The 70,797-nt window shown below is 29.4% G+C and overlaps 5 protein-coding genes and 1 long non-coding RNA gene across 6 annotated transcripts; 3 read left to right on the plus strand and 3 right to left on the minus strand.

Annotated features, from left to right (window-relative positions):
• The first annotated feature begins 1,454 nt into the window (after positions 1 to 1,454).
• Positions 1,455 to 2,996, plus strand: LOC113552342. The gene is made up of 3 exons (XM_026955195.1): positions 1,455 to 1,508; positions 2,246 to 2,389; positions 2,525 to 2,996. The coding sequence occupies exons 2-3, from the start codon at positions 2,375 to 2,377 to the stop codon at positions 2,888 to 2,890; spliced, it is 381 nt and encodes a 126-aa protein (XP_026810996.1). The 5' UTR covers positions 1,455 to 1,508; positions 2,246 to 2,374; the 3' UTR covers positions 2,891 to 2,996.
• Positions 2,997 to 3,143: 147 nt separating this feature from the next.
• LOC113552341 lies at positions 3,144 to 12,363 on the minus strand. The gene is made up of 6 exons (XM_026955194.1): positions 11,953 to 12,363; positions 10,182 to 10,250; positions 9,268 to 9,357; positions 5,524 to 5,679; positions 4,577 to 4,920; positions 3,144 to 3,701 (listed from the first exon to the last, which is right to left on the minus strand). The coding sequence occupies exons 1-6, from the start codon at positions 12,361 to 12,363 to the stop codon at positions 3,278 to 3,280; spliced, it is 1,494 nt and encodes a 497-aa protein (XP_026810995.1). The 3' UTR covers positions 3,144 to 3,277.
• On the plus strand, positions 8,482 to 12,083 carry LOC113552343. Its single transcript, XR_003405174.1, has 3 exons — positions 8,482 to 8,507; positions 10,390 to 10,529; positions 11,955 to 12,083. It is a non-coding gene; the product is annotated as an uncharacterized LOC113552343 (long non-coding RNA).
• Positions 12,364 to 24,154: 11,791 nt separating the features above from the next.
• LOC113551239 (mediator of RNA polymerase II transcription subunit 31) lies at positions 24,155 to 27,317 on the minus strand. Its single transcript, XM_026953364.1, has 4 exons — positions 27,122 to 27,317; positions 26,703 to 26,792; positions 26,539 to 26,635; positions 24,155 to 24,787 (listed from the first exon to the last, which is right to left on the minus strand). The coding sequence occupies exons 1-4, from the start codon at positions 27,132 to 27,134 to the stop codon at positions 24,511 to 24,513; spliced, it is 477 nt and encodes a 158-aa protein (XP_026809165.1). The 5' UTR covers positions 27,135 to 27,317; the 3' UTR covers positions 24,155 to 24,510.
• A 306-nt stretch (positions 27,318 to 27,623) lies between these two features.
• LOC113551238 (target of rapamycin complex subunit lst8) lies at positions 27,624 to 30,071 on the plus strand. The gene is made up of 7 exons (XM_026953362.1): positions 27,624 to 27,916; positions 28,233 to 28,284; positions 28,348 to 28,510; positions 28,571 to 28,721; positions 28,798 to 28,988; positions 29,055 to 29,197; positions 29,916 to 30,071. Exons 1-7 carry the CDS (start codon positions 27,797 to 27,799, stop codon positions 30,029 to 30,031), a joined length of 936 nt encoding a protein of 311 aa, XP_026809163.1. The 5' UTR covers positions 27,624 to 27,796; the 3' UTR covers positions 30,032 to 30,071.
• Positions 30,004 to 31,383, minus strand: LOC113551237 (3-oxoacyl-[acyl-carrier-protein] synthase, mitochondrial). The gene has a single exon (XM_026953361.1). The coding sequence runs from the start codon at positions 31,284 to 31,286 to the stop codon at positions 30,036 to 30,038; it is 1,251 nt and encodes a 416-aa protein (XP_026809162.1). The 5' UTR covers positions 31,287 to 31,383; the 3' UTR covers positions 30,004 to 30,035.
• Positions 31,384 to 70,797: the final 39,414 nt, after the last annotated feature.

The raw sequence follows: 70,797 nt of genomic DNA on the forward strand, positions 1-70,797 counted from the left end.
TAATAAATGTGTTGTATGTAAAGTGACTTTTTTATAAAAACGTTAAAGAGTGGTACATATTGTTTTTATGACATTCGTAATTTATTAAATTTTTACTATTTATGATTATTTATCATGTTAGATTTTGATTTCTGAACAAAACGAAGGATGTATTGGCTGAATATAGCGACGCGTGTGTGTATGCTAAGTGCTTTGTGTTTCTGTCGCCACTCATCATTATAAGGAAAAAATAACAAAAGTAAATGGAAATGTACATTTTAAAATTGTTTTCTTTGAAATAGGATAGGTTTAAATGTTTTGTTGTAAAAGAAGATCTAGATGCTTATGCGAATTTTTTAAGACATTAAAATCCTAGCTTAAATAATAAATTATAAATACAATCGCTGTAATTAAGTAAAATGGTTCAGTTTGCTGATCTGAATGTTAATTTTAGTTGTAAGACTAAAATAGCTTTATTTAGATTTGTTTTTTGTGTTTTAATTATTTCGATCTTTTTCCTTCCAAATTTATTTACTGTCTATAGGCTATCAACGGATATTAGTACGGGTAAGTTCAATCCTTATTTCTTAATTTCAATTCTAAAAGAATCCAATAATAATTAAATAGACAATATATCTTAATCAAATTGCTAAATTTTTAATATATTATTATTAATTTATTATAATAAATAATATTTGTTTTTATTATTATATAAGTATTATAATATATTGTTTATATGTATTTCGAATACAACTATGTACGTATGTAACTTACCATATATTAATAATTAATAAGAGAAATATTTAAATCACTAAATACTAATATTATTATTGTTTATCAAATAGTTATTTATTTCACTCAATAGATTATTTTTATTTCAACGGATGGTCGGGAGAGTAGTTGTGGGTTTTTATTTGTTTGTACAAGCAATAGTGCGCTTGAATTTAAAATGTAATTCATTCGTTATTTTGATTATTTTTATAGACTTAAAATACAACTAAAAATTGTTCTTTGCTTAAAAATGAAAGGGTTTCATCATATGGCATGGTAATAATAATAATAATAATAATAATAATAATTATAAAAATAAAAATATTTAAAAGGTAGGTACTTCGAATGTCATTTATTTCCGAATGCTGAAATAGTCAGATTAGTATAATTATTAGTATTATTATAAACAAAAACATAACACAATAAGAAATTTTATATTGATATCTACGTATATGTATGTAATATGGTTAAAAAAATGTATTGGTTTGAAACCTCTGTTAATATTATTGTATAAATGTAAATTAATATAATATACTTATATTTAATTATACTAATAAATATTTATTATTTTATAAAAATTTATATTTATGTGGTAAAAATGTAAAATTCTTTGCCTATAAATTAACGTTATAGTTTTTATATTATGAGTATTATACACAAATAAATTATCCTATTTATTTTTCAGCTTCGTCTCTTACAAAATTGAATAAATATACAAGAAATAAAGAAACATTTAAAACGTTTTAGAAATATTATTTGTAAGTTGTGAGAATATTATTTTAAACGTAATAATAGTTATAGTAAAGCAATACAAATTGTTAGTTAATAGTAAACCAATAAAATCATTTGAAGTATTAAAATTATCAAAAGCATTAGCCGTCATAAGGTATAGAAAGTTTGATATAATATATTGGGCAAATTTTTTTATACCTAGTTAATTTTAATAATTTAAAAAATGTTTATTTTTTTAACATCATTGCCATAAATTATTATTCTTAAGTTCTCACTTAATACTCATATTATTTTTATTTTGTTTGGTCACAAGTTTAAACTATAATAGTTAAACAGTAGTTTTTAGTTAAAATATAACTTGGCGTTAATTTATTGTGGGAGAAATAGATAAAATATTAGAATATTTGAATTGTGAACACTTGTGTAACATGATTGTTTAAAATTAAGATCAATAAAATAATACAAATATATAAATATAATTATAATATTACGCTGTGTTAGAATATAAATATAATACACCTAAATGGTAATGACTATACGTGTTAACGAAAGATTTGAATAATTATAACTTATAAAATATTATGCAAATTATTATTATAGTTTGTAGCATTAAAATTTCAGAAATGAAAAAAATTAATAATTTATGTAAAATAAAATCATCATCAAATATTTAAAAGTCAATGAAACCGAAGCATTTATTTAGTGTGAATAAAATATTAAGATATATAAACAACAACGAATACGCCCAATGTCAATTATTTAGATGAATGTGTACCAGTTGACATTGAACGTGATCTGGAGCGCTCTTGTTGTTTTTTTATTCGTTCTCCTATAAAAGCCCGGGGGCAACTGATTTCAAGCTCAAATTATATTTCTCGCACTCGCTGTTACCATGAAATCTTTATTCGTAAGTATCACTGCCAAAAGAACGAATCGATTGTATACATTTTATATTATTATTACGGTTATTCGTAAAATGCGTGTGACGTTAACGAACTATTTCATTAAATAATATTAATAATATTATTACTATTGTTTATAGGTAAAGTTCGTCGTGTTATTTTTAGTACTTACGAGATCAAACTGTGTTCCGGGAAGATTAGGTACTATCGATCGATATCTTCCGGAATTTACGGATACCGATGATCAGTCATTTACGACTACTCCGACTGAGTCTGACGAAAAAACGGACGATTATATTTGGGACTACCATGCAGATGATAATACCGACGCGACCCCGAAAGACATACCTTTGAAAAAATTAGTGGATCATATCGAATTGCTCGCCGGACAGGATGGTACTATCAAAGGGCAGTACGTGTACACTGACAAGACAGGCCGTTCTGTTACCATCGTGTACGTTGCTGGTCTTTCGTCATCGCTTGCGGCGTACATTGATGCCGAATAAATATCTTATGTATTGTCGTTGTGTTTAATTTGGTTTTTTTTCCGATCTTAACATAGAATATGTTATATGTTTCGGAGCATTATCTGTCAAAATCGACGTCGAAAATTATTTTAAAAATGCTCAATCGGAAACCGTTTGTTGTGCCTACGTGGTAATTAAATTTGACTTAATGACGATTTGTACCGAAAAACATATTCTATGTACGATCAATATTATATGTAGTCGGAACGACAGAAATAATTAGATTTTGTTATATATTTTATAAAGTTATTTTATTTTTTTTTTTTTTTAACGTGGACTAGTCTTTAATAAAATATAAAAACAAATCGATTGAAGAACAATATGATACATTTAGTGGTTTGCTTGCGGCTTAGCTATAGGTGCGCATCAGTTTTGACTGAACGTGTAGCTGAAACCGTCTGGAGATCTGTTCAAGTTGAATTTGCCTGAAGCATGGTTGACGTTGTAGGAAGAGGGTGGTGGCGTTGGGGCAGAGTTCCATTGGTTCCATTTGGCAGTGGTTGGAATGGAGTTCCATTGGTTCCATTGACTGTGTTTTGGCGCCGCAGTCGATGGAGCGGAGTTCCATTGGTTCCATTGTCCGTCGTTAGATGACTCTGAACTCCATTGGTTCCATTGACCGTCATCGGACTTCGATGATGCAACTTCTGAACTCCATTTGTTCCATTGACCATCATCGGAATCCGATCCGGTTTCTGAGCTCCATTGGTTCCATTGTCCATCGTCATACTTAGGTGTTGGTGCAGAGTTCCATTGGTTCCATTGGTTTGGGACTGCTGGTTGTTGAGACCTAAAATATATTCAAAATAAATTTAAAAACAGGAAATCAAGCTTTGGCTTATTGTTTATCATATTAATATTATGCAGGTCATAATAAAATAATACGAAAATGGAATGAAAAACGCACGTCAAATACCTATGTTGTTGTCATTGTTCGTGCAAAACTAGGACCTATACGCGCGGTTTAAAAAATTATATATAATTGTGGCGAACAATTACCTAACAATCTATTTCTAATCAAATAATAACATTTTAGTCATTTGTTTAGCACAATATTCATATAATATATGTCAAGACCATCATTTACTGTTATAAATATTAAAACAGTATCTATAGTGGAGTAATAAAGTATTATAATACATACTGCATTCATCGATAATTACAACGTAATATTAAATTGTTTCATATCCGGTTGCAAATTAATTAAAATTCGTACCTATGTGGTTGACGATTATAATATTATAAAGGTATTCGAACTCGAATTGCAATTATAACAAACGGAAAGTGCGAATAAAAGGTTATAAAATAAAAACATATTTTTCCGAGAGTCATCAGTGTTATTATACCACCGAGACCTATACACGTAAACATACACATCCGATTTTAACGATCGCATTCAACAATCTTGCATCGGTCTCTCCATCTTTTGTGAGTATATTTCGAATCCAAAAATGTGAATGTCTGTAAAGTCTACTATGACCCTCGTCCAGCCCAGAAAAGTAGTTGAAAATAGATAGAACAAAATTTAGGTACCGTCATAATATTATATACAGGTATTGATTGTCTCTTTCCAACGATGTTGGCTCTTAGCAACCCATAGGAAAGTATGAGGGACGCGCAGACCATACATAAATTAATATATCTATTGGTAGTAGGTGTACTCACCATTGGTCTTGCCATGGAGCCGACTTGGGTGCGGGTGCGTTGTGGGCAGCGGGTACTGGAACGGGAGTCGGGGCTACCGGCAAGTGATCACCGGTGGCCTTGAAACCGTCCTTGCCGGCGGTGTAGCTGACTGTGCGCCTTTGGCCGTTGGGGTCTACGTAACTGTACGAGCCTCGTCTGTTACCCTCAGCGTCCGCTTCCTCCTTGAACTGCACACCGTCGCCTTGCGTGTAAGCGGCGCCAAACTGACCGTTGTTGGACAGGTACCGGGCGTCGGTCAGTATGGCGGCGTTCTGCTGGGCGGCGGCCAACGCCACCGACATCAACGCCATCGAGACAAATACCTGAGATTGCCATAATATGCGGTGTAAGATACTTTCAAAATATTTTAAAGGACTGCTATCGATTTTTACGTTTTTAAAATTATCGTACCTATACGACTAAAACTTTAAAACCTGAGTCAAAACGTTAAAAATACGCACCACCACAAAACCAAATAATATTTATCAATTTAATAGTTTATCTAACACAAAAAACTGTTTAGTATTAGCAGTGTTTCGTGTTGAAACTTGAAACATTAAGATATATTTTAACATCATTTTGAAACTTTAACTAGATTAAATTATATTAAATGTACTATTATGTGCTTAAAAAGTTAAAACATAGATATACGAGAATGTTTGTATTTATATAAAAATGAACGCATGTATTAGACGAATTGAATTAAAGTTAAAATACGATCGGTCGCTTTCAAAGTGTTTTTTCAAAATTAAACTTAGAATATTTTTACAATAACTTCAACGCTTTGCGCTGTGGAATATAACTCAACAGCCTTATCGATGTAACAAAGTCTCTACAAACGTGCCTTTTACACACAGACTCCGCGGAGTGTATATAATGTATAATAGTATAAGTAAAATTATTATTGTGTTATAAAGTTTACTTACGACAAATCGGCTCATGATTTCTTCAATATTGTCTTGTGCTACGGCAACTAGTAAACGAGAACTGTACTGCTTGGTGTCTGTGGATAGCGTATTTATAAAAGATCGTCGCCTGAGTCCTGATTGCCTTGCATTGCGAGCAAGGTTAACGGATACGCCCTAAGGAACCGAAGATAATGGAGGGAAACATTATCGATGTAAAATTAAATAATAATAATCATAAAAAAAAATCCTATCGTTCCATTTACGTAGCGTTTGACTTCCTGGGCGAAATTATGCTTAACCTGACCAAAACGAGATCAATCCAAACGGATAAATATGTGACGGTGATTGTTAATATGAATTTTCTGAAGGGCAATGAATGCCTGAAGTGTACGAAAAAATTCCTCGAGACGTGTTTTTATTTTTCATTATTTCATGGGCGTGCCCCAAAGAGTGCATCGGCTGAGTTGCCACCGTGCGCGTGGGAAGTAAGCGAGTGTGTTATTGTTTAGTAAAATTACATTTCTAAATGTATTCGTAACTTATGATTATTATTATTACTGATTTTTTTATAATTTATTCGATAAATACGCGTCCTAAGTCCGGCGCCAATTGTATGAGTACAATAATGTACGTAGCCAATGATATTATAATCTAAAAAAACAACAAAAAAACACAAAAATGTGAGATGATTTTATTTTGAATACCTACACATCCTACATAATTCCAACACAAATAACAAATTAAAAAAATATATACTTAGATATATTAATTATTTTCGATTCAATGATAGTGAAAGTTTAAAGGTTTAAAGTAAATTATTAGTTATTAGTTGTTACTATAAATTTTAAATTTTACAACTTACTGTTATTTGTATACAAGTAAATTCAGTTAATCGACTTTATAACAGTAAATTGTAAAAGTTTTATTGTTCCGGTAATTTCTGTACGACTAATTGAAAGTACTTAATAGTTAATACTCATATTAATATCACAAATTATGCTTAAGTTTATTTATGATGGATACGTATATTTGTGATGTTTTAGAGCTTTTAAACTATTTCAATATTATAGTGTTCGTTTTCAGTTATACATCTATACATGTTAGGTAAACTATAATATAATGATCATATAACATATACTTATTGCATCATCTCGTGAAGTTGTAAACCTTTATAATAAATATATTTTAAAAGACTTTAAAATATTTAATTTTAGTGACATGTATATTTCATATACATGAATACATATATATTCGTCGAATGTTAAATTGTTAAAACTTAATAACAATTGGTTAGTTATATATATATTTTTCTTATATTATTCTTAACAATTTTATTACATAGTAAAATATATTGCCAACAAAAAGTTCTTAAAATATTTAAAAACGATTGATGGCTGAGCATATTAATTTTTATTCGTTAAAATAAAATTTAACACAAGCTATATAATATTTTGTTAGTTTTATAGGTATTTACTTTATATTTTGTTTATGCGATTTTTCATGTCATATGGGTATATTTTATTTTATGGTTATTATTCCACGATGATTCACCGAAATTTATTCATACGCATTATTATAATTAACTTCAGTATAATAAATATGTACATAATAGTTTAATTTATAAGACTTGGAAACATAAAAGCTATAACATAAAATAATGAAAAAGTATACTGATATAATTATAATATCTCTAAAATTATGGTGTACAATATAATAAATATATAAAAATTTATAATAAAAATTATTATGTCGTGTACCAACAATTTAGGTTTTATTTTTAAGTATTAATTTTTATCATTATTTTATTAGAATATCAAAAAATATGTTTGTATTCTACGTGTATAAGAATAATTTGAACGAACCTTGATAACATAATTAGGTAGATGAGAATAAATTACAAAGCGTTAAATAATATGGGTGTTATAAATTATACGTATTAAATTATATTAGTAATATTAATGAATAATGTCTACATATAATATCTACATTCTGAACAATAATATATTTTAAATTTTTTTATTATTTTATGATCTTAGAAATGTATTGATGGCTAGTAAAAAATATTTGTGAAAGATTCGTTTGGGTAATTATAATAAATACATAATATTAATTATAAACATTTTAATATTATATGTCAATTATAAAATAACAAAGCGTTTATAAAATCGAATAATTCAATAATAATAGGTATTAATGTTGGCGCAATAATGCCACGCAAAGTATTCACAAAAGCATTGGCGTTAAATACGATTTGTTAACATATTTAACTACTTAAAGTTTATATCAAGTATCTTTTACTTATGCTTAAAATATATTCTAACAATATTCGCATTCTTATGATTTATAAAAAAAAAACAGTCATATCATTATTATTAAATATTAATTACGATGTATTGGTATATATATATATGATTTATTTATTTTACATTCATAACTATTTCATTTACAGCAATGTTTTGTACTTAATATTGTCTAGAAAAACAATTTTTATGGTACAAAGTTAATATATAAGTGACGCATAAGTATTGTATATTTGTAGGTATAGTGCATGAGTATGTACTTTGCACAATATTGCCAAGAATACACAATTCAAAGAATTTGAAAAATTGAATATAAAAACGTCATCACTCAGAAGATTCAATATTGTTATTTAAGTGCGATAATAATGGCTCGTTTTATATATCAGCGGTTCCCAAACTTTTTTAGTTCAAGCCGCCCTAAAAATTAAAAAAAATAATTGCGCCTCCCATAAAAAATTAAATTTAAAATTTATAGTATTTAAATATACAAACATTTTTATTTTCATGACAAAATAAGTTAACAGTAAATATTTACCACGTGGCTGGTCCCTCTCATGCCAAAAGCTCGCGCCTCACAGTTTGGGAACCGCTGTTATATATTATTATATTTACTGTAATAATACGTGTTATTGTGTTAATATAATACTTCACCCGAGTAGTTTATCCAAAGCGTGGAGTGGAATACATGTTTATTCGTTTTAAGTATGTTCGTATATTTTTAGAATTTATTTATCACTTATAATGAATAAGACTTGAAGTAAAATTGTTTTATTTTTTGTCGCTACTGTAGACAAGTATATGTATACGTAATACTAACTATTATTGTGATGGATTTTACATTTTTAAGTTATTATGGACCAAAATAGAAAAATAGAAAATTTATTATTTAGTATAGCGCAATTAATACAGTCTGAATATCTTGATTGTTAACAGTATCTTTGGAATAGTAGGATAGATTTGTACACTTATTTTTTTAATGTATTTTTAAATGTTATTGACTTGGTATAATTATTTAGCATAATATACTTCAGTGGCACCCAGATAGGTTAGCAAGTGGTCATGGTGGGGGGTGTATGGGTGGGTTGGTGGATATATGTAGTTAGATAAATTAGATACCAAACATAATGGATTATGGTAAGACATCTTAATTATTATTTCTAGTTATTTTAAGAGTTAATTACAGTTACAGACAACAGTTCAAAAGAACGTTTTTTTTTAAATAAAAAAGATGGGTGGGTAACTTTTGTTAGTGTCATGTGCTCTCAAAATACCTTTGTGCATCACTAATATACTTGTATGTAATATTGTTCAATAATACAATTAATTGTGAAACACTAAAGTCAGATGCAGTTTATTTGTGACACCAAAATAATTCCAAAATAAATTTGACTTGTATTTTATGAACACCATTGCACAAATGGCAGTAGGTTAAGTTAGATCGTTTTGCTATTATTATACTTACTGATGATAGAATAGTTTTGTTAACCGTGAATAGACCAGAAGCTGTTATAACGGTTTGAGAATTTTGTACTTGAGACATGAAGAAAGTAACCTGAAAATTGTATATATAGATTCATTAAAATATGTAATTTACGTTTTATTATACATATTACAAATTACTATAACATGACAAAATCTAAAGCAATATATGAATACAATATAATATGTGTATTTGATATACATATAACTATATAAGTATTGATTATAATATAGACGTTCTAGTTGTGCAATATTTAATGTTAATGTTAAGCACCGATAGGCAACAGGTATTTTATGTATTGAATAATAAAAAAATATGGTTATTATTTCATCAATCCATTATGATGTGTAAGCGACGCGCGACGTAAACATTATTTAATCGTTATAAAGTATATGATTAAGGTGAAAGACATTATTTTTTTTATCGTGAATGACAACATGTAAATGTGTATTGTGGTGGGTTTTAGTACCTATGTTATGAAAATATCTATTTAAATCAGAAATGTCTATTAAGTCAAATAATCATCTGGGATTAAACTGATTGATACAATTTTACACATTTAAGCTGTAGATATTTAAAATTATAATAGGTAGGTAAATATTAAATTGTTTAATGGTTTAAAAAATTTAAAATGTAAAATATACGAAAAATATTTGATATTTCACTAAAAGTGGTTCTCCCAATCATACTCTAAAAATATTGATTTTATCTTTTCAATGCCACTTGGAAGCTAGAGAAGAAAATTATATACGTACATGTTATTATGATTGAATTTTAAATACGATTCTATAGTCTATGCGGTTATATTTATAACACAACTGATAACTCATATAGTTTTAGATTTAAATTAAGTAAATAATGTTTAATATAAAAATAAATTCAAAACTTATGTATACCTGTTCAGAGCAGTCTTGAGGTAATTTCCATATCGGTATGTTTCTTAAGTCAGTTATTATTTCTTTGCTCTGTATAAAATCATATATAATATTATTTTAATATTACTGATTACATGGTAATATATTTAATTAGATTTATAAAAAATGTGCTTTATTATATTATTTAGTAAAAGGATAGCTGAAAATTAATTTTTGTCTCTAATTCCAGGGTTGTTTAAATAATGTTCGTTTAGCCAAGACGGATATATTTCTATGACGTGATGAGTAATTTGATCTCAAACAATAATGACGATCAAACACGTGCGTGCAAGATTGCAGTGGTACATATTATAGCCTATGGGTACATAGGTATGTTATAGTATTGGTGGTGTAGAATTATCATAGAATCAAATTAGATCAAAGATTGACAACTTTTTTTAGTATATATTCCGTCTTTAGATGTGTAGTAGCTCACACATCACACATTAAAAATTCGGAGCGCCCATACTATAATCGATTTTTTTCCTCTCGGTTGAGAAATACTGGGTTGGAAAATTATTTATTTGTTTTCACCAAAGTGTATGACACGATTTATAAAATATTGAACACTTTCGATGTTTTGAGAGCATTTTGCGAGCTGTCTTTACCCACTACCTCACAACAACTTTAGAGTTAAATAAGTCCCGCAATTGGCGTTGTGGCTGTAACAAATCATGTTGTATGCAACAGACGTGTAAGTTAGGTTATGTCTTTTTCGTGAACTGGACAAAGACAGACAAATACTCTGTTTAAAAAATAATTGTTTTTAAAATTATTCTGAATGCTTAAAATTTTTTTTTTTTAATGACAATCGTGATTTTTTTTTATTCTTTGAACACATTTATTTTTTTTTAATATCAATATTTTATAATGTTTAATATCATTGCAATGCTGTATAGTGATTAGATACAATATATTATATAAAACACAAGGAAAAAACCAACAATTCATTGTTATTTCGTATATAATAGGTACCTATCAAACAACTTTAATACAGCAGGTAAACAATATAGTTACAAGTACAAACACAATATTTGTTATGTAATTGTGCATGTCATGACGAGTAAACATTCATAACAATGGTGAACGGATGGTAAACCTTATAAAGTATATTTCATACTTTGTTGTTTATATTAAAATATTTATAATTGTAACACATTCGTGTATAATATTTAAAATGTTTAAATGATAATGATTTTGTACGATGAATCAAACTATGTGTGCATAGAGGCATTTTAGGCAATATACAATTTAATTTTTTTACAGTAAACAAACGTACTCTGAAAAAATGTATGTATTTTATCTCATTTTCTGAAAGTTGTAATAAAAATCGATCATTTCACGAAATCAACACATTATATTTGCCTGTCGTTCTACGGAATTATTAGACCGTACACATCCCTTTCACTTTCATTATCGTTCTATATACTCGTGTTCCTATATCTATCTCCAGTAGTGGACCGTGTCTGTGAAATATCAGGGCTTACACAAATAAATATTAGAGGCATTTATTATGATTTATTTTGATTAGTAATTAATAATTTGAGGGCAAAATATTCTATAATACTTCGGAATTAGCATGTGTTTACACTACAAAAAAATCACTACTTAAAATATCAAAAGACGAAACAAATTCAAGGGCTGGTAAAATAGTTCTCTCGGACCGATTTCTTTTTTCACAGTCCACCACTATCCATGTCGTTATATCTAATGCCTGCAGTGACGTACTACATAATATTATGTATCTAATTACAGATTCGGTGAGCGTATCTGACAAATAGGCGACCAGGTATGTACCGATCCAGGCATGCCCCAGGAACATTAATGACTCCAACATACTGACGCCCTTGTTCTCCAGCGCTGAGTGCTTGAACCTGTAAGTGGGCATCACGTACGTGTCAAAGTAGAATCGGGCCAGGTGTTCGAGGAACACGAAAAGCAGGTACGTGGTGAGCCGGGGACCGAACGCGACGCGCACCTCCTCGACGAGATCGCAGAGCTGCGCGTGCGCCAACCGCTCTGACTCCAGTACTTGACACGTAGTCCGTGGAGTGGACGCGAGCACCTTGGCCACCTCCATGCGCCACCGCGTCCTCAACGACCGGAAACGGATGCACATTTCGTCGCAGAAGAGCAAATACAGCAGCGGAAATATCGAACTCATGTACCTGCAGCAGTGTAGTTAATTGTGATATCATCGATTATAGCAGTTTAAGCAGTATATTATCATATTACGCACGAAATAAAATAACTTGATATCATTAAAAATACCCGTAGTAGGTACGTTCTAAAGTCTCACTCTAAATCTCTGCTGTGACATCTTCACACATAAATATATCCAAATGCAGGTTTTTAATAACCAACAAAAATTCCACTTTAACGAATAACGGTTAGGTTTATAATCGTTTAATTGCCCGTGACGAATCGACACACTGCATGTCCCAGAACGAGTGAAGGTATGTCATATTTTAATAATTATTAAACGATAGGAAAATATTTAAAAATTTAAGGAAAATTCAATATAATATACATGTATTATATTTGTTGTAGGTTTGCGGAGAGACGTCGAAATTCGTTCGATGAATTATTATTCTAAACCGCTGCGTTGTATATTTTGTTTGCAGATAAGCGGAGTACCGGACGACGACATTTCGCTTGACGAATCTACTTCACCGCAGTATCATAAATAGAAATGGGTCACGTGTTATAAGTTATAGTGTTTATAGAGAAATAATGTATTTTGTATCTCCGTTTCCTGTTATTATTTATAGTTATAAGCAGTGGTGTGGTGAACGTGTACAAGCAAATAAGCAATGATACACAACATATATTGTAGTATCTACCCAGTATCCACCCTTAATCACCTAAATCACCTTGATATAATATAATAGATACAGTTATTATGATTAAACACTTATTTACTCATGTATAACTATTTTATGTTAAAATATTGGTTATCATAATGTACCAACCACCTACACACATATCCACCCAAACAATTGGCTACGCGTCATGAGATCCCTTTCACCACGCCACTGGTTATAGGTACACGTCCTATATATTATGTATCATATCTAAATGCAATGATGCAACCCGTACAGCCGCAATGTACTTTTGTAGTTCAGATATATTGAAATAAAAAACATATTATAACAAATAGGTAGTTGAGTGTAATTTAATATATAGAATAGAGTTGGTAATAATATTATGATGTTATGTAACAATGTAATGATAATTACAAGAAAACACTATACACCCACGTCACTAGTACCTATATTATTGTCTCTGTTAGTCAATTACCCTACGTGCGAAAACAAATATAAACTACTTTCTTTACTTGAGTTTATAAACATGTGATTACGAATGTACCTGTTGCAGTGCATTTTATTTAAACACAAGTGTTCAATTTAACACCTAATGTAAATTGTTATTTCAACAGTGCTGTGTGTCCAGATAGTAATAGGTACGATACGTGTGCGTGTGCAACTTCAGGTGTGGATCTAATGAGGAGGGGGTAAGCGACTATATATCCCATCCAGTATAGCGTAGGCTATTTTAAATTGACTTAAGGTCTTCAAGGGATTAAAAAAACCTATTGTCATTCAAACATACTGAATATTGATCGATCTAATTAGATCTGGTATAAATATTGAAAACAAATTTAGACTTCATGTTTTATTTTATTTAGATACTATTAATGACTTTCAAACAAATTTACTTATCAAAAATTGACTTTAAAAATGTAACATAGTATGCAGGGGCGATTGTAAACTCGACCTGAGGCAAAAAATATTTACATTTGCCGTATGCAGTATGTATTTTATATATATGTTTTTATTAGAAATCAAAAAGAAATATTTACAAATTTACAAATTTGAAAAAAAATACAGAACAATTATAATATTACGTTTTTCCAGGTTAACAAATTTAAAAAGTTGTTCGTATGTTCTAAAGTTAATATATTAGAACGTTCAAATTCGGCTTGAAATAAAATTTATGAAATGTTTAATTTTAATAACTCAAACTTGTAAATTTAATATAAGATTCCCCAACTCGATTTTAAGGGATTATTAAAAATAAAAAATTTAGGGCAAAGACAAATTTCCAGATCCACGCCTGCGAGTGATTTCGTGGTAGATTTAGTATTATTGGTTAAGTAATAAAAACGCTATACCTCAAAATGGACTCATAGAACACTTTTGCTGACATTTTGTTAAGCAAAATATCAATGCAACCACACGTGAGCAACGTCAACGTACATCCCAGATAGGCGATCACGTAGTAACGGGGACCAGTTCTTTGCTCCGTGGGCCGACCGTATTTAGAGTCGAACCGGTTTGTATTCTCGATGATTTTTGGCAAACGCATGTCGACGTAGATCGATGTCAGTTGACTTAGAAATTCCCTGAGTATGAAATTAAACGTCCAAAACCACAGGGTGGCGGTCGGATTTCTTATGGCTTTCAACACCAACAAATAGCATGGAGTTATGTACGTTACCTTGATTGACATATACGTTAAAAAACGGTGTGATTAAAAAATATTCATAGTCATTACTCATTAGTCAAACATAAAATACTTATTGAAATATCATGTTATTGTGATATTAAAATATTGTAATGTTTGCTTTTTCAGGTTTTCAATAAACTAGAAAACGTTTCAAGCCGTTCGATTTATGAATTTCAGATTAGATAAATTATGATGTTTTATTAATTTTAATTTAAAAATAAAACTAAAATATGTGTTTAAAAACAAAAGCGGTTTATCTTCAAATTTTAACAAAATATTAAAGTATTTAACATGTTAAAGGTTAATACAATATTGTTCCGCTGTATGTTACACTAATATTAATGTTATATGATTACTAAAAAGTTAAGTTAGTAATTACTCTGTTGTACAATATAGGAGTTGTGTACATATACGAGGGTGGTTCAAATATGATCGAGACAAATGCTGTAACATGTTTATTTATTATCGAAAAAGTTTACAAAAAATCACATTTTTTCTAGGTAATTCCCCTCAATATTTATACATTTTGTCCACCTTTCCGGAAGTTTTTTGATGCCGGTATCGAAAAATTCCTTGGGCAACTCGGACAGCCATGTGCGCACGAACCCCTCTACCTCGTCGTCGGTGTTGAACTTTTGACCTCCGAGGGCCTCTTTCAGTGGTCCAAACATATGGTAGTCGCAGGGCGATAAATCCGGACTGTAGGGGGGATGTTCCAGTACCTTCCACCCCAATTTCGATATTGTATCGAGCGTGAGACGCGCGGTATGAGGGCGCGCGTTATCCTGGAGAAGAATCGTACTTCGTGCTGGAATGCTCCTCCGTTTCGACCGATAAGCGGGTTTCACGTGTGTTTTCAGAAGGTTAGAGTAGTATACAGCATTAATGGTACGTTGAGTGCGCAGGAAATCGACGTACAGCACGCCCTGCCGGTCCCAGAACACAGTACACATTACCTTACCCGCGGACCAGGTTTTCTTCGCTTTGACTGGCGCCCCTTCCTCCTTCTTCCTCCACTCTTTACTTGACACCTTGGTTTCGGGAGTGTAATAATGTACCCATGTTTCGTCTGTAGTGAAGATTTGCGTTAAAAAATCGTCCCCCTCCGCCTCGTATCGCGTCAGTAAGCGGCGACAAACTTCCAACCGCGTGAATTTTTGCTCAAAGTTCAACAGTTTAGGAACCCATCGCGCCGTTATTTTGCGATATTGAAGATGTTCGTGGATGATAGACTCTACACTACCAATACTGATGCCGACTTCAGCCGAAATGTCTCGAACATTCATCCTACGGTCCTCCAAAATGAGTTGTTCTACGCGGCGAATGTTGTCTGGTGTGACGCTGGTTCGCGGTCGACGATCATGTGGCTCATTCTCGACGGTTTTGCGGCCATCCTTGAATGCTTTGGCCCATTTAAACACGGCAGCCCTACTCAGGCACTCACTACCGAACTGCTTTTGCAAACGCACAAAAATATCCGTGTTTTTAACGTCTTCTCCCAATAAAAAACGAATGATAATACGTTGCGCAACGGCAGTCGGCACTTGACGTTCACTCATGGTCGTAGCACACGCGTGAAACACGTGCTCCGACGAAAACAATGCCACACTGTTTGTAAGAGACCCAGCTATCACATAATTAAGCCACTACCGTCGAAACATACATGCGGGCCATCTACAGCGTTTGTCTCGATCATATTTGAACCACCCTCGTACTTCAATAACCTATAAAGTTGTTACCTACGTGTAAGATGAAAAAACGATCTAAGTGAAAACGATTAACATTTTGGTAAGTAAGATTAGGTTAGGTTATTTGATAATAACTATATTAATATAAATATTCGGATCTCTTATCCTGATTGTTTTAAAAAGTACTGAGAATTTTCAATTTTTGACTTCCCCGAAAGTACCAACAAAATCCAATTTACTACTAGAAAGTTGATAATTAGAGTAGTTTTTCTATAAGAAAAATATATCCTGAATTTAGAGTTATGACATTATAAAATTAATACATTCCTCACTCCACTTAGAATCCAAAATTAAAATAAAGTTACATTTATTACATATTTTGAACTGGTAATATTCGATTTTTTCTATTTTGGGACATATGTTGGACAATTTCAGTAATTCTTTAACTTCATAATTGAATTGAATTGATTGAATTGTTCACTAATGAAAGGTCAACTCGTTGTTTGACTTTATTATACATGCATTTATAGTGGTCATTATGACATTACTTAACGTTCAATTAAATCTACCATTAGTCCATCTCCTCTTTTATTTATCACATACTTATATTTGATTTATTTAGGTTTTTATTCTCATAATCAATGATTTTCTTCACTTATAATTTTATATAGAAAATTTGAATGACATATGTTTGATAATACATTATGTAATACACAAATATACAATATACATATAATATATAATAAGTTTAATAAATTAAACGTTACCATCAAAGTTTGGAAAGACATTGTAACAGAACATTATATGAAAACATATTTCTATTATATACAAGTAATGAAATATATCAAATAATTGATAGTAATAAACTAATAGTTATAAATAATTCATAGTTGTTTGAATTAGGTTTACAATATAATTAGGTATAGGTATTACATATTATTATTATTATTATAAGAAATTATGTTTAATGAGACATTTAAATGCTACATTATAGAACTTAAAACAAAATAATTAAGAATTAAAATTAAGTTGTAATTCGTTAGATAAAAATAACGAGTATTTGAATTAATTATACTTTTAATTAATTTGAATTTCTTACAAGAATTAAATATAGTTGAGGAGAAAGGTGTTAGTATATTTGTATTTTCATATATAGGTAGTGTGTTGTAAAGGTTAACTTAATTGCAATTCAATTTTTATGTATACATTAAACAAAAGGTAGAGAATGTAGATAACTATTATAATATAATAATGGGTTTAATTATGATTATTTATATTATTTATAATTAGTATCCGGACCCTAATGAGATTTTTTTTAAATTTATGAAACATCAAAACATTTAACACAAAAAGTGATACAAAATGATGATACCTACTCTCTATTAGCTTGTTTGTGACAGGAATAGGGAGTCTAATAATTTTAAAAATTTTTATTGAATAGGTATATTTTAATAGGTACAATAATATCTATTAGGTAGGGTATACCAATTAGTTACGCGTTTTATAATACATACCAATGGCCATATAAGATTAGATCCCCATTGAAAATCTATTCGACCATAAAACACATTTTTAAGGCTCGTTAGTCCCATAATTTTGTACAGCATCAACGTTGATCTTATATCTTCGTAGAAATCTTTATTCGAAATCGACATTTTTAAAAATAAAATGTAAATTGAACGATATAGTCATAAAAATGAATTGAAAGCATAAGTTTCAATTGAAATATTAGATATATAATATTATAGCCATGCGGCATAAACTTTGGTCGTATGCTATGTGAGTATTAAAACCATTTGTTGTGATCAAACAAAATTACATGACCCGTAAATTCATATATTAAGTTTAAAATATTAATAGAATTTACTTATAATACATTTTGATTGGGAAAAATGCATATTGTGTACCTATACGTATGAACGTCAATATCTCATCTTTTGACAATTTACAAGGTTCTAATTTAGATTTCATGAATAGTAAATGTGTATAACTATTCCTCAAGAATGTCGTATTGTGCGCGTGTGTGTTTATGTGTGTTTTTTTTAATAATAAAAATATTGACTGTGTAAATATTTAAACAAAATAATAACATTTATCTATATTAATAAAGTAGGCGTAACTATATTGGTGAATTTATCACTTCGATGTATAACACACGCGAAAAATATACGAGTTACTGAGTTTGATTGTCTTCAATTTGACAATAAATATTTCATCAAACGAGTAATTGGAACAATGATTCGATTATTCCGTCAGTTCTGGCGAATTAGCATTTTATTTCTTCGGTTTAGCATATTATATTTACTCAGTGGCCTCGGGTCTACATATTATATTCCACTTTTCGTTTAAACGAACGTCGAATAACGAAAGTGAATTTAATTAATGTATCATTTATCGTGTTTATTATATTTCTATCGAAACAGTTTTCGTGTTGTGTAGACTATACGATTCTATGTTACATTATGGCATGAATACATTTTTGTATTTGATTATTATGGGCGCATTGTGTACAAAAAATAACTCTATTTTATCACTTTGGTAATTTGATTAGCTAGTCAATAATAATGGATGACGGTAAGGTTCACGGGAAAAAATTGAGCAAGGAAATATTGTGTTGTTGAGTTATATGTATAATATATTTTTACTTTTTAGAATAGCTACAGTATATATTGTACAAAGTATGAACAACTTACTATAGTCTTAGACCTAAGTAATTAAGTTAGTATCTGTACCTAAAATACAGTAAGACAAGTTAAATTTTAAGTTTTGTTTTTCGAATTGATTCAAAATTTAATACATCTACAAAAAAATAAAGACGGGTACCTATATAGTCTTACCATAATTCAAATGTATGATACGAATAAATGTACATCATTAGGCGATTCGTAACAGTAACGCACACATTATAATATCATGAAAAGTATTGATATTCTATTGAAAATAATTATTATATACATACCGAAAAATTTATTAAAAAACATTATTTTCAAAATTGTATATTTTTGCTATCATTTAAATGTTTGAATGGTACCATACATAATTAATTTCATATTCTGTCATTCTGAAGTAGAATATTTTTCTGAGAAGTTTTACGTATTAGTGTAATTTAGTCAGTAGGTTATTCTTATTGGTAAACACCAATTATTGGGGTAAAAAATTTTTTAACTCAAATTCTATAATTTTAACACATTTTATCACAAATTATTTAAAGTAATAACAAAACTATAGTTTAAATAATTGTTTGTCTGTTATTAGCATGCATTTTTTATTTTAAATTTAGAAATAAAATAAACATAATGTATTTTTTATGTATTGGGTTTCTATATGCAAGTCAATTCTCTTATCGAACAACACTCATTATTACAAAATGTTTAAATGTTTTTGAACTTATTTTTTTGCATAGTTCTCAATGTAAATAAAATATATTTTTTCAAATTGTTTGTCGTTATAATTGTTTAAGGTTAATGATTAGTAGACCAACATTTTACCTTTACATTCCGCTTGCCTAAACTTCAAATACTAAGGTGAAATATTTAAAAAATATTAAAAATGTTTGTTTTATTTTGACTGGATATTAAATGTGAAAAAAATATTTTCAAATATTGAGTGTTGTTCGATAAAAGAATCACCCAGTATACAAGAGTATTTAAAACTCAGATTAATTAAAAAAACGTAGGTACGTATTATCTTACAACCCCCTAGTTATTATGATCATTTCAAATCAGTGTCAATATTTTGTAACTGATTTCCACTGGCTTGCAGGTGAACCAATGCGATATTTGGAAGGGTTTCAAAGTTTCAACCCACCTATTAAAATTTGAACTGTAGCGAAAATATTAATTTGCAAAATATTTTTGCTGATTTGTAGTCAGCTCTGTGGCTTGGAGAGGGTCATCTTCGCAAACAAAACATCTCATTTGGTTTAAATGTTTACGCGCGATTTAAAATCAAAATTTACGCTTAAAATTATTATTATACTAATCAAAATCAAACAAACATATCCGAAATTTGGGTATACCTCTTCTTAATTTTTCTCTTACATATTAATATGTATCTGTACATGAGTTTGGATAATATTACTACGATACGCGTAATGTATAAACGAAGAAAAAATAGTTGTTCTTTTAACGAGTTATGATTTATGACGTACCCATATTAAATAATATTATACGCATTATTATGTTGATTAGGTATAATAAAATACCAAATCTCCACTGATATATTTTAGTCAACTGCAAACGCAATTGGAACAGAAATCGGATAGTTGTTTCAATAACCCTGGGATGAAATTCATAATATAATATTATTATACGTATATAAATAATGTAACACTATAATTTATGGCAATTCATTTACCTGTGGGATCCGACCAATAAAATACGTCCTTTAAAACATTTTTAAAGATAACTCGAGGTCGAGGAATTTACCTTCATTCCATAATTTCTATAACTCTACTTTGATATTATATTATTTATATTAATGTATTCAATATTATATAACAGTGCATTATAAGCTAATAATTATAAATAGTATATACTGAGGTAGTCATAATCAAAACTAGTCTAAGAAACATATCGCATAACGTATAGATTGTTTGGGTTTTGAGCGCATTCTATTATTGTTAAGTCATTCGAGAAATAAAAATTAATTTGTTAAATTAATTAAAAACTTTTTTCGTTATTATCATTAAAAATTCTATTGGAATTGGTGGCGCTATAATAATATACTGGGCGTAACTGCAGAAGTCGCTGTCAAATGGAATTAAATATAACCTAAGCAAAAACTTTGGTTCTTATCAATATTACCTATATTTTTTTTTGTGTTATATATTACTGTCAATAACCATAAATATGAAAAGATGATGAATATAAAAGCCATTACATAACTAGTTAAGTTATTAATTGTCAATTTCAGCGGTTTCACTCTGTATACATGTTTTTCAAAATTGTATATTTATTCATAATAGCATGATGTCGCATATGCGTATGCGAAATATGCGTATACGCCTGAATATATAATTATTTTTTTTAAAATTAGGTTTATTTATTAATTTTAAAAGTTGAAAGACTATAATAATTGACATTAAATAGATACCTATTTAGTTTTCAAAATATCATTATGAATTATATTATTATTATATATCTTAAATTTATATTAAACACACGTAAAAATGAATCAGATTATTTTATTTTTATTTAAAGTTCAATAAGTATGTTTTAAATTAAATACAATAATATATATTGCGACTCTCTCTTTCTAGTACTGACATACTGAATAGTCTTACAAAGTCATGTATACAAAATTGCAGCTATAACACACGAAAAAAAAGTTTTTTTATTTATACATTTTATAGACACCGGTTACTTTATGATTAAATATTAAAATAAATTTAAAAAAAATGTTTGATAGGTTATTACTTATTATTTAGGTGTAAGGTGTGAAATGTTCAAATTTCTTTTAGTTGGAATCTGTATAAATATCCTATATACTTCCATTATATTATGAGTTCAAAAATCAACTTTTCGTCTTATCACAAACTTAAATATACTCTATTTGTGGAGCATGATCATTTTTAATCAAGGGAATGACGGTCAATACTCTTTATAATGGAAATTTATACTAACACAATTAATTATCGTCGAACTATTATCACAAGGTCAACTGTTGCTACCTTTTTAAATTTAATCAGAAATAGTTTAAGTGGAATAAATTTGAGAACAGTTGTTTGAATTATTTATGTTTACCGATATTGGCGATATTCGAATACTTTACATTAATAATATTGTATTGTACATTTTGGACGGCGTTTTGGGTAGGCAATTCATGGCCATATTTTATAAATAAATAAATAATTATAATTTGTACATCATTTAGTTTAGTCTAAATTTTAGACATATGCAAAATTCGAGGGATGGGTATGGCACTTATAATTTACTTTAAAAATAAGGGAATTCAAAACCACTAGTTTTTTCATTGGAATTTTAACACAGGTTTTTTATATTATAATAAAAAACCATAGAAGTTGCTCTGCTATACAGGTTACAGGTGCGACTCAATGATCAGGTTACTGATTACATTAGATCTATTAGGATGTGTTAAATTTAAATTTAATAATAAATTCACTACATATAAAAATAAATGAGGATAAATCGTTATTATACGTTTGAGTATTCAAACTCCTCAAAATGTTAACATAATAACATCAAACAATCGTGTATTTACACTTACCTTTTTTTTAAATTTCAATAAAAAAAACTTATAAGAAATCTCGTACTAAACTTTTAAAAAGTGGACAATGAAATCCTAAATTTAATGCATTTTTAACTACAAAATGATTTGCACATTTCATGGTTTTAACAAATTTCGGATAAATTTGAAAATCAAACGCCTATAATAAAAATTATGATAGTGCATTTTCGATGCTTTTTTTATTTGATGTAAGCACAATTCATGAGGAACGTTGCTTCAATTTTTTGAACTTTTTGACTAGCAAATAAAAAATGTTATTATACGGGATGATTCTTTTATCAAACATCACTCATTATTTCAAAGTCTATTAACATTTTTGAAATTTTTACATAATTTCTAGTCGATATAAAACAACATTTTTAAAAAAATTATATTTTTATCGTTATAATTATTTTACTTTTTACTTTTTTGAATGACGACATTTTTAATTCCATATTTTGAAGCAGAATATTATTTTTTAGAATATTTCGATACATTAAAATCGGACAAAAATTTATGAGTTATAACTTTATAAGTAGACGGTATTTAAAGTTTTGTTGAGCGGAGTGGTGAGGTACGGGAATACTCTACAAAATGTTGGTTTCCTATTCCTCTTTTTAAAATTGTTTAAATATTTAAAACAGTATTAATTACTCGTTCGAATTTTGATTTTTATGTATCGAAAGGCACTGAAAAATATTCTGCTTCGGAAAATGAAATTAAAAAATGTATGTTATCAGTTAAAAAACTAAAAAGGTAAATAACATCAAAAATATAGTTGTTTTATTTCAACTAGAAATTATATATTTTTTTTTCAAAAAATTTATAAAAAAATAAATTTTAATACATTTTAAAATAATGAGTAATGATAAAAGAATAACATTGTATACAAATAAAAAACCGGATCCTGGTGATTAGAAATATGTAATTTTGAGTGATAATTAAAAAAAACAATAAATATTTTTTTGAACTGGTTTTTTTTTTTTTTTTATACATTTCTGATATTTTAAAAATAATTATTGGGAACTTATAAATTTGACTCTTCAAAGTACAAATTACTTAAATCTAATTAACTATCTAAAACCACACTTTTAAGGTTGAAAATTAAACCATTTTTAAGTCTCAAAAAAGTGATAACAAACATGAAAATAAATTTAAAAAAATAATACATTATGTTGATCAAACATCGTCTTAATCTATTACTTTTCAATTTTGTTGAAATGTTATGGTCATCATAAGTTTTGTCACCATATTAATGGTTTTTAGTACTGAAGAAGTTGATGTACAATTTATACAAGTTATCCTGAGAAGAGAAACATTAAATAGTTTTATGACCATATTGTAAATGTACAATATTAATTTTTATATATTAACTTGATATTCATTAAGTGTTTTATACTTGAACAATAGCTTTATGTACATTACTCACGAATAGAATATTTTAGTGTTTCTTATAATGTATTAAACTATATACGCATGTATGTAAAATGTAAAAATATAAAATAATAAAGAATAATAACAATATTACTTTATAAGAAATATCTTTATTATAATTTCAATCAGAATTTAATTTAATTTAATAAATTACATTTTTTATTTTGGTTATCAAACATAATATATTTTATACTTCTAAAATACAATCAAGTGCACAACTGCATATTTTGGAGTCTTGTTTTTTTTTCAAATTAATTTGGGTAATGTGAAATTATATTATTGAAAATAAAATAAAATATAATACTTCTTAAAGTCATTTTTAGATAAACAATTTATAATTACATTTTCACAGTACTATTAATGTAATGAACATTTAATACGTGGGAAATTAGAACGATACAACATAATGGATAAGTTATATAAAATAACCTTAAATTATAAATAATAATAAATTAGGGAGGCATAACTTTAGGAATGGGCATTGACGCTGGCATGATTCCATTTGTGCCATTAGTTTGTGCTTGTCCAATATTTGATGCACCAGATTTATTCATCATATTCATGTTGTGCTCATATGCAGTATGAATCAATTTTGTTCTCCGTCTAGTGTAATGTTGCCAAATCAATAACAACTGATCATCAATAAATTTCGAACAAATAGCAGTAGCGATTTCTTTTCTAAATGGTTCATGTTGTAAGAGATCTAAAAAATATAAACACATGGGATACCTGTAAAAAATTAAAAAAAAATTGATGAGTCTAGTTAAGTAATTTTATAAACATTACATAATATATTTAGTTTACATCATGTTATATTTTATACTAAGTATTATAATTAATAATTGTTAATACAATTAATTTTTTACTCTTAATTAAATACATTTTTATACTGTTTAATGATTAAAATACTAACACAAATAAAATATCATGTAGTATAATATTATAAAATCCAAAGTTTTTAAAATTAGAAATGATCAATACATTTTTTTAAATGTTTTAATTTAAGCATACATTTTAATGATAGAAAATAAAAATTTAAATTTTGATTACATATTTTTTGGTAAAAATTTAAAATAGCCAATTTATTAGACTTTTGTAACATTTTAGTGGTAAAACATTTATTAGTCAAGTAATTTATTTATTACAATTTCTTAAAATATTATTTTAGAGAATTTTCAGATATAAGTAAATCTTAAATCATTTGTTATCGATATAATTTTCATTATCTTTTTTTATACATTTAACTTATTTCATTTTTATTAGCCAGGTTTTTCTGTTATACTTTGTATACTTAATGAACTTAATGGGATTGGAAGCGATGATTTTCTGTTTTTGTCTGACACACACATAACATAGGATTATAGACGTATTCTATTTCCAATGTACCGATTGATATAATGAAGCAATAAGAATTCTGAATACAGATTTGAATTCGTTATAAAGTCTACTTGAGATCGAATTTCTCACATTTTTGATTTTATCCTCCCAAATTTCAAAAAACGTTTTTTGACTCTTACTACTCCAAAAATTGAAATATGTTAATTTTTAATTACTCTTTTTTAATATAACGCTTTTTGGAATTTGGGAGGATAAAATAAAAATGTGGGAAAGTTGATCTCAAGTAGAATTTATGAAAATTCAAATCTGTATTTAGAATTATTATCGTTTCATTATATCAATTGGTACGTTGGAAATAGAACATGTCTATAATCCCATGTTGTGTGTATGTTAGATAAAGACAGGAAATCATCGCTTCCAATTCCCTTAAGTAAAACAAAATTTATATGATATACCTAATATTTTAATTATTTTAAAATTTAAAACCTTTAAATTTGTGTAAAAAAAATTGTTAAATGAGTTTGCATTATTTATTACTAAATAAATTGAAGACTGAAATATTTATAAATATATTGTAGAACATGATAAATTAAAAATCTTTAATGCAGAAGTGTCCAACCTTTTGTGAAGACTGGTCCATATTATGTGAGTATAAGTATACTAGTACCACTCTAAGAACGCTACTTGTTTGCGCATTCAGTAGCGGCGGCGGTCAGAGTTGACGGAGGCCAGCCGTTTGGGAAGGTTTAGTGGTGGGAATCCACGAGATTGGACAAATTTTGGTCGCCGCCTAGTAGCGTTCTTATGAGGGCCAAACTATAGTTGTGGACCACATAGATTTTAATAGCAATACATTAAAATTTATTGCAATACACAGGTTGGACATCCCAGTTTTAATGTAATAACAAAATGTATATAGAAATTCATATTACCTATACCAATATTTTGTTACATTTATATAGGATTTATTTAATTAAATTTAAATATAATAAATTAGGTATGTGAAGAAACTTAAGTTATAATATAATTTATAAATATACATCTTATATAATACAAACAAATTAATTATTTATAGATATGTTCAATTAAACAGTACGCTATTAAGAGGTATAAAGTAAGTATTATTAATACTTAGTACTTACTTAATAAACTTTGCATAATCTGGTTCTTTCCAATACAATAAATATTTTAAATAATTAATAAAAGACTGATCCTTGAAATAACCACGTTGAGCTAAAACTGAATAGTTTGAAAATAATAAATACATTTTTCAAATTGCTATTAAATATCATTATTAAAAACTTACAATTTAAATAATTTGGATTAGCTAAGCATTGAACAAATTCAAGTTCTACTTGAAATCTTAATCTGGTTTGTTCTTCAGTTTCAGGACCACCTGTAATAGAAAAATAAGTTTAATAAAATACCTAGGTAACTAACAGCAATTTTAACATTTGATGCTAATCTCTGAATAGTATTCTATTCATATAAATACATATTCATCATTAATCACCAAGATGCATATTATTTCAATGCATTTATACAATGATCAACAATTTTAATTTTAAAATAATATGTTTAAATGTAATTTATATAGAAATATTCTTATTAATCAATTGCACATTATTGTCTGTTTCAACTTTTACAAAGTAACGTAAATCATCTACAAATCATTATTCACTCCATAGATTTATATAATATAACTAGCGTATACTTCTAATTTACCTTTGTTAGCCATTTTGGTTTAATTAATTCTTCATTAGATTTTGTGTTATTTTAGAAAATTATCGACTTGTGTAAACCGTAGATTTACCCCTAAGACAAAGTCGGCCCTCGCAAGTCGCTGGAACGTCATAAATAAACATTAAAGCGATAGCAATGGCCTATTCATTTTATCAGTAACAAAAATATACTATAAAAAAATATTAAATAATCATAATAATATTATAGTTGTCTTGTACTCCGCTTATCAGTCTGCGGCCCGTCAATGAGTGAAAGAGAGAAAGGAAGTCTTCAGTGTGGCCTTCATTCTGACGTGCGTCTGTTTTATTGTGTAAATTGACAAACTGTTAAATCTATAATAATAATAATAATTTGGAAATATGAGATATGAACGAAAAAATAAAAATATGATATACTTTATTATAGACGTACTATTAAATACAAATTTGTTATTTGAGTAATTTCTCATATTTCTAATATTTTAATTTCATTTTCATGATAGGTTATTATTTGTAATTATTGTATATTATCAATATTCTATATTATCATAGTACTAAAAATGTATTTGAACTACAAAATATTAAATTGATTTTCTATTTATTAGTCTTGTTGACAAATAAAATAACAGTTTCGAATTATTCATTCGGGTCTTCTCTTTCAATGTATTGATTTAAAATAATGGTAGACAACGCATTAACTGAAAAGGTACTATTGGCTACTGGAGGATATGATCACACAATTAAGTTATGGCATGCAAACACTGGAGTTTGCAATAGAAGTTTAACACATTTAGATTCTGTATCCTTAAAGACATAATCATAAATATTTAATTTGTTCAATTATTTTATCAATGTAAGAGTTGAATGAATGTTAAAATATTTTGAATTAACTAGTACATTTTTGTTTATATAATCATATTGTTTCTGTTTAAAAATTCTTTGTGTATTTGATTAGTATTTTATATTGTTATTTCAATCCTTCCAAGTTATAATTCATGTTACTTTAAGTATACCTACTTAATATAAAAAAAGTTATTTGGCATATCATGTACCTTGACTGTTTTTAGTTTTTTAAAATTATTTATGTGAATAGAATCCTTGACCAACTAATTTAGCAAGTAAATGCATTAGAAATAACGCCAGACAGACAACTTTTGGCTGCTGCAGGTAATTTTTTTTAGTAATTACATCTCACGCTTATCTATTTAATTATGGTATTTCGGCACATAGGGTTTCAACATATTCGTATGTATGACTTAAATTCAAGCAATCCAAACCCAATTTTAAACTATGAAGGGATTTCAAAAAACATTACTGGTGTTGGATTTCATGAAGATGGTAAATGGATGTTTACATGTGGTGAAGACTGCAGTGCTCGTGTATGGGATTTAAGGTATAAATTAAAAGTTTAAATTACACAAGACTAAATTAAGTTTTAATAATTTTTGTGCAGGTCTAGAAACTTGCAATGTCAGCGCATTTTTCAAACTACTGCACCTATTACTAGTATATGCCTTCATCCTAATCAAGGTGAGTTAATATTAGGTGATCAGTCTGGCTTGCTTCATTTATGGGATTTGAAAACTGATCACAACGAACAACTTGTAAGTGTACTTGTACTACATTAATGCAGTTCTTCAGTTTTAATTTTCTTCCTGTTTTAACTTTTCATAAGTTTAGATACCTGAAGTTGATGCTTCTATACAATGTGTGGCTATTGATTCTAGTGCAAATTATGTTGCTTCTGTAAATAATAAAGGAAATTGTTACCTATGGAGATATAATGGCAATGGTACTAGATTAAGTCCGGAGCACAAAATTAATGCTCATAGGAAGTATGCTCTTCATTGTAAATTCAGCCCTGATTCAACGTAAGAATGAAAATAGTTTTGATTTGTAACAAATTAATCTCTAATTAATATCTTTGGTTGAAATAGATTGTTGGTAACATCTTCAGCTGATCAAACAGCTTTTATCTGGAAAACAAGTGATTTTTCTTTGAAACAAGAACTAAAAGATGAAAAACAGAGATGGGTATGGGATACAGCATTTAGTAATGATTCGGAACATTTATTAACAGGTATTATTGTGAATAATTATAAAACATTAGGGCTATAGTTAATTTATTTTAAGAGTAATATTTGTAGCAGTGGTTGAGAGTTTGGGACAGTGATAGGTGGTTTTATTACCATCCATCAAGCTGACCCAGTCAAAAATTGGTTATCATTGAGAAGTACTCTTAACATATTGTCAATATTATAATATTGAATAACATTTTGATGTTCAGCTAATAATATTATTTAATTAATTATGTTATTTGGCATCACTGAGTTTGCTTTTAATTTAATAATATATTATTGGTTTATTCCAATATATAAATCAATACAATAATTGAAGAATTAATTTTTTTCATTATTTTCATTATATGAATATATTCATGTTTATTAAGAAAAAGTTATTGCTCTGTAACTGAATCTTACATTTCTAAATCTAGAAATGTAAATTTTGTGTGAATTCGTAATTCATTGACAATCATTAACAAAGTTCTTTTCGTTAAATTAATATGATAACTTTTATTTTTGTTAGAATACACATTTAACAGTTAATTTAGGTTATTGTTTTGATTCAGATAACTATTAAAGTATCTATTATACATGAATATTTATTTTAGTAAATTCTATTTTTTATATTTTATTTACAGGTTTAAATACATTATTTTTTCTACATTATTTGGTAGTGCTTAATTTTGTAAAATTAAATCGATATTTTACTTTATGACTTTTTTTTCTTATTTTTAGTTTCATCAGATGGCATGGCAAGATTATGGAACGTAGAAAGTGGTAATATAGAACGTGAATATGAAGGTCATCAGAAAGCACTTACAGCTTTAGCATTTTGTGATCCATATAATTAAACAATTATAAAATAAAATTTGAAAAACAAAGGCTTGCATTTGTACCTCCAAAACCAAATGCATTTTTTATTGCTATTCTTTTTTCTTGTTTCCATTCTATTGGACTTTTTGTAACACAAATTAAATTTTCAGCTTCTTTGCAAATATTATTTAGATTTGCTGTTGGTGGAATGACACCTTCATAACAAGCAAGAATTGTAAAAATACTCTCTAAATTTCCCGCAGATCCTAGTAAATGGCCATGACTACCTTTTGTGGATGAAACATGTACATTAATGCAGTGCTCATCAAAAAGTCTTTTAATTGCTATTAATTCAATTGCATCTCCTACTGGAGTCGAAGTGGCGTGTGCATTTACATATGTAATTAATTTCTTGTCTACCTTGGCATCTAGAATGGCTCTAGTCATAGCTAGTAAAGCTCCTTGGCCATTTTCTGGTGGTGCTGTTAAGTGTGAAGCATCACCAGATAGGCCATAACCTAGAACTTCTCCATAAATATGAGCATTTCTATTAATAGCATGTTCTAATTCTTCTAATATAAGCATAGCAGACCCTTCACCAATAACGAAACCATCTCGATTTACATCAAATGGTCTTGATGCCAATTCTGGCTCATCATTTTGTGTAGATAGTGCTCGTATTCTACAAAAGGAAGCTATTGACAATGGGCTTATACATGATTCGGCAGCACCACAAATCATTGCTTTTGCGTGTCCATACTGAATAAAACGAAAACCATCACCAATTGCATGAGCTCCGGTTGCACAAGCAGTAGACACAGCGTGATTGGGTCCTTGTATACCGTAAGCCATGCTTATTTGACCAGCAGCCATATTGAGTAGAATGCGTGGTACAAAGTATGGGCTAACTTTACTGTAACTAGTTTCTAAAGCTTTGGCTGTTTGACACACATCCTCTAAGTCCACCATTCCTACTCCTACACTGACCCCAATATTTTCTTTATCAACAGTAGACAAAAATATTTTTGAATCTACAACTGCTTCTTGTGCAGCAATTAGGGCTAGACGAGTCGAAGGAGCCATTGTACGTACTTTGCTCTTGGGTAATGATTCTGGCAAATCCTCCAGTCCGTCAAGAGTTGCTGCGATTTTGGAAGGAACGTTTTTGTAAAGGTCATTGTCCAATTTTCTTACAAACGATTTTCCCGACAAAATATTTTTCCAAGACGTATATTTATTGGCACCAGCTGGACAAATGACACCCATACCAGTTACTACGACTCTTTTTTTCATAATTTTATTTTTATAACTCTCTACAAAATATTGTCGAATATAGAATAATATAAAACTTGAAAAACAAAACAAATATAGATTTCTTTTCTAATTTAAAAGTAATAATGATAATTGTTATCAATGTTATCAATATTATAATGCAGCCGATATCACTGTGAAACCATAGATAACCTTTATTATCTATGTGTGAAACTACCAGTATTTTAAGGCCGGTAAACAGTCACATAGTTCCTTCGACAGCTAGATCCCTGTGACTTACTGACGCAAGAGGATCCAAGGAATGGCTTACATTTGATTATTATATAGGTATATAGGTATCTCACGCCTCATCACAAAGTTTTAACTTTTATACCGCTATTTGAAATATTTCAAATTAAATTCTATAAGAAATTCGTATAATGTTTTCCTGTTGTACTTTCCTTCGGGCCGTCCTGCCATCATTGTGGACCACGATTAACTCGTCATGTTAACCAAAATAATGATACACCTGTTAATAAACATTAATTTCGTTTCCATACTTAATTATTGTTGATTAAACGATATTTTTGTAAAAGATATTTTAAATATGATTAAAATATGGGCTTCGTTAAAAGAAAGAAGAATCTCTGTGTGATATTTATTAGAATTTCTATTTTTTGGTATGTTTATACTGATAATGTTTTATACTTTTATATCATATGATGATTTTTGTTGTAATTTTTATTTGTAATATTTAACCATTTTAATACATAATAATACTTATTTCAATTCATGAATAATTATTGAAGTCGTCAATTTCATTGACCTCTCATTTCCTCACAAATATTATGTAATGCCAGCCCTGGATCGTATGAGTATCAATAACTGCACCTTACATGTAGTGATCGTTAAATCATACGTTTATACACACGCACGGGGTTGTGCAAATACGATGGTATTCGTGTAACACGGCGCACTTATTTCACGCCTATTCGAATGGGTTTCGACAACGTACAAGCGGTAGCAGTGTGCACTATAATATCGGACTACATCCGCGGTGATTGTAATACAGTCTACTGTAGTCATAGACGTGCGCACAGGGGGTTCTGGGTGTGCCTGGGCCCCCCTCGACATGAAATTGGGGTCCTAAAATTTAAGTCCTATAGCATATATATGGGTCCGTATTTTAACTAATGTTACTAGAATAAAAATTATATTTTTTCTAAAATATGTTGTAAAAAATTATGTTTAGAGATAAAAAAAATAATACAATTCAAAATATTTTAAATTTGCGTGGTAAAACTTATTATGATTATAACAGCTAAATGTTTTTGACTACAAAAGTAAAAATTAAAATTAAAATATATTGCAATTATCTTGAAAATGATTAGATGATAAAGATTAAAGATTTTAGATGCAACTATCTAATGAAATGTTATATAACTTGGTACTAGTAATACTACTGATTAATATGTGATATAATTTAAGTAATGTTTATTCAGGCATTATAATTTATTAAGACATGTCTTGTTAAGAGAGGGCCCAAATTAAGAAAAGGGCCCGAAAAAATTGTAGGCACCCCCCGAAATTCAGGTCTGCGCACGCCTATGACTGTATAGTAGGCACGAAACGGTTTACTCGTCTCTTTCGTGCATAGTGAACACCGTCCCACGGCTTGCAGCGACCGCATTCGCCCGCGCTCGGTAGCATAAAAACGAATTAAAGGCCGCGGGACATCGCAACCACTGAATACAAAACCGTCGGACGTCGATGGCCTGTACCGATAACCAAGACCAGTCACAAACATAATGTTAATATAATATCGGCCACTGATCGACAACAATACTATATAATATTACATAATATTATGTCACGGTTGTAACGAAGCGCATTTATGCTAATAATAATATTATGCACAAGGGCGTATCTATAATACGGCACAGTTACAAGGTGATCTGTCCGCGTTTGCACTGTGAGGGCTCGTGATTTAGGCGTGAGGCGTCGTCCGGAAAAAAGTCCCCAATATAAGGGCTCGTACTTACAACGAAACTGATGTGTCACCGATAAAAAAAACTCGGCCGACGCACAAACGATCGGTATATTGGTGATGGAAAAGTAATGCGAACACCAAAACGAATGGTGCATCGTCGGGCGGCTATGAATTTTACGCACCAAAACGATATATTATGGTTTTTACTTCTGAGTGTACCACTGTACCAATATGCACTCATCACTCAATCAATACTAACTGATTTATATTACTCTATCTATAACATGAACTAATATACATATCATATTATATATATACACAGAACAATTGTAACAGCATAAACCTGTTATATTTTACACGAGTACTTATATATGTATATTAATTTAATAATTTAATATTCTAATGTTATATTATAAAATAATATGATTTATTATAATTTATAACTCACCGGTCCATAAGGGTTTGTAGTAAGTTTACCTGTACAAGTTACTTTCGAACACTTCCAACAAATATTTGATTTATATTTATTCTTAAAATGGTATAATCATATAACCATATTTAATAATTTAAGATTTAGTTTATAGTTGTTTAGTTTTGGTTCATAGTGTATTTCAGAGTGTAAATATTATGCTCTACTGACACTGTTCTCAATCTTTTTAAGGTCACTACCCAATTTTTTTCCTGAAAATCTATCTTGACCCATCACATGGTTTCACTTTTATTGGTTCAATAGATAGGTTTAAAAAATCAGTTTGTTACTTTTATTATTTATTACTTTTAACTAAAAAGTCCATAGGTAGATTTATAATTTATATAATTTTACAAATATACTTTTAATATTGAGGCGTATACGAAGTGTGTGCGTAGTTTTCCTGCTGTAGCTGATAACAGAACTTTATGATTTATAAAGTTTATGTTTTTACAGAATAAAATAATATACATATCTTAGAATTTATATAATTAAAAAACATTCTCGTGACCCTCCAAAATTTTACTTGCAACCCACCAGTAGCGTTTACTGTGTCACCAAACCCACGTCTCATACTGATTGCGATCACGATTCATGATCTACTGTTTTGAGTAATTTAATTTAATCTTATCTTGTAAAATATATTTTCCGGTTTATTCATACTGTACAAAAGTGTCTGCGATCGATTTTTATCAATTTTTTTAGCCTTACAAAGTGACCGCGGTATGCAACTCAAACGATAGATGCAAAGTACAAAGTGTCCGTTTACCATATTATTATACACATCTACAATAATGAAATAATGCAAGTCGCAATAAGTTGTAATTTCCTAAAATATGTTTTACATGTGACACGGCAGTTATTTTTTCAATACTTATAAAACTTTTAAACGATTTAATCCTTCAAACAAATCATTATTAAAAGACTTTTGTCTAGAATATCCATATAGTTAAATGTAGTAATAAACTATGTTGTTATTAAATGTGTTGCTCTGCGCATAGATTGTCTGTACAATGCGTCGGACAAGGCGAGTAATGCGATCACGACGTAATGTATAATAAATTATTATATTTATATTTATTTGATAATTTTAGCTTTTAATACAGGTGTTAATAGTTATAGATATTTACTATACAATATCAATTATTTATTAATCGTTCATTACTATGGGCACCTATTGACGGTTAAAAAAAGCTTTAACAGAGTAAAGAATTTGTTAGACTTGAGAAACATGTTGGCAATAGCGGAAAAAGTCTCTTTAGCGCCCCTGTGAATCTTGAAAAAAGCGTTTTTTACCAATTAAAGAAATCGACAAATGTACGTAATGTACGAGTTAATAACAACAATAATTATAATGAAACACTGATGGAACAGTTTGGCATTTTCACGATTCCATTATTAAATTCACACATTGTGTCATTGTGTACTAATGTGTATAAATAAAAATAGCATTTAAAAATGCATATATAATGAAAAAAAGTCGTTTTGATGATGATATAGAATAAAAATACTACTTTGTAGACACATTTCGCCATACCGTTGCTACGCCTCTTGCTATATACATATTTAATACTTATAGTGCTTTAGAAGTTAATATATTATTATTTCTTTTTATCGTGTTGGCTATTATAGACATAATATAAAACGTAAACAAGATATATTCATATTTTATATTATAATTTATAATAAACAGTAATAAAATAATATTATGATGGCTAAATAATGTTTGTAATTAATTTTCTTTTAATAAATGTAAGGACCTAATAAACTATTTTTATTAATATTTTTATTTTTACTGTTTATTTCTTATAATATTTTTTAATTTCGTTCAAAAAATATTTTCAGTTTTTATTTTCATAAAATATAATATTTGTGTTCTTCGATTATTGTTCTTATTTATAAATTCTAAAGGTTTTCCCTCAATTCTTTTTAACTTTCATTGTTTCTTTTTATTCAAGACGTATAATTTGTTTTTTTTTTATTCTTAATATAAATCATTATAAAGTTTTAGTTTCATAGATGCACACATCCACAATGAATGCAATTTTAAATTAATAACGGTTCCTATTCTCTAGAACACAGACCCGAAATAGTTTTATGAATCTACATCATTGTTACTACGTAACAGTTAAACGTACACTATAGAATAATTATTACGAATCCGTGTGATGGTAAGAAATTACTTTTATATAAGTCTTAGGAAGGCCGGATTGGCTCTACGAGTTACCGAGTAAAACTCGATGCACGATGGGCCGCAACAACTTTGGGCCGTTCAAATCATGAGTAGACGCTGATATTTTAAGAGTTAAAAGTTGAAGAAATGAAGATTAAATGTTGGATTTGTACAATTCTACCAAATTATATATTATTATTATATTATTATTATTTAGTACCTGCAGCAGTTTCATTTATTTCTTTAGACGCTAAGACACTAATAAACTGGAAATAGACGTACGCGTGCTAAGACAAAATTAAAATGATACGATTTAAACCAATTAACATCTTAATTTGTGTGTTTAATTATTAAATGTATAATACGATATTTATTTGTTTAATAATATTACATATATATAACGTATTACTTATTATATTGGTGTAAAAGAAGCATTTTTTACATAAGTGGGGAATCGTAAATTCTTACATGTGAGTAGGAGGTAAAAATCACATACGTTAATTCCAACATACGTAAAAAAACACAGTAAAAAAAAAGGTACGTCTGTAAATTCATAAACGGTGAAACTGTGGAAAATAAGTACGATGTAAAAATATATAGTATATTTTATATAACTTTATGATATCAAACTGATGATAATGTCTTAAAAAATTAAAATATCATTATACATTTCATTTTTATATACATTTTAGTATAATATATTTCAATAGTAGTTATTAATTTATTAAATAAATTAATAAATAAATACGTACATAAAAATAAGAAATAATAAGTCACACATAAACAAAAATATTATAATTATATAATTATTATATTATAATAAAATTATATGTATGAAAATATTATCCGATTGTACTGTGTCTCTAAAAATGTCCAGCCAAGCCCCTCCGTGTGCATGTCTATGATTGTACAGGAATATCTGGCATCGTTTATTAATTATATTCTACGCAAAATGTATGATGATGGGATGGACGGGGTATAGAATGTTCGTGATGACTGTGCGCATGAGCAGACCTCGTGATGCACTTCAACAACGTCACCGCCGATAGAGAAAATTTGCAAATACATAACGAAAATGAAATCGTTATAACGATTACTATAAACTATGACACGCGGCTAACAATAGTTATAGTAGTTTCACGTTTGGAATCTAACGAAGCACTTGTGTAATATGCAGTCATAATAAATAACGATATGATTTTTATTTTATTGATCACACATAAGTAAATTATAATAGAACGGTGGCGATGTACACTTAAAGCCGTTTGGATTTCTGTGTCTTTTTGATTGGCCGATGTTTGGATTAACGCAATGCAATCCATGAAGGTTATCGCTAACGCAGCGATCCATCACGACCATACCGCGGCTACTGGTACGCACGTGGACCACGACTTGGACCAAATAGTGACGACATATTGTTGGCGAGGAGGATACAGAGTGAGTTGATTGGAATAAAAATGTCAGCTGTGTCAACGCAGATGCTCTTGTTTCCAGGTAAGGTGCAGCCGGTGCAGGTCCGCAAACTATATAAAACTATTATAAGCTACCGAATCCCAGTGGCAGAGTCCTATCCGCAGTAATATATACGTGCAATCACCATCATGACAAATTAAAAAATAGTTTATGCGCAAAAAAACACTAAAATGTGGTGATTTTTATTTTATACTATGGCCGACAACGGTCGCTGCTTATTTTTTAACGTTTTTCACCTAAAAAACTAAAATTAACGTATTTTTAAGATGGATTTGTATACGCCATGACTCTATAGACGTGGTTGCTGGCACAAGGGACCGTCAGACTTACCTCCCATATCAATATAATTCCAATAATTTAAATTTAAACCACCTAAGTACGTAAAAACTAATTTTTTGAAAAAAAATCGTATGCAAGTTTTCGGTGTGAAGGATTAATTTTTCGACTCTTAAACTTGACACGCATCGTTAGACGGGTCGCCGAAATGGTTTTCGAGCAAAAAAACACTAAACAGTCGAGATTTTTATTTTATACTATGGCCCCCTACGGCCCCTGCGTATTTTTTGACGTTTTTCACCTAAAAAATTAAATATACTTACTTTTAAGATGGATTTGTATACGCCTTGACTCTATAGACTTGGTTGCTGGCACAAGGGACCGTCAGACTTACTTTCCCATCTCAAAAAAATTCCAAAAATCTGAAATATAACTGCCTAAGTACGGTAAAATCGAATTTTTTGAAAAAAAATCGTATGCAAGTTTTCGGTGTGAAGGATTAATTTTTCGACTCTTAAACTTGACACGCATCGTTAGACGGGTCGCCGAAATGGTTTTCGAGCAAAAAAACACTAAACAGTCGAGATTTTTATTTTATACTATGGCCCCCTACGGCCCCTGCGTATTTTTTGACGTTTTTCACCTAAAAAATTAAATATACTTACTTTTAAGATGGATTTGTATACGCCTTGACTCTATAGACTTGGTTGCTGGCACAAGGGACTGTCAGACTTACCTCCCATATCAAAAAATTCGAAAAATCTGAAATAAAACTGCCTAAGTACGGTAAAATCGAATTTTTTGAAAAAAAATCGTATGCAAGTTTTCGGTGTGAAGGATTCATTTTTCGACTCTTAAACTTGACACGCATCGTTAGACGGGTCGCCGAAATGGTTTTCGAGCAAAAAAACACTAAATAGTCGAGATTTTTATTTTATACTATGGCCCCCTACGGCCCCTGCGTATTTTTTGACGTTTTTCACCTAAAAAAATAAATATACTTACTTTTAAGATGGATTTGTATACGCCATGACTCTATAGACTTGATTGCTGGCACAAGGGACTGTCAGACTTACCTCCCATATCAAAAAAATTCGAAAAATCTGAAATAAAACTGCCTAAGTACGGTAAAATCGAATTTTTTGAAAAAAAATCGTATGCAAGTTTTCGGTGTGAAGGATTCATTTTTCGACTCTTAAACTTGACACGCATCGTTAGACGGGTCGCCGAAATGGTTTTCGAGCAAAAAAACACTAAATAGTCGAGATTTTTATTTTATACTATGGCCCCCTACGGCCCCTGCGTATTTTTTGACGTTTTTCACCTAAAAAATAAATATACTTACTTTTAAGATGGATTTGTATACGCCATGACTCTATAGACTTGATTGCTGGCACAAGGGACTGTCAGACTTACCTCCCATATCAAAAAATTCGAAAAATCTGAAATAAAACTGCCTATAGTACGGTAAAATCGAATTTTTTGAAAAAAAATCGTATGCAAGTTTTCGGTGTGAAGGATTAATTTTTCGACTCTTAAACTTGACACGCATCGTAAGACGGGTCGCCGAAATGGTTTTCGAGCAAAAAAACACTAAATAGTCGAGATTTTTATTTTATACTATGGCCCCCTACGGCCCCTGCGTATTTTTTGACGTTTTTCACCTAAAAAATTAAATATACTTACTTTTAAGATGGATTTGTATACGCCATTGACTCTATAGACTTGGTTGCTGGCACAAGAGACTGTCATACTTACCTCCCATATCAAAAAAATTCCAAAAATCTGAAATAAAACTGCCTATATACGGTAAAATCGAATTTTTTGAAAAAAAATCGTATGCAAATTTTCGGTGTGAAGGATTAATTTTTCGACTCTTAAACTTGACACGCATCGTAAGACGGGTCGCCGAAATGGTTTTCGAGCAAAAAAACACTAAATAGTTGAGATTTTTATTTTATACTATGGCCCCCTACGGCCCCTGCGTATTTTTTGACGTTTTTCACCTAAAAAATTAAATATACTTACTTTTAAGATGGATTTGTATACGCCATGACTCTATAGACTTGGTTGCTGGGACAAGGGACTGTCAGACTTACCTCCCATATCAAAAAAATTCGAAAAATCTGAAATAAAACTGCCTATATACGGTAAAATCGAATTTTTTGAAAAAAAATCGTATGCAAATTTTCGGTGTGAAGGATTAATTTTTCGACTCTTAAACTTGACACGCATCGTAAGACGGGTCGCCGAAATGGTTTTCGAGCAAAAAAACACTAAATAGTTGAGATTTTTATTTTATACTATGGCCCCCTACGGCCCCTGCGTATTTTTTGACGTTTTTCACCTAAAAAATTAAATATACTTACTTTTAAGATGGATTTGTATACGCCATGACTCTATAGACTTGGTTGCTGGGACAAGGGACTGTCAGACTTACCTCCCATATCAAAAAAATTCCAAAAATCTGAAATAAAACTGCCTATAGTACGGAAAAATCGAATTTTTTGAAAAAAAATCGTATGCAAGTTTTCGGTGTGAAGGATTAATTTTTCGACTCTTAAACTTGACACGCATCGTAGACGGGTCGCCGAAATGGTTTGCATGCAAAAAAACACTAAATAGTTCAGATTTTTTTTCTATACTATGGCCTCCTACGGCCCCTGCGTATTTTTTGACGTTTTTCACCTAAAAAACTAAATATACTTACTTTTAAGATGGATTTGTATACACCATGACTCTATAGACTTGGTTGCTAGCACAAGGGACCGTCGAAAAATTAATCCTTCACACCAAAAACTTGCATACGAATTTTTTTCAAAAAATTCGATTTTACTGTATATAGGCAGTTTTATTTCAAATTTTTCGAATTTTTTTGATATGGGAGGTAAGTATGACAGTCTCTTGTGCCAGCAACCAAGTCTATAGAGTCATGGTGTATACAAATCCATCTTAAAAGTAAGTATATTTAATTTTAGGTGAAGAAAAACGTCAAAAATACGCAGGGGCCGTAGGGGCCATAGTATTTTAATAAAAAATCTGGACTATTTAGTGTTTTTTTGCATGCAAACCATTTCGGCGTCCCGTCTAACGATGCGTGTCAAGTTTAGAGTCGAAAAATAATCCTTCACACCAAAAACTTGCATACGATTTTTTTCAAAAAATATATGGATTTGTATACGCCATGACTCTATAGACGTGGTTGCAGGTACAAGGGACCGTCAGACTTACTTTCCCATATCAAAAAAATTCCAAAATCTGAAATAAAACTGCCTAAGTACGGAAAAATCGAATTTTTGAAAAAAAATCGTATGCAAGTTTTCGGTGTGAAGGATTCATTTTTCGACTCTTAAACTTGACACGCATCGTTAGACGGGTCGCCGAAATGGTTTTCGAGCAAAAAAAATAAATATACTTACTTTTAAGATGGATTTGTATACGCCATGACTCTATAGACTTGATTGCTGCACAAGGGACTGTCAGACTTACCTCCCATATCAAAAAAATTCGAAAAATCTGAAATAAAACTGCCTATATACGGTAAAATCGAATTTTTTGAAAAAAAATCGTATGCAAATTTTCGGTGTGAAGGATTATTTTTCGACTCTTAAACTTGACACGCATCGTAAGACGGGTCGCCGAAATGGTTTTCGAGCAAAAAAACACTAAATAGTTGAGATTTTTATTTTATACTATGGCCCCCTACGGCCCCTGCGTATTTTTTGACGTTTTTCACCTAAAAAATTAAATATACTTACTTTTAAGATGGATTTGTATACGCCATTGACTCTATAGACTTGGTTGCTGGACAAGAGACTGTCATACTTACCTCCCATATCAAAAAAATTCCAAAAATCTGAAATAAAACTGCCTATATACGGAAAAATCGAATTTTTTGAAAAAAAATCGTATGCAAATTTTCGGTGTGAAGGATTAATTTTTCGACTCTTAAACTTGACACGCATCGTTAGACGGGTCGCCGAAATGGTTTGCATGCAAAAAAACACTAAATAGTTCAGATTTTTTTTCTATACTATGGCCTCCTACGGCCCCTGCGTATTTTTTGACGTTTTTAACCTAAAAAACTAAATATACTTACTTTTAAGATGGATTTGTATACACCATGACTCTATAGACTTGGTTGCTAGCACAAGGGACCGTCGAAAAATTAATCCTTCACACCAAAAACTTGCATACGATTTTTTTTCAAAAAATTCGATTTTACCGTATATAGGCAGTTTTATTTCAAATTTTTCGAATTTTTTTGATATGGGAGGTAAGTATGACAGTCTCTTGTGCCAGCAACCAAGTCTATAGAGTCATGGTGTATACAAATCCATCTTAAAAGTAAGTATATTTAATTTTTTAGGTGAAAAACGTCAAAAAATACGCAGGGGCCGTAGGGGGCCATAGTATTTTAATAAAAAAATCTGGACTATTTAGTGTTTTTTTGCATGCAAACCATTTCGGCGTCCCGTCTAACGATGCGTGTCAAGTTTAAGAGTCGAAAAATTAATCCTTCACACCAAAAACTTGCATACGATTTTTTTTCAAAAAATATATGGATTTGTATACGCCATGACTCTATAGACGTGGTTGCAGGCACAAGGGACCGTCAGACTTACTTTCCCATATCAAAAAAATTCCAAAAATCTGAAATAAAACTGCCTATATACGGTAAAATCGAATTTTTTGAAAAAAAATCGTATGCAAGTTTTCGGTGTGAAGGATTCATTTTTCGACTCTTAAACTTGACACGCATCGTTAGACGGGTCGCCGAAATGGTTTTCGAGCAAAAAAACACTAAATAGTCGAGATTTTTATTTTATACTATGGCCCCCTACGGCCCCTGCGTATTTTTTGACGTTTTTCACCTAAAAAAATAAATATACTTACTTTTAAGATGGATTTGTATACGCCATGACTCTATAGACTTGATTGCTGGCACAAGGGACTGTCAGACTTACCTCCCATATCAAAAAAATTCGAAAAATCTGAAATAAAACTGCCTAAGTACGGTAAAATCGAATTTTTTGAAAAAAAATCGTATGCAAGTTTTCGGTGTGAAGGATTAATTTTTCGACTCTTAAACTTGACACGCATCGTAAGACGGGTCGCCGAAATGGTTTTCGAGCAAAAAAACACTAAATAGTTGAGATTTTTATTTTATACTATGGCCCCCTACGGCCCCTGCGTATTTTTTGACGTTTTTCACCTAAAAAATTAAATATACTTACTTTAAGATGGATTTGTATACGCCATGACTCTATAGACTTGGTTGCTGGACAAGGGACTGTCAGACTTACCTCCCATATCAAAAAAATTCGAAAAATCTGAAATAAAACTGCCTATATACGGTAAAATCGAATTTTTTGAAAAAAAATCGTATGCAAATTTTCGGTGTGAAGGATTAATTTTTCGACTCTTAAACTTGACACGCATCGTAAGACGGGTCGCCGAAATGGTTTTCGAGCAAAAAAACACTAAATAGTTGAGATTTTTATTTTATACTATGGCCCCCTACGGCCCCTGCGTATTTTTTGACGTTTTTCACCTAAAAAATTAAATATACTTACTTTTAAGATGGATTTGTATACGCCATGACTCTATAGACTTGGTTGCTGGGACAAGGGACTGTCAGACTTACCTCCCATATCAAAAAATTCCAAAAATCTGAAATAAAACTGCCTATATACGGTAAAATCGAATTTTTTGAAAAAAATCGTATGCAAATTTTCGGTGTGAAGGATTAATTTTTCGACTCTTAAACTTGACACGCATCGTAAGACGGGTCGCCGAAATGGTTTTCGAGCAAAAAAAACACTAAATAGTTGAGATTTTTATTTTATACTATGGCCCCCTACGGCCCCTGCGTATTTTTTGACGTTTTTCACCTAAAAAATAAATATACTTACTTTTAAGATGGATTTGTATACGCCATGACTCTATAGACTTGGTTGCTGGGACAAGGGACTGTCAGACTTACCTCCCATATCAAAAAAATTCGAAAAATCTGAAATAAAACTGCCTATAGTACGGTAAAATCGAATTTTTTGAAAAAATATCGTATGCAAATTTTCGGTGTGAAGGATTAATTTTTCGACTCTTAAACTTGACACGCATCGTAAGACGGGTCGCCGAAATGGTTTTCGAGCAAAAAAACACTAAATAGTTGAGATTTTTATTTTATACTATGGCCCCCTACGGCCCCTGCGTATTTTTTGACGTTTTTCACCTAAAAAATTAAATATACTTACTTTTAAGATGGATTTGTATACGCCATGACTCTATAGACTTGGTTGCTGGGACAAGGGACTGTCAGACTTACCTCCCATATCAAAAAAATTCCAAAAATCTGAAATAAAACTGCCTATATACGGTAAAATCGAATTTTTTGAAAAAAAATCGTATGCAAATTTTCGGTGTGAAGGATTAATTTTTCGACTCTTAAACTTGACACGCATCGTAAGACGGGTCGCCGAAATGGTTTTCGAGCAAAAAAACACTAAATAGTTGAGATTTTTATTTTATACTATGGCCCCCTACGGCCCCTGCGTATTTTTTGACGTTTTTCACCTAAAAAATTAAATATACTTACTTTTAAGATGGATTTGTATACGCCATGACTCTATAGACTTGGTTGCTGGGACAAGGGACTGTCAGACTTACCTCCCATATCAAAAAAATTCCAAAAATCTGAAATAAAACTGCCTAAGTACGGAAAAATCGAATTTTTTGAAAAAAAATCGTATGCAAGTTTTCGGTGTGAAGGATTCATTTTTCGACTCTTAAACTTGACACGCATCGTAGACGGGTCGCCGAAATGGTTTTCGAGCAAAAAAAATAAATATACTTACTTTAAGATGGATTTGTATACGCCATGACTCTATAGACTTGATTGCTGGCACAAGGGACTGTCAGACTTACCTCCCATATCAAAAAAATTCGAAAAAATCTGAAATAAAACTGCCTATATACGGTAAATCGAATTTTTTGAAAAAAAATCGTATGCAAGTTTTCGGTGTGAAGGATTAATTAATTTTCGACGGTCCCTTGTGCCAGCAACCAAGTCTATAGAGTCATGGTGTATACAAATCCATCTTAAGTAAGTATATTTAGTTTTTTAGGTGAAAAACGTCAAAAAATACGCAGGGGCCGTAGGGGGCCATAGTATTTTAATAAAAAAATCTGAACTATTTAGTGTTTTTTTGCATGCAAACCATTTCGGCGACCCGTCTAACGATGCGTGTCAAGTTTAAGAGTCGAAAAATTAATCCTTCACACCAAAAACTTGCATACGATTTTTTTTCAAAAAATATATGGATTTGTATACGCCATGACTCTATAGACTTGGTTGCTGGCACAAGGGACCGTCAGACTTACTTTCCCATATCAAAAAAATTCCAAAAATCTGAAATAAAACTGCCTAAGTACGGAAAAATCGAATTTTTTGAAAAAAAATCGTATGCAAGTTTTCGGTGTGAAGGATTAATTTTTCGACTCTTAAACTTGACACGCATCGTTAGACGGGTCGCCGAAATGGTTTGCATGCAAAAAAACACTAAATAGTTCAGATTTTTTTTCTATACTATGGCCTCCTACGGCCCCTGCGTATTTTTTGACGTTTTTCACCTAAAAAATTAAATATACTTACTTTTAAGATGGATTTGTATACGCCTTGACTCTATAGACTTGGTTGCTGGCACAAGAGACTGTCATACTTACCTCCCATATCAAAAAAATTCGAAAAATCTGAAATAAAACTGCCTATATACGGTAAAATCGAATTTTTTGAAAAAAATCGTATGCAAGTTTTCGGTGTGAAGGATTAATTTTTCGACTCTTAAACTTGACACGCATCGTAAGACGGGTCGCCGAAATGGTTTTCGAGCAAAAAAACACTAAATAGTCGAGATTTTTATTTTATACTATGGCCCCCTACGGCCCCTGCGTATTTTTTGACGTTTTTCACCTAAAAAATTAAATATACTTACTTTTAAGATGGATTTGTATACGCCTTGACTCTATAGACTTGGTTGCTGGCACAAGAGACTGTCATACTTACCTCCCATATCAAAAAAATTCGAAAAATCTGAAATAAAACTGCCTATATACGGTAAAATCGAATTTTTTGAAAAAATATCGTATGCAAATTTTCGGTGTGAAGGATTAATTTTTCGACTCTTAAACTTGACACGCATTCGTTACGACCGGGTACCGAAATGGTTTTCGAGCAAAAAAAATAAACTATACTTACTTTTAAGTGGATTTGTATTACGCTGACTCTATAGGACTTGATGCTGGCAAAGGGACTGTCAGACTTACTCCCATATCACAAAAAAATTCGAAAATCTGAAAGAAAACTGCCTAATATAAGGGTAAAATCGAATATTTGTAAAAATAAATCGTATGCAAATTTTTCGGTGTGAAGGGATAATTTTTCGACTCTTAAACTTGACACGCATCGTAAGACGGGTCGCCGAAATGGTTTTCGAGCAATAAAAACACTAAATAGTGAGAGTTTTATTTTATACTATGGCCCCCTACGGCCCCTGCGTATTTTTGACGTTTTTCACCTAAAAAATTAAAATATACTTACTTTTAAGATGGATTTGTATACGCCATGACTCTATAGACTTGGTTGCTGGGACAAGGGACTGTCAGACTTACCTCCCATATCAAAAAAATTCCAAAAATCTGAAATAAAACTGCCTAAGTACGGAAAAATCGAATTTTTTGAAAAAAAATCGTATGCAAGTTTTCGGTGTGAAGGATTAATTTTTCGACTCTTAAACTTGACACGCATCGTTAGACGGGTCGCCGAAATGGTTTGCATGCAAAAAAACACTAAATAGTTCAGATTTTTTTTCTATACTATGGCCTCCTACGGCCCCTGCGTATTTTTTGACGTTTTTCACCTAAAAAACTAAATATACTTACTTTTAAGATGGATTTGTATACACCATGACTCTATAGACTTGGTTGCTAGCACAAGGGACCGTCGAAAAATTAATCCTTCACACCAAAAACTTGCATACGATTTTTTTTCAAAAAATTCGATTTTACCGTATATAGGCAGTTTTATTTCAAATTTTTCGAATTTTTTTGATATGGGAGGTAAGTATGACAGTCTCTTGTGCCAGCAACCAAGTCTATAGAGTCATGGTGTATACAAATCCATCTTAAAAGTAAGTATATTTAATTTTTTAGGTGAAAAACGTCAAAAAATACGCAGGGGCCGTAGGGGGCCATAGTATTTTAATAAAAAAATCTGGACTATTTAGTGTTTTTTTGCATGCAAACCATTTCGGCGACCCGTCTAACGATGCGTGTCAAGTTTAAGAGTCGAAAAATTAATCCTTCACACCAAAAACTTGCATACGATTTTTTTTCAAAAAATATATGGATTTGTATACGCCATGACTCTATAGACGTGGTTGCAGGCACAAGGGACCGTCAGACTTACTTTCCCATATCAAAAAAATTCGAAAAATCTGAAATAAAACTGCCTATATACGGTAAAATCGAATTTTTTGAAAAAAAATCGTATGCAAGTTTTCGGTGTGAAGGATTCATTTTTCGACTCTTAAACTTGACACGCATCGTTAGACGGGTCGCCGAAATGGTTTTCGAGCAAAAAAAATAAATATACTTACTTTTAAGATGGATTTGTATACGCCATGACTCTATAGACTTGATTGCTGGCACAAGGGACTGTCAGACTTACCTCCCATATCAAAAAAATTCGAAAAATCTGAAATAAAACTGCCTATATACGGTAAAATCGAATTTTTTGAAAAAAAATCGTATGCAAGTTTTCGGTGTGAAGGATTAATTTTTCGACGGTCCCTTGTGCCAGCAACCAAGTCTATAGAGTCATGGTGTATACAAATCCATCTTAAAAGTAAGTATATTTAGTTTTTTAGGTGAAAAACGTCAAAAAATACGCAGGGGCCGTAGGGGGCCATAGTATTTTAATAAAAAAATCTGAACTATTTAGTGTTTTTTTGCATGCAAACCATTTCGGCGACCCGTCTAACGATGCGTGTCAAGTTTAAGAGTCGAAAAATTAATCCTTCACACCAAAAACTTGCATACGATTTTTTTTCAAAAAATATATGGATTTGTATACGCCATGACTCTATAGACTTGGTTGCTGGCACAAGGGACCGTCAGACTTACTTTCCCATATCAAAAAAATTCCAAAAATCTGAAATAAAACTGCCTAAGTACGGAAAAATCGAATTTTTTGAAAAAAAATCGTATGCAAGTTTTCGGTGTGAAGGATTAATTTTTCGACTCTTAAACTTGACACGCATCGTTAGACGGGTCGCCGAAATGGTTTGCATGCAAAAAAACACTAAATAGTTCAGATTTTTTTTCTATACTATGGCCTCCTACGGCCCCTGCGTATTTTTTGACGTTTTTCACCTAAAAAATTAAATATACTTACTTTTAAGATGGATTTGTATACGCCTTGACTCTATAGACTTGGTTGCTGGCACAAGAGACTGTCATACTTACCTCCCATATCAAAAAAATTCGAAAAATCTGAAATAAAACTGCCTATATACGGTAAAATCGAATTTTTTGAAAAAAAATCGTATGCAAGTTTTCGGTGTGAAGGATTAATTTTTCGACTCTTAAACTTGACACGCATCGTAAGACGGGTCGCCGAAATGGTTTTCGAGCAAAAAAACACTAAATAGTCGAGATTTTTATTTTATACTATGGCCCCCTACGGCCCCTGCGTATTTTTTGACGTTTTTCACCTAAAAAATTAAATATACTTACTTTTAAGATGGATTTGTATACGCCTTGACTCTATAGACTTGGTTGCTGGCACAAGAGACTGTCATACTTACCTCCCATATCAAAAAAATTCGAAAAATCTGAAATAAAACTGCCTATATACGGTAAAATCGAATTTTTTGAAAAAAAATCGTATGCAAGTTTTCGGTGTGAAGGATTAATTTTTCGACGGTCCCTTGTGCCAGCAACCAAGTCTATAGAGTCATGGTGTATACAAATCCATCTTAAAAGTAAGTATATTTAGTTTTTTAGGTGAAAAACGTCAAAAAATACGCAGGGGCCGTAGGGGGCCATAGTATTTAATAAAAAAATCTGAACTATTTAGTGTTTTTTTGCATGCAAACCATTTCGGCGACCCGTCTAACGATGCGTGTCAAGTTTAAGAGTCGAAAAATTAATCCTTCATACCAAAAACTTGCATACGATTTTTTTTCAAAAAATATATGGATTTGTATACGCCATGACTCTATAGACTTGGTTGCTGGCACAAGGGACCGTCAGACTTACTTTCCCATATCAAAAAAATTCCAAAAATCTGAAATAAAACTGCCTAAGTACGGAAAAATCGAATTTTTTGAAAAAAATCGTATGCAAGTTTTCGGTGTGAAGGATTAATTTTTCGACTCTTAAACTTGACACGCATCGTTAGACGGGTCGCCGAAATGGTTTTCGAGCAAAAAAACACTAAATAGTCGAGATTTTTATTTTATACTATGGCCCCCTACGGCCCCTGCGTATTTTTTGACGTTTTTCACCTAAAAAATTAAATATACTTACTTTTAAGATGGATTTGTATACGCCTTGACTCTATAGACTTGGTTGCTGGCACAAGGGACCGTCGAAAAATTAATCCTTCACACCGAAAACTTGCATACGATTTTTTTTCAAAAAATTCGATTTTACCGTATATAGGCAGTTTTATTTCAGATTTTTCGAATTTTTTTGATATGGGAGGTAAGTCTGACAGTCCCTTGTGCCAGCAACCAAGTCTATAGAGCCATGGCGTATACAAATCCATCTTAAAAGTAAGTATATTTAGTTTTTTAGGTGAAAAACATCAAAAAAAACGCAGGGGCCGTAGGGGGCCATAGTATAAAATAATAATCTTGAATGTTTAGTGTTTTTTTGCGCGAAAACTATTTCGGCGACCCGTCTAACAATGCGTGTCGTGTTTAAGAGTCGAAAAATTAATCCTTCACACCGAAAACTTGCATACGATTTTTTTTCAAAAAATATATGGATTTGTATACGCCATGACTCTAGAGACGTGGATGCTGGCACAAGGGACCGTCAGACTTACCTTCCATATCAAAAAAATTCCAAAAATCTGAAATAAAACTGCCCATATACGGTAAAATCTAATTTTTTGAAAAAAAATCGTATGCATGTTTTCGGTGTGAAGGATTTGTTAATCGACTTTTGAACATAACACATATCGTTAAACGGGTCGCCGAAATGGTTTGCATGCAAAATACCACTAAATAGTTTAGTTTTTTTTCTATACAATGCCCCCCCACCGTCCACTGTATTTTTTGACGTTTTTCACCTAAACATCTAATTATACATAATTTTGAGATAGATGCATATATGCCAATACTCTAAACCTTGGTAGCAGGCAAAAGCGACTGTCTGACCTACCGCTAATATTAAAAAAATTCGAAAAATCTGAAATAAAACTGCCTATATACGGTAAAATCGAATTTTTTGAAAAAAAATCGTATGCAAATTTTCGGTGTGAAGGATTAATTTTTCGACTCTTAAACTTGACACGCATCGTAAGACGGGTCGCCGAAATGGTTTGCATGCAAAAAAACACTAAATAGTTCAGATTTTTTTTCTATACTATGGCCTCCTACGGCCCCTGCGTATTTTTTGACGTTTTTCACCTAAAAAATTAAATATACTTACTTTTAAGATGGATTTGTATACGCCTTGACTCTATAGACTTGGTTGCTGGCACAAGAGACTGTCATACTTACCTCCCATATCAAAAAAATTCGAAAAATCTGAAATAAAACTGCCTATATACGGTAAAATCGAATTTTTTGAAAAAAAATCGTATGCAAGTTTTCGGTGTGAAGGATTAATTTTTCGACTCTTAAACTTGACACGCATCGTAAGACGGGTCGCCGAAATGGTTTTCGAGCAAAAAAACACTAAATAGTCGATATTTTTATTTTATACTATGGCCCCCTACGGCCCCTGCGTATTTTTTGACGTTTTTCACCTAAAAAATTAAATATACTTACTTTTAAGATGGATTTGTATACGCCTTGACTCTATAGACTTGGTTGCTGGCACAAGAGACTGTCATACTTACCTCCCATATCAAAAAAATTCGAAAAATCTGAAATAAAACTGCCTATATACGGTAAAATCGAATTTTTTGAAAAAAAATCGTATGCAAGTTTTCGGTGTGAAGGATTAATTTTTCGACGGTCCCTTGTGCCAGCAACCAAGTCTATAGAGTCATGGTGTATACAAATCCATCTTAAAAGTAAGTATATTTAGTTTTTTAGGTGAAAAACGTCAAAAAATACGCAGGGGCCGTAGGGGGCCATAGTATTTTAATAAAAAAATCTGAACTATTTAGTGTTTTTTTGCATGCAAACCATTTCGGCGACCCGTCTAACGATGCGTGTCAAGTTTAAGAGTCGAAAAATTAATCCTTCATACCAAAAACTTGCATACGATTTTTTTTCAAAAAATATATGGATTTGTATACGCCATGACTCTATAGACTTGGTTGCTGGCACAAGGGACCGTCAGACTTACTTTCCCATATCAAAAAAATTCCAAAAATCTGAAATAAAACTGCCTAAGTACGGAAAAATCGAATTTTTTGAAAAAAAATCGTATGCAAGTTTTCGGTGTGAAGGATTAATTTTTCGACTCTTAAACTTGACACGCATCGTTAGACGGGTCGCCGAAATGGTTTTCGAGCAAAAAAACACTAAATAGTCGAGATTTTTATTTTATACTATGGCCCCCTACGGCCCCTGCGTATTTTTTGACGTTTTTCACCTAAAAAAATAAATATACTTACTTTTAAGATGGATTTGTATACGCCATGACTCTATAGACTTGATTGCTGGCACAAGGGACTGTCAGACTTACCTCCCATATCAAAAAAATTCGAAAAATCTGAAATAAAACTGCCTAAGTACGGTAAAATCGAATTTTTTGAAAAAAAATCGTATGCAAGTTTTCGGTGTGAAGGATTAATTTTTCGACTCTTAAACTTGTCACGCATCGTAAGACGGGTCGCCGAAATGGTTTTCGAGCAAAAAAACACTAAATAGTCGAGATTTTTATTTTATACTATGGCCCCCTACGGCCCCTGCGTATTTTTTGACGTTTTTCACCTAAAAAATTAAATATACTTACTTTTAAGATGGATTTGTATACGCCTTGACTCTATAGACTTGGTTGCTGGCACAAGGGACCGTCGAAAAATTAATCCTTCACACCGAAAACTTGCATACGATTTTTTTTCAAAAAATTCGATTTTACCGTATATAGGCAGTTTTATTTCAGATTTTTCGAATTTTTTTGATATGGGAGGTAAGTCTGACAGTCCCTTGTGCCAGCAACCAAGTCTATAGAGCCATGGCGTATACAAATCCATCTTAAAAGTAAGTATATTTAGTTTTTTAGGTGAAAAACATCAAAAAAAACGCAGGGGCCGTAGGGGGCCATAGTATAAAATAATAATCTTGAATGTTTAGTGTTTTTTTGCGCGAAAACTATTTCGGCGACCCGTCTAACAATGCGTGTCGTGTTTAAGAGTCGAAAAATTAATCCTTCACACCGAAAACTTGCATACGATTTTTTTTCAAAAAATATATGGATTTGTATACGCCATGACTCTAGAGACGTGGATGCTGGCACAAGGGACCGTCAGACTTACCTTCCATATCAAAAAAATTCCAAAAATCTGAAATAAAACTGCCCATATACGGTAAAATCTAATTTTTTGAAAAAAAATCGTATGCATGTTTTCGGTGTGAAGGATTTGTTAATCGACTTTTGAACATAACACATATCGTTAAACGGGTCGCCGAAATGGTTTGCATGCAAAATACCACTAAATAGTTTAGTTTTTTTTCTATACAATGCCCCCCCACCGTCCACTGTATTTTTTGACGTTTTTCACCTAAACATCTAATTATACATAATTTTGAGATAGATGCATATATGCCAATACTCTAAACCTTGGTAGCAGGCAAAAGCGACTGTCTGACCTACCGCTAATATTAAATAAATTCCAAAAATCTAATATAAAACTGCCTATCTACAATAAAAACGAATTTTTGGAAAAAAATTTTATGCATGTTTTTGGGGTGAATGATTTATTTTTCAACTCTTAAACTTTTTACGCATTGTAAGACAGGTCGCCAAAACGGTTTGCGCGCATAAAAAAACTAAATAGTTGAGATTTTTAATTTAATCTATGGCCCCCCACGGCCCATACGTAATTTTTGACGTTTTTAGCCTAAAAAACTAAATATACATATTTTTGAGATTGATGCGTATACGCAAAGACACTAAAACTTAGTAGTGGGCAAATGGGACTGTCTGACCTACCGCCAATATCAAAAAAATTCCAAAAATCTAAATTTAAACTGCCTAAGTACGGTAAAAATGAATTTTTTGAAAAAAACTCGCATGCAAGTTTTCTGGGTGAAGGATTTATGTTTGAAATCCTTAAGTTTTATATGCTGGTTTAGATGTATATAGCAAAATTATGTTATGCAAAATAAGACTGGGGGGGGGCAATTCAATGCAATTTCGGCTTTTGATTTATGCATTTGAAAATGACACCAACATTGTTTAAAAAAATCTATTTGAATAAAAAAATGTTAATTGAATAATATAGTCACTGAATAAAAAAGCCCGCTGAAAAAATAGTTAAATTAAGAAAGAAGGTAAGTTGAATTAAATAATATTAATGTGTGCTTTTCATATCTTCTACAATTGCAGAGTTATACGCAGCTATACATAACCGATCTCTTGGGTTCGTAATTATTGGCTATTTATTATTTTACAAAAAAATGATGCATATACTCACCAAAAGTGATATATTTATAATTTAATTAGTATTAGTTTAATTTTTAAAACGAAATGGGAACCTAACGAAAAAAAAACACAAAATTATAATAATGTAGTTTCATACAAAAATAAATAACAAAGCAATAAATGATATGTTTATTTATTTAGTTGATCAGATTTTCAAAGTTCCCCACCTTACTGTAAATAAACTTGAACTTTAAATAAAATACTTTTTGTAACTAGTCCTTTGTTTTAATAACCGATTAACCTATTTGATTCTAATAAAATTAAGATAGTAACCATTAACAGCGTTTAACTCTGCAATTATGGAAGATATGAAAACCTAACTTATAAGGTACTCTAGGTATTATTCAGTAAAATAATACACAAACAAAAAAAAACCATAATAAATATTGAATTATTTAGAGTAATATGAGATTTATTTTTAAAAATTCTAACTTTTAATAAAAAATGTTTACTTTTTCAAGTTAATAATAATAATTTGCATGCTTCTGGTTTAATTGCCTATGTAGGTTGATAAAACAATTAAATAGCTTTAAATTAAAAAAAAGAATTATGTTAAAATGTTGAAAAGTTTTGGAGAAACATAAAAAAATGTGTGGTAGGATTGGTTTTATTTAAAAAAAGTTGATTAGCCCATAATTTAAAAAATAAAAATGTTGGACCCCCCTCTTTAAAGGTGATTTCTTCATAATTTTAGGTATACTTTCATATGACGTCAGCTGGTCACTTCCCCCCGGAACACATTGTATGTCTAAGTTAATATATTATTAGTGCCACTTTTAAATGTTACTGTATAAACTATTTTTTTAAGTTACCAATGGAGAATTTGTTCTAATTATGTATACATATATTTATCATTACTCATATATTGCATAATTGCAAAATAAAAATTATGATTAAAGTATGTCATCATATTTAGAATATATTTTTCATAATCCTGTACTTATAAATTAATTACCATCTCAAGAGTCAGATCATGCTTGGTTAAAGGTCACATAATATTATCTCACAAATCTCGTATTAAATTTAAATATCTAAATTATTATAAGAATTGAATAAAAAATCATATACATGTATTGTTTTATATGTATTATTAAAATATTGATAAATAATGGTTATTAATTCAAGAAACATTAAATAGTTAAATAAAAAAAAATTTCTATTTTTGTTTTTAATTCAAATATACTAAAATAGATACCAAATTAAGTAAATTCAAGTGATACTGAGAAATTAAATATTTGAATCTTTCAATGAAGGTATTTATGATATTTTATTTAATTTAAAATCCATACTAACAGGTAACAGTCAAGTCTAGTGATTATAACTTTGCGTACAGTTAACACAGTAATTCATACACTAAACTAAGATAGAACAAAAATAATTTCAATCTATACTAGATTTTTTGAAAGATTAAGTACCATGGATCATTTGTTTCGTAAAAACCTCTTACAACGATAAGAAAAAAAATAAACAAGCTAACACATACATAATACCATTCCGATATATGTATAGTATACGAGTACAGTTTTCATGGATTCTAAAAAAGCTTACGATTGTTATTTTTAACGCCAAAGGGTAACAATAACACTATTATTATGAATTCAAATGTTGATATGATATGTATTATATATATTATGTAACATAAATAATAAATAATACATATAAAAAATACTATTATAATATACTATGTGAAACGTGTAACTTGATAAATAAAATAAGAAAAGGCTGGAAATAAAATAACAAATTAGAATATCAAGAATGAATAATATTTTTTAAATTTTATCATAAACCTGAGTAGAAAAAAAATCATGAAAATTATTTACTATCTTTTAAATGTATTGCAGGATTGTGGATTAAGGAATGTAACAAAACTAATAACAAAACAACAACACTTTACAATCGCATAACGTGTACGAAGGGTCAATGATATAAATAAGACCAAAAGTCTCATCACGGCGTGTTACAGTAGTAGTCGTATCAGTAGCAGCCTTAGAGTGGTTAGTCGCATCACGTACGAGTGTTTGCTAATAGCTATAGGGCATGGAAGTTGATGACTTTAAAAACATTAAAAAATGACCTAAAAATGCAAATAAGACATAAAAATTTCAAAAAATGTCCTTTTAAAATATTTATTATTGCATTAGTTCATTTTTAATCCAGCATAATAATTCACTATTCATTATAATCGAACACTGGCGTTAGTGCCAGTGCCGAACTTCCACCTGATAAACTAGGTAGCTGCCTAGCGGTCTTTAGTCTTTACCTTCCCAGGGTCCAGGCCCCCGGCAAAATACCAAAAAAAAGGCCCTTCTTTAGTAGATGTACCTGTGACTCTTTAGTTCGGAGCACTGGCTGGTGTATTATTTTTTACTGTTTTGATTTTTCATCCCATACATGTATATTTGTATATTGATCAATAAGCACTACTATTGTATTCTTATGGTTTACTCTATTTTATAAAAAAATGAAAATGAATAATAAATCTTCGAAACAAAAAAATACAGTCTTATATATTTATGATTAGATACTTATTGATAATACGTAAATAAATTTCCAACATTTTTGAAAAAAAGTAGTAATGGTGAGTATATCCCCTCCCCACGACCAGCAGAGGAAATTATATGTTTGCCAATGTATATCCCCCCTTAGACAAAATCCTAAATACGCCACTGAACAGTAATATTACATAGGCTTTTATACACACACTTTTCACCACGATTAAAGATATATTATAAGTGGCGTATTTAGGATTTTGTCTAAGGGGGGATATACGTTGGCAAACATAATTTCCTCTATCGGAGGGGGAGGGGTACACTCACCATTACTACAGTTTCTTAAAAATTTATAAACTTATTATCAATAAGTAACCTACGTATTAATATATAAAACTGTATTTTTTTTGTTTTAAAGATTTATTATTCATTGTCATTTTTTTATAAAATGGAGAAAACCATAAGAATACAAAAGTATCTAGTGCTTATTGATAAATATACAAATATACATAGTTCAATAACTGTATAGGACAAAAAATCAAAACAGTAAAAAATAATGCACCAGCCAGTGCTCCGAACTTAAGGGCCCTTTTTTTGGTACTTGGCCGGGGGTCTGTAAGGTAAAGACTAAAGATCGATAGGCAGCTACCTAGTTTGCCAAGGTGGAAGTTCAGCACTGGCACTAACGCAAGTGTTCGATTATAATGACTAGTGAATTATTATATGCTGAATTAAAAATGAACTAATACAATAATAAATATTATAAAAGTAAGAAATAACTCTTAAATCATGCATCAAAATCAATTTGATTATTGTAAAAATTAAATGAATGTGATAAGACCCATAAACCTCTTTTTAGACGGCGAATTGTAACTTCACGTCTTATCACAGTTTGCAATAGCTTATTTTATATATCTGTGGATTTATATTATTTATATACACATACATTGAACCTAACAACCTTTTCACAATCACTATTTCAATTATGCTTTGTCCACAAGGCTAATTTAAATTTAACTTATACTTCCATAAAAAACCTAAACACCATTATTAATTTTCGTGTGCCTAATCCCCACCACAAACATTACGCTTATATGGGAGTTTACAGCTTGTATTAATTTGTTATTTCTTTTGTTTTTTTTTTGTTGTTTGAAAGAAAAAGAAAATTATTATTATTATAATAAATTATTCGTGTCACTTTGAAATGTTACTATTAACTATTGTTTTAAGCGATCGATGGAGAATTTGTTCTGATTTTGTAAACATATTAATGTTTATCATTACTAATATTTTGCATAGTTGCAAAATAAAAATTATGTCATCACATTCAGAATAGATTTTCCATAATCCTGTGCTTATAAATAATATTAACATTTTATAGTGGTCACTAATAATATAAAATAAAATGAAGTAGGGATTCATTTATGACTAAGGCCCGGTCTTAATGCGAATAATTAATTAATAATTAAAAATTAATTGTAGAATATAAATATATTTATGCATTAACAATAGCTATATTGTCTTTGAATATGTTAATCCATATAAATACTTTGAGAATTATATTGAGTATTTAAAGATATATTTGTTATAAAAACATTTATGTAATACAATATTTTTTATAGTATTTATTTTATTTGTCTAAACTGAAATACTGTGAATTTGTAACATTATTATTGTTATACTCTATTGTTTATTTGAATATTTTATGCTAGTCTATATTTCTAAATAATAACATAATATATATACTTAATAACACATGTTATTACCTATATAATTATCAATTAAATATTTTTAAATACACCGCAGGTACAATTATTATTCTGGATACAATACAAATATATCAGAACGTTATCAATACAGATACTACTTTTAATTTTTGAATTAAATTCATTACCTTTTTTTAAACTGGCCATCATGCTAAAAAAATATATAATATTAATAATTAAAGAGATACTCACCTAATATTCGCTTCGCGGATCCGGGGTTTGGCGAGTTCAAGAATACGCTTTGATGGTTCATAAACTAGTGACTTTGGATTCACGCGGTAATACTTTTTTTGGTCTTCTCGTTCTCTTATTCGCTTGGGTTTGGCCAATTGTATAATGCGGTCCGACGCAATATATTTAAGCGCTGCGCGAGATACGCCTGTTTTTGTTATTCTGCGGAAGACAGGGGTGGTGGTGGATATACTTTGTCCAATTAAATTTGTAAGCGGGGGCGTCAGAAACTCTTGTGCACCATGGGCAGTATTTAACTGTGAAATATAACATATATATAATTTATATATAACTGATCGTTTTATATAACGAATGAACCATGCAATTAATATTACATCTATATTCGTTTTTACTACTTGAGGAAATAATTAATCAAATTAACAATTTGAAATTAATTTTTAGTGTGAAATTTATTCCATAAGAGCACGTCCTTACATTTTGTACGTTAGAAGAATACTTGCAATGAATATAAATATATTTTTGACATCAACCAATTAAAATGAATAAAATTCAAAAGTTTATGGTCTCTTGAGTCATTTTTATTAGGAAAGAAATAATAATTATATATATATATATATATATAAAATGTATAAATAGGTACTTCAATTTGGTTTTTTAAATATAATAATTGTTTTTGTAGCGTTTATTATAATCCTCGACCTAAAAGCAATTCATTTTTAAGAAGTACAAAATGTTTATTGAAAATTTTTCTCAAATTTCAGTGATTAGTATAACAATGTGCACTAGGAAGAAAATCCGTTTTGGAGTCACTGCAGATTTAGTTCTACTGAAGAATAAGAGTATGCGTCTTTCTATTCACTAACCAGAATATATGTATAGTTTAAGTTATTTATCCTACATTATTATTGTCATGGTTTTGTTTACTCTTCATGCATATTTTATATTTAATTTTTTCAACCGTAATAGATGGTTCAGAAAATATGTTTACTTCTTTCTCGATTCCTTCCACTTCCTCGAATTGTTTCACTTCCTCAATCTCTTTGTTGTTATTGATGTTTTGATCTGATTTTATGCTATCCTCGCTGTCAGTGTCGTCCCAGTCTGTCTGTTAATTATTAATTAAATCAATTTTTTGGATAATTTCGAATTAAGGATTATTTTAAAGGAATTGTTATATTGAGTTGGACGGTTCACTGTTCGAAATAGATCAAATAGCCCTTACCTCTTCTCCGTCTAGGCCTTCGTCTTTTAAAATAGTTTTATACAGATCAAATAAACGTTTTTTGGCTATCATTTCATGTAGTTTTGAAATATTCATCTACTGAAATCAAAATCAGGATATAAGAAATAATATTCGTGAAAAATAATAAATAAACACTTTGAATCTCCTATGATTTATATGCGTAAACATACAAATGATTTAATTATTAATTGTTTATTTTTATTTAGTCATGTTGAATCAAGTATGTTTATATTAATAATAATAAAATTTTTTAAAAAAAACAAATAAATAAAATAAAAATTCAATAGGTATAAGTAACTTACGTAATGTTATGTCTCAAAATTAATTAATTAAATAAATTCTTATAAATGTTCGCGAAAGAAATTATAATATTATACTAGAAACTAAAATGTTTATATTGATAGCAAAAATTCAATTTTATAAGTTTCAAATTGTGTAAAAACTATTTAATTTTAATTTTGAAAATTTATTTATCAATAAGAACTTTTCAATTTATTTATATTTTAAATAAGTAAAATTCACTATAGTTACCGGTGATATATAAATATGTTACAGTTAAAACCCGAAATCTGTTGAAAATAGTTTTAACTAGTTAAAACTAGTCTCCACTAGTCACTTCTGGTTTTAACTTTAATATATGTATTCGAACTTGTACTAAATATATAAAATTATAGACGATATATTCTATAAATATTGCTTGATAATTTGACCGGCCGATAATCAAATCAATAAAGATAACTTTAACTAGTCATTCATCACTGAGATACGATAAGAAAAATTAATCACAGAGAATCAAGTTTCGAAAAATCATATTTCTTTACGTGCAACCGCAACAAAAGCATCAACGAGATCAGGGCAAGGCTTTGTATAATGCACATGTAAAACATCCTGTGGAACAAATCGCTGTTTATGTAGAAAAAATAAAATTCTATGTAACTCTAAATGCCACGATAGGTTTGTCCTGTCAAATTTAATAATATAATAAATGTCTATATTTAATAATTATCCTAATATGTACTTATATTTCTACTTTTTTCTAGTTAAAACTAGTTTAACCTATCAATATAAACAATATGGATTTTCATTAGATAATTCTAGTTTAACTAGTTAAAACCAAAAGTGACTAAAGGGATTTGTGGAAACTAGTTTCGATGGATTTCGGGTTTTAACTGTAACATATATACATACAAAAATGACGAGTGTTTGTTAATGAATTAATTAAAAAACAATTTGTTTTAATTCAGTTGTACTATTTAAATAACTCAATAATTTTTGGTTTGAAAATATGAACACAAAAACAAAATGTGGTTGTTTATTTTTTTACGCAAATTAAAGTTATTTAAATCCTAAATCAATTAAAAATATATAATTTATGTAGATAGTTTATGATTGATCTGCGTGAATGTGATTTTTAATATACATAGTTATCACACACTTTAATAAGTGTAATAGAAAAGTTAAAAACAATAAGACTTCATAATCTGATATCCTTCAATCCTTTAAGGGTAAACACTTTGTTTTAAAACAAAAAAACAAAAGTTGGTTTTCTTACTTCTTGTAATATGTACAGTTTCATTAAATGTATTGATACTTTCTAAAATGTTTACAGGTACATCATACACATATTTTTAGATTGTTTATGGATAAAAATGAAATCTATTGGTTTTCTTTATTTATTAAAAATGTTATCATCCTACGTTATATATTAATATCATCTATCAAGAATGTGAACCAATTAGTTATTTTTCAATTTTATATAATTTAGAGAAATACCAAAATAGCATAATAACATAAAATGAGTATTAATATTATTTTGAATAACATTTATGTTAAACTGGTAAAAATAATTATTTAAATAATAAAATCCTTCTATGATTTTAATGGAATAAATGTATAAATTATTCTAAGATAATATATAAAATAAATATGTTTTAGATGATCTATGATAAATATTATTATTATTATTATTGCGACAATTTACTACGAATCTATTAATATTACACTTACACTGAATAACAGTATATTCTCCTGTTCAGTATTCACTGCAAAGTCTTTTGCCATAGTAAAAGCTCTTGAGTTAATAACCGATCACCGACTCCAAGACACCGCTATTTTCACTGACTCCCTCAGCGCCATAAATAATATTAAAAATACATATAACCCTTCATCGGCTTACATATAAAAGGCAAAATTTTCAGTCTGCTAAACATTGATAAATAGAAAATTAAACTCTTCTGGATCTTCGGACACTCCAGCATTGTAGAAAATGAGCTCGCTGATCACACAGCGAAAACCGCAATTACTTCCCCATTATTAACGTTTGCTTAATTCACTTCATTCAGGGACGTACAACTGCTAATATCGAATGAATGTCAATTAAGATATCACCAGAAATGGTCATCATACTCTACTAAACTGAATCACATCAAACACAACATAGACAATTTGATCTTTTCTATTGAAATACCCGGAAAATATGAAGTTATGAAGTCATCTTAACAAGACTCAGAATCGGACACCCTCAAATCTCCCATAGCTTCTTAATAGCTAAAGAAAAACCCCCTATCATGTACATCATGGGTGTCCAAGTCTCTATCAACAAAATTATCACTGAATGCCAAATTTATCATAATTTAAGAACAGTTACAACTTGCCGGAAACATTAGCTGAAATTTTCTAAAATCACCCTCAGTCAATACCCAACATCATCAATTTCATCATAGCCGCCAAACTTCAAAACAAAATTTAAACAATTAGTATAAGAAAAATAAGTACACAATAATATAATATCATGTAATAATTAACTGTATTTCAACTCAATGGCCTATGTCGCCGAGGGTCTTAATAATAAAAAAAAAAAGTATATTCAAAGTGTGTGAACAAATTCATAGTTGAACACTTTAGTCATTTTTGTATAATTTTCAAAAATAATGATGCTTTTACAAACGCGTACCTTATATAATATTATAATTTCGTTACAAGAATGCTGACATGTGGTCAGTAATAGTACTATATAGTAGTATTCAGTATAATATTACATAGAGGCAACTATATAAATAACATAAAAGAATCAAAATTAACATTGTTAATGTTTAAAAATTCAATTGTTCTATAATTATTAATGTATATTATATCATAAAAGTATGCAGTCTAATAGTAGACTAGTATTTTATGATCTAATACATATTATTTTTACCGATTGAATTTGTTATAAAAATATAAGTTATTGATCAATGACAGTTATCATAAAAACTAAATTGTTGTCCATACAACGTTTTTGTTCATAACTTGATTCAATTAGTTAAAAGCAAATATTAATGATATATTATCTATTTTTTAAAGGATCAAAATAATTAGTACCAATATTAGAGTTATATATTTTAAAGGACAAATACAGGTAAAGATGAAATAGTGTTGCAAACAAACGAGTACTTTTTATAATTTTGAATAATATAAAATGAATAAAAAGAGCCGAGCGAGGTAGGCTCTATAAAATAACTATTTTGAAAAAAAAAATTTTTTTTTCATTTTAAATTTAATTTGGATAAGGTTACAAAATATAATAACATATTATAATACTTCAGTATCATTTATCATTACTTAGAAAACACTGCGAGAAAGGGAAATTCCTTGCTCTCCAAAAGTCCAAAAATAATTCTACTAACAAATTGTATTTGTAACTACAATCAAAAATTATAAAACCATTGTATAATTCAAAATATATTTTTTTTAACATTTAACTTAATTTAATCAAATGAATTTTTAACAACATTAATAACACCTATGTAGTATATTTTGAGTAAAATTTAGGTAATTTAATATTGACTAAGGATCAGAATAAAAGTTTTAATTTTTTATTGTATGTTATTATAAATGTGATATGGTGAAAATATATTTTTATTACAATAAAGCATCAAACAAATTTTGAAAACAATACCTCTAATAATATAATTTTAGTATATGTTAGGCCCTTGAGCTTTTTTAAAATAAAAAGTGCCATGCAACCTAAAAAACGTTATACGATATTCCTTATACCTTAAGTAATATTTTATTTTAAATAATAATATTAATTCTATGTTGAAATGATTATTTAATAAGCTATAGACCCATTTCAGTCAAGAAAAAAAAACTGGCGGAGCTTACATTAGACCTTTTATTACCTTTTTATCTTAACCGGTATTCTGGCGGAGTTTACAATCGCACATCTAATCTACGCTACGCGGATCCGGGGTTTAGCGAGTTCAAGAATACGCTTTGATGGTTTATAAATCAGTGACTTTGGCTTCACGCGGTAATACTTTTTTTGGTCTTCCCGTTTGAATATTCGTCGGGGTTTAGCCAATTGTAGAATGCGGTTCGACGCAACATATTTAAGCGCTGCGCGAGATACGCCTGTTTTGGTTGTTTTGCGGGGGGGTGGTGGATGTACTTTGTCCAATTTGTAAGCGAGAGCGTCAGAAACTCTTGTGCACCATGGGCAGTATTTAACTGTGAAATATAACATATATATAATTTATATATAACTGATCGTTTTATATAACGAATGAACCATGCAATTAATATTATATCTACTAAATTGCTCTAAATATCTTAATATTTCGATTTTTTTTGCTTTAAGTGTACAGAATAAATATATCATTGGTATATTTAATTAAACCGAACAAAACGTACTAAATTACACGTATTCATTTTTACTACTTGAGGAAATAATTAATCAAATTAACAATTTGAATTTTATTTTTAGTGTGAAATTTATTCCATAAGGGTACGTCCTTACATTTTGTACGTTACAAGAATACTTGCAATGAATATAAATATATTTTTGACATCGACCAATTAAAATGAATAAAATTTAAAAGTTTATGGTCTCTTGAGTCATTTTAATAATTAGAAATTAATTGTAACAAGGAATGTATTTTAGAACTTTTTTCATAAGTCAGATATGCTTACTTGTTGAAATGTTGCAACGTTTATTATAAAACTTACTTAGAGTATAAAATAATAAGGAATGATAAGGGCCTAGTATTGAATAATATTATAATCAACGGTCAATTATGATATTATTTTTTTATATTTTTATTTAATGTATAAACAAATTAATATGGTTAATGATGTATTTTATCAGACTGAGAGTAATATATATATATATATATATATATAGTATTATTTTGTATTTACTAACGATTACGAGACACGATTACTACTTAGACCAGTGTTTCCTAAAGGATAATATATCCCGAATCTAATGCGTCGTGTTAATTTTGATTGCGTGCGGTAAGCAATTGAGCATTCATTTGTTTAGATCCATAAAAATAATTAAAATACCTATTATTAAATACATTATAAAACATTTTAAATACAAATATAAAAACTACTCGAGATACGATTTTTATTAGGAAAGAAATAATAATTATATATATATATATATAAAATGAATAAATAGGTACTTCAATTTGGTTTTTTAAATATAATAATTGTTTTTGTAGCGTTTATTATAATCCTCGACCTAAAAGCAATTCATTTTTAAGAAGTACAAAATGTTTATTGAAAATTTTTCTCAAATTTCAGTGATTAGTATAACAATGTGCACTAGGAAGAAAATCCGTTTTGGAGTCACTGCAGATTTAGCTCTACTGAAGAATAGGAGTATGCGTCTTTCTATTCACTAACCAGAATATATAGTTTAAATTATTCATCCTATATTATTATTGCCATGGTTTTGCTTACTCCTTTTGCATGGCTTTAATTTCCGCTGTTTCTTAAATTGTTTAGATCGTTTAATAGATGTACGAAAAGGGTTAACATGCTGTACATTCATTTTATTAATTTCTTCATTACATTCTTCGTTGGTCTCGCTGTCGTAGTTGTCGTTGGTCTGATCATTAGAAAAGTCAATATTTTTGATATCAGGATTATTCCAAACAAATTGTTCAATTGAACTGGATGGTTCCCTGTTTGAAATTGATGAGATAAGTTTTATATCATCTTTACTCTTGAATGACACCCGTGCCTTCTTCTGAGCATAGTCGATGACTTTATCGTCGATCTTGACGTCGAAAATATTATATTTTACCGCTAGTATCTGATCTTTGGTTGACATAATTTTGCATTTATATTTGAAATACCTATCTTCTGAAATCAAACTTAGGATATAAGAAATAATATTCGTGAAAAAAAAAAATAAATACTTTGAATTTTCTCTGATTTATATGTGTTATATGTAAATATACAAATGATTTAATTATTAACTGTTTACTTTTATTTAGTCATGTTAAATCGTGTATATTTATTTTAATAATAATAATAATAATAATAAGTTATAACCATCGTTACATAATCAGGATAAGTGTCGATTCATCGCATGTTTATCTAGTTCATGGGTAATTAAACAATATTGAAATTATAAAAAAAAAAAATTATAATAATATAGTTAATCATACAAACACACAGATCTCAGAGTATATTACATAATATATATATTATGTACTAGGGGTTTGAAACCTTTTTGTTTAAATGATCAATTACATATATCTTACAATTCTTTCAATTATCATTGAAAACACGGCATTTAGTATCGATTTTAGGCTTTTTATTTTTAGATATTTTAATAATTCAAATTTAATTCATTATTTTTTGCAAACAAGAAATGTGAATCTGCAGTTCCTAATGATGAAAACAAACTAACGACCAGCGTGGAAATATTCAGTACTTTAAACACACAAGATTAGAGTCTTAAATTCGATGAATAACAGTGATATTATATCTATAGTATATTTTATCAAAATCAACAAAATAAAACCGTGGATTTTAGCCCGCAAGCTGAAAAATTTTGGACATGTCTGCTATACACAGTATTTTATAAACACAATACTCCTATATATAATTACAATATCAACAATTTTAGATACTGATTTGTAATGATGTCATAAAGATATATCAAAAATAATTTTGATTCTTGCTAAATACATATTAAAATGTATAAAATAATTTATTATGTATTATTAATCATTAAGGTTTTATTTAGGTACGCTCAAAAAGACATATTAAAAGTTAAATTTAACTATTGAAAAATCCAATGATAATGGCATATTCATAATCGTTATTGCCGTTATTATCAATAAATGAAAATGAAAATCACTGATATTCAATGAATCTGGTAAACGTAATAATATTATAAGCATTATGTTTTCTTGTTTCTATTTTATTAGATGGCAAGCGAATTTGCCATTTAATAAAATAGAAAAAAAGGTTACCATTGTGTATTTTTAAATTGTTAACCATGAACTATCGTCTATCCGTACAGACAGATCACGCACAAATCACAACATCACAACAGTTATATTATGTATTTAACAAGTTAATTTATATTACACATAAAGTCTAATCTTATCAATAAAAATAAAAATGTTAACTTTTATGTTCATTGAATATTATAAAAATATATGCATTTTTATTGGAAATACTATCTAACCAATGAAAATACAGATACGAAAAATATGTGTTGTGTGATTTCCAAACTGCGTTTTTCCAAGGTGATAACAATCATTTACTATTTATATCATTGCGCTTTGATATTCAAATAGCCAAATTTAAATATATTGTTATTTTTCTTTTGTGAGTAATGAGCTATTATAGGTTCGTAACGTAATAATATATTTCAAATGAGCTAATGTGTCATTTTGAAATTCATAGCTCAAAATAAGGGGGGCTGCGTGAAGTTGGCTTCCCTGTCTTATTTTGCTTATAGCGGCCAGGGAAATGATTTGCAAAATGAGTACATAATTTTCAAAAAAACCGGTTATGTTGAGGGGGAAAACTTCACGCACGTAGAAAACAGATATTGTTTTATGATGAAAATAATTAACATATCTTAGATAAACAACATAAAATTATTTTGATTTATTGATGTATTAAGTATATATGTATATAATTTTTTAAATGTAAACCCACCCTATTGAAAATAGCTATGTACGCAACTGACTTCCGATGCTTCTAAAAACGCTGTAGCGTGCATAAGGCACTGTCGGACATTCTTTCTATTTTCTAAAAAATCTCGAAAATCCAAATACCAAACACTAAATAAGTACAGTAAAAACAACTTTTTGGAAAAAAACTCGTATGCAAGTTTTCGTGGTACATATTATTACATACAAATCCGTAAAATAGGGGAAGTAAATATGTAATAATAAAAATTTATTAATAACAATAGCTCACCTACTGGTACAAAAAGAGGATTTTACTAGACTACGTTATTTTAGACTTTTCTAAATAAGTTGATTATCGATAGACCAGACTTTATCGCGCGTATTATTATAATTTATTATATATTTATTAGTATAGTGTTATGGTTGTTAGAAATGTTTATATACAATGTATACTTTTTTAGGTACATTTTAGTATACGAAAATCTCTGACCTCTTCAACATTATGGAAAATATTACACGGGTGTACAGCAAAAAAAGCAAAATTGTATAGGTTTCAAATGATTATACTTTTTCTAAAGATCGCGTTACACAAGCTGGTGATAAATAGCGAAGTCATGTACTTTAAAGCTATTTATAAATGAAGATGAAAAGGTACTTTTAAAATCAGTTATCGAACAAAAATATTCACGCTTAAATATTACGTTAAATGATGTTAATTGCATTCGTAAAAGTATTTATCATGCGAGAAGAAAAACACTTTCACCACTACCAAAATCTATTTCTGAAGTTCACTCTGCATTAAGGATATTACAATTACAAACTTGTAAAGGTGAGAATTTTCTATTATATAACAACGACACGGAAAATATAGTATGCTTTGCTACAGAATACAAGAAGCGTAGTAGTGTACAAAAAGCAAAAAATATCACTTATAATCGTTCATACATACAAAGAAAAACGGAAATTAAAAATTAAAAATTTTATAAATACATATAAAAATAATAATATTAGTCGATTAGATTTTTTAAAATCTGTTGGTCATTATTACAAAACATAATACATATACTCTACTTTACTCTACTATATTATTCATACTATTTTACTTTTTTGACAAATTATATTGTATGCCGCTCATAATTATTGTGTTTATCCTTTTATTATAAACATTATAATTATCTACAACTCACAGTCTATAAAATATAATAAAATATGTTATATCCTTAACTCCATATTTTAAACATACCATATTATATTAATTACGTCAATTCATATTATTCTAGGTACTGTTCAAATGCCAAAAAAAAAAAAAATTGCTCGTATGTTGGAAAAATATTGTAAATCACTACCTCCACTCATAATTTGTATTTTATAAGAAATACAGTCTTTTTTTTATGTATTTTAAATGTTTAACCAGAATTAAAACAGAATGGATGAACAAAAAAACAAACTCCGAAGTTACATTTTTCATCAACATTCTAACTTGGTTGGTTTTTATACTCAGCTAAAATAAAAATGTAAATATTGATCAGCTTTTCTCAATGAATAATAATTTTACTAATACATATAATTTTTGTATTGTTTTTGAGAATGTGAAAGCAAAATACAGTGAATACACATTATATCAATAATATACCTACTTAATACAAACAAACAAGTACAAAATAGTATTATTCTCAAGTTGTGCACTGATTTAAAGAAATTCATTTCAACAGTAATATTTTACGTTTAACGAAATTTATACTCAGAAAATACGGAAAACTAGAACGCAAATAGAACATTTTATTTGAATATTACATGTTAGAAATTGTATACACAATCATATATTTGTAAAACATTTTAAAATTGAAAACAATGTTAATAAATCTGCGCATTTTATGATTTTAAACGTAAATACATATTTTATATATTATTAGCTTAGATATAAACGTAATTTGATATTACTTTTTGTAAATTCACGTATATGTTTTTTTATGGTTTGAATTGTGTGCTTTATTATTACTTTTCTTGCTTATTGTTGCCACAATTGTACTGTTTGTTATGAGTTTTTAGATGTATATTTTTAGACGTAAAAATTCCAGTTTTTTATTTTGTTTTTTTTTTTCAATTATAAAAAGAATATTGATAATTTTTTACTTTTTACTCCTCCATAGAACCAAATAGATCAATTTTTCTACCAGAAACCACCATCATTTTTGAAAATCGAAGCATTTTTGCTGCTCCGAAAGGGAATGCTGGATGATGGACATAAAAAATTCACATTTTTTTAAAATCAATGTATCATCGCTACTCTCAGAATCTAAAAGCATTAGAAAATTCATAGAATCATAATATGAGAATATGGTGTGTTCACGTTTTTGTAATTTACATATTTTACGATTACCTCGAATAATATATATACTTGTCACTTATAAGATACATAATATATAGGTTCCTACTATAGTTTAATTTAACTTTGCAGCGAATTGATTATATATCTTTTATAACGTTTAGCATGTAGTTGTTTGAGTTTGACTTTAAAATAGGTCGTTAAACATCAGTAGGTATCACATCATGAATTATATATATTTTTAAATATTAATTAAATTTAATAACAACCGTTAATGTGACACAAATAACAAACACATACATATGCTAATGGTTATAAAGTACAAACTTATAACTTACAAGGTATCTTACTAATTAATGTCGAAATGTAAATTTATAATCATAATACATGTATAAAATAAATATATTTATAGCCGTAAATTGTAACGTATATTACATACAATCAATGCATGATGATACACATTTTATTTTACTGTTATAATAATAAAATAATGTATAAACAAGGTGAGGAAGTCATATTTCAGTTTATGTGTAATGAGTTTTCGAAGTATTGAATGTGTAAATAGATTATAATATAATTTACATGTAAATATTACCCTTACATTTTTAAATATTATAATTTTACGATAATTTGTACATATTTTTAGATTTTTTTCGTTTATTTATTCTTGAAAATTAATAATGTAAAAAGTTAAGACTTTCATTACATTACTTAATTTGTTACATATTGCTTTGGTCCAATTAATTTTTTAACACATATCATAATTTAACATTTACGAATTACTAATTATTATTTGGTAATTTTTATCCGGTAGGTATACACATAAAAAAAAGAAAAGAAAATATACTAAATCAGTGAAAGCTTAACGTAAGTAATTTAATAGATAGGTAATATAAGTATTCATATGGAAAATTATACACAAAATAGAAATTACATTTAAATTTAATAGGATGTTATAATATGTGTATTGTATAAGATATTTTATAATATTAATAATTACATATTTCTACAGGACGGTTGCGTATTATACAATATTTACTTAAAAACTATAAACACGTTTCAATCGTACAACTAGATAACACGAGGTGGTCTGTAAGAATAGCTATTTTATAATTTCAAAAAAAAAATACATGTACTACGACATATTCTAATCATATTATCAGTAAACAATATTTTATAGTGAAGGTATAATATGATAAAATAATGTTACATCAATCAAATTTGCATACCAGATTTATTGTTAAGTAGAAACTACATGATACATTGTAAATTTGTAAATTTGTTAAACCATATGTTTTTGATAATATATAAATTATATACTTATAATAAAGACGGAATGT

The sequence above is a fragment of the Rhopalosiphum maidis genome, chromosome 2, assembly GCF_003676215.2.
Source record: "Rhopalosiphum maidis isolate BTI-1 chromosome 2, ASM367621v3, whole genome shotgun sequence".
NCBI classification, from domain to species: Eukaryota; Metazoa; Arthropoda; class Insecta; order Hemiptera; family Aphididae; genus Rhopalosiphum; species Rhopalosiphum maidis.

Excerpts from the sequence above, each read along its gene's own strand:
- LOC113552341 (XM_026955194.1), bottom strand. The coding sequence starts at position 12,363 with ATGAGTTCGATATTTCCGCTGCTGTATTTGCTCTTCTGCGACGAAATG. Across the intron at positions 10,251-11,952 it reads CAGATACGCTCACCGAATCT|AGCAAAGAAATAATAACTGA; the intron begins GTAATTAGATAC and ends GATTTTATACAG. Across the intron at positions 5,680-9,267 it reads ACAAAACTATTCTATCATCA|GGCGTATCCGTTAACCTTGC; the intron begins GTAAGTATAATA and ends TCGGTTCCTTAG.
- LOC113551239 (XM_026953364.1), bottom strand. Across the intron at positions 26,636-26,702 it reads TAATCCAAATTATTTAAATT|TTTTAGCTCAACGTGGTTAT; the intron begins GTAAGTTTTTAA and ends CAAACTATTCAG. Across the intron at positions 24,788-26,538 it reads GATTATGCAAAGTTTATTAA|GTATCCCATGTGTTTATATT; the intron begins GTAAGTACTAAG and ends AATTTTTTACAG.
- LOC113551238 (XM_026953362.1), top strand. The coding sequence starts at position 27,797 with ATGGTAGACAACGCATTAACTGAAAAGGTACTATTGGCTACTGGAGGA. Across the intron at positions 28,722-28,797 it reads CTGATCACAACGAACAACTT|ATACCTGAAGTTGATGCTTC; the intron begins GTAAGTGTACTT and ends TCATAAGTTTAG. Across the intron at positions 29,198-29,915 it reads TTCGGAACATTTATTAACAG|TTTCATCAGATGGCATGGCA; the intron begins GTATTATTGTGA and ends TCTTATTTTTAG.
- LOC113551237 (XM_026953361.1), bottom strand. The coding sequence starts at position 31,286 with ATGAAAAAAAGAGTCGTAGTAACTGGTATGGGTGTCATTTGTCCAGCT.